Here is a 72,089-nt window from a genome sequence, read left to right on the forward strand (position 1 = left end):
TGTATTTTTCAACTAATATTAAAAAAAATTATCAAATAAAATAAACAATTCAAATATTATCATGAAATATATTTAAAATATCAAATAAATTTAACAAAATTTAGTTAAAATGACTAAATTTACATATTTTTAAAATTGATAAACTAAATCAAATTAAAATTTTAAAGAAAAACTAATTTTAATTCTCAATTAAAGGAAAAAAATCATATTTAACCAAATTTTAAATTATTAACTTTGTTTTTTTAGTTATGTGATGATTTATTTTCAATGATCGTACTGTATGTGAAAGATATGACAAGTAAAATATTAAACTTGAATGAATTAGCGCAAAAGATATGTTATATATTTTCTTCTGTAAATGTTTTCCTTATTTCGATGATGTATATAGATATTAATAAAGATGGAAATAAATCTTTTGAATATATATAGGAGTTTGCTAAAGCGCGTAAGTCTGTTTTTCAGTTGGTACATTTTAGCAATGTATATCGGGTTTTAGTAGACAAAAATATCTTATATATCATGGATTCTAAGTTTTAAGGTTAAGGATATTTTAATAATTTTCATTCTCAAAACTAAAAAAAAAAAAATCCCAAACCCTTACTCACCTCTCTCATTCCTCTCAACCCTTTCTCTTTCATCTCTCTCACTCCAACCTTTTTTATGTCATCCCTATCCCTACTACTGTAACCCCAATTGAAAAAATCAAGAACACTTGTAAAGAGCTGAGTCATTGACATATTTACCTTTAGGCAAAGGTTCATTCAAGATCTCTTCAATTTCACAATTTTTCACTAACTTCTCTAATTTTATCATCTGCATATGTTGAATCATCATCTCTAAAAAAACCCTTTCAGGCCAATTATCAATTCCTTCATATGTCATTATGCTTATGAAAATTAAATAAAATTATATACAACAAAACTTATAAAATGAAAACTCATTATAAAATCATTTTTTGTAAGAAATTGGTTAATAATGAGTGTTTCTGAAAATTGGATAAGATAAAAATTATAAAATGAAAACTCATTATAAAATCATTTGTAAGAAATTGTTTAAGAGCGATTATTTCTGATTTTTTCGAGGTCAATTACCAATTTATGTTTCTGAAAATTGGATAAAATTAGATAAGACAAAAATTATAAAATGAAAACTCATTATAAAATCATTTTTTGTAAGATTGTTTAACAACCATTGTTTCTGATTTTTTTCAATTATGACAGAGAAAATGTTCGAGTGAGAGAGATGAAAGAGAAAAGGTTTGAGAGGAAGGTGAACAAGGGTTTCAGGGTTTCTTTTTTTGTTTTGAGAATGAAAATTATTAAAACACCTTTAATCTTAAAACTTATAATCCATGTTATATAAGGATATTTTTGTATACTAAAATCTGGTACACATTGCTAAAATGTACCAACTGAGAAAAACAGATAAATATATATTTGGAACATGCTTGTTGTTTTAAAGGTGTTATAAAAAGTAATTAAAAATTATTTAACAGTTTTCACATTAAAAAAATATTTAAATAACAATCAACTTTAGAAACAAAAAATAATTGGTCATTATAACTAATTTAGATACTAATTAGCTTATAAACTAAAAATAATAAATCATTAAAATAGTCACTAATGAATGAAAATCATAATTAATTTATGAATTAAACTCTAAGTGGGTCATTAAAACTAATTATCAAAATTTTGACTATAAAAAATTTAGCGTTTAAATAGATCATTAATTAATATTAGTAACGAATTCCTTGATATTCAAAACCATGATAACTAAAATTAACCAATTTAAAGTCTAATTCACAAAATAATTATAATTTTTTATTCATAATAGTTATTATTTTAATAATAAATAATTTTTAATTTATAAATTAGTATTTACATTAATCATTACTTATTTTTTGTTTCAAATTGATTGTTATTAAAGGTTTTTCTTATAGTATAAATATTTTAAGTTTGGTTTTATTTCTTCTAAAAATGAATTAATATATTTTTTTTGATCAAATTTATAGTGACGAGTGTTCTATAATAATTCATGACATTAGTTGTTTGTGTATCAATTTCACCATCACGATTTATACAGCTACTATTAGATATTAATAGAAGAGGCTACATTTGTTTGAAAAAGAAAAGTGAAATTAAAAGAATAGTGAAATAAAATTGAAAATTATAAATATTATTGAACATGTAATATCTTAATTTTTTTTATAACATTAAACTATTATAGGCTTTCTTATACTTCAATAATAATATAAAGTAGTTAATTAAAAGAAAGTATATAAGATGCTATTACAAATAATTCAAAAATAACAACAAAATATATTCTAAAACCTGGACTATTGTGAGATATTACACTAAACCAAAAATGTAATAGGGTATTTAGATTAACGAATGAAATTTGAATCTAAACATTCTATTTTACGCCTCAGCTACACCTCTTCCTAGCATCTGCTCACCAAAGACATTTCCCTAAGATCACACTATTAATGTGATCATTGCAAAAGAGAAGAAACAAAACAAACAAACAAACATAGAGAACAAATGTTAAGTTAACTTACAAAAAGATATTTTATATAATAGAACTACATCAGTTAACATACATATAAGTTATATCAATCCATCCTAAAACATGCGACCATGCGTTCTAGACTTGATGGTCCGGACAAGCATTGATGTCGAGTTATGGGGGGTTGTACACTTGTAGTAGTGGAACAACTAACCAACCCCAAGCTACCACACAAGGTTAGTCTGTCAAACAACTACCACACAAGGTTAGTTGTCAAACAACGCCATAGGCCAAGGTAAAACCCCTAGACTAGGATCTCCTGCTACTCTCACCACATTCCTCATCCCTCTTTACTTGAGAATGAATGACCATTAAAGTGTCAAGATAACCCCAAGACTAAGCTTCCTACATCAATACATTACACATCAGACAACCAACTTAAGGATTTCTTTATAACATCATATGAACTTCACATTAAAACTCATATATACAACATCCATTTAACCTTGACTGAATTTTCAATATAAACAATGTAAACATCCACACATTACATCTTAAAAAAATACCTTAAAGAGTGTATCAAAACAGTTACAAGAAATTTATATGCCAAAACAAAGAATTGAAAATATCGTAGAAGCAAGAGAAATGTCAAAAGAAATTTTTTGGCCAAAAGACATGGCGTTGAGTGCCACCTACATGTAATTGAGTGTCATTCTTCTCACAACTTTGGCACTAGGCGCCACCTACATTCAACAAAGCGCCATACTAGAGTTTACAAAACTAAGTTAATTGATCTAATGCACTCAAAACCTTTCCAATTGACCAAATTGATATTAAAATTGATTCAAAAACATGATTATGACTAAAATTGAATACCAATTTGCTTATTTGGCCAGGAGTAAAGTCAATCAAATCAAACCAACAACTCAAAAGCTCACAACATAAATGAACACATAAAAGACTATATTTCTGCAAAATAACAGACCAATAATTCCTACATACTACTAACACAGACTACCAACATCCAACTCACTCAAACAACATTCCCCCACAGAAATTCACTTGACAAACCACCACCACTAGATCAATATCAACCATCACTCTAACCTATGTCTAAACCACAATTCAGCAACCCAAAATGACCAAACGTACAATGCAGACCACTAAAGTGCCTCAACATGTTTTCTAGTTTCTCAATTCAATCAACAACCAATTAGACTCAGCAAAACACAATTATTTTAACACATCAGATTTCATATACCATTTTATCAATTTATAACTAAGTAAAACATGCAACACAATCTATCAGAACAAAAGTAACATTCAAAAAGCGGTAGTTGGCTCCCCTTACCTTAAAGAGGACCCAATTGTTCTACAAGAGCTAAGATGACTCCATCAACTCAAGGAACTCTATCTACACCTACAACTCACAGAAACATGGTCAGGGTATACCGTTAGAACCACTGATTAGTATAGAGTCTTATAGAAGACTCAAATGATACATGCAAAAACACTATAGCTCGCATGCAAATAAAACGAGACAAACCAAAGAAAAAGAGTAAAAACTAACTTACTCTTTTAGAGAAATTGATCGGGTAAACTTAAAGATATCACCGTTGTGATCACTCAAGCTATCTCTAATATTCAAACAGATGAACACAAGAGAAGAACTCCTAGAAAAAAGTCAGAGAACTCTAAAAAAATAGTTTCTAGAGAAATTTTATATTTTAAAATAATAAAACTTGTTTATAACGAAACTATTTATATTAAAACATTTAATATTAAAATTATCGAGTCTCATCATTTTTAAACTACTAACACTACTAAAATACCATTTTCTAAGTCTTTACATCATTTACAAAAGTAATTGTTCTTTAATATCTTTTTAAAAAACAACTTAACGATCTCATTTTTAATATATAATAATATATATTAATGTTTTAAGTTAAAAGAGAGAAAAATATAATTAGAATTTAAATATAGTTAATTTTACTTCTATGAATGAGTGTCAAAATATTAAAGTTTTACAAAAAAAACTGTTAAAATGAGTTTAATGAAGAAATATAAATGTTGGCAATAAATATTAATTAAATTTCTCTGCTTGTTAAATAAATAATCATAAATACAATATTAAAAGAATTAGTTTTTATTAACAGTTTTAATGCATGCAATTATGTTTTCAAGATACAATAATGATGCTATTAATTGAATTAAAATAATTATCCAATTACCAGTTCATTTATTTAAATTTTTTTTACCAAACTGACTGGACTACACGAAAAAAAAAATGCTGGTATGAAAATTGAAAAGAAAACTAAAGAAGAGACATTCAATACGTGCAGCATCACATTTGAAATATATAATACAGGCAAAACGATCAGCCCAATGGAAAACAAGTAACGTTGAAACTGCTGTTGTAAACAATGCAATAAATGAAGCATATATTTAAATTAATATAACAATATAAATAAGAAAACAATTAATGCGTGTAGGCTGTAAAGATGAAATGCTTTAATATTTGAATTTGTTTAAGATAAGTAATTAATGAATTGATTGAATGTTTTCTTCTTTTCATTCATTGCAAGTGCATATATATTGTTAAAATGAAAAAAAAAAACAAAGATAAGAAAACCAAATATTAAATAAATGTTTTGATTGAAATTTAAAAAAAATTAAGATAAATTGAACTGAATTGAAAAAAAAAATCTCTTTGTAATTAAAAAAACTAGAATTTGATATGATTTTTTAAAAATTAATTTGAAAAAAAAATATAAAATATGTTAACAAAATATTAAAAGAAAATTGGAAGTTAGTTTGATCTGAAAAAGAGAATATGAGATATATTAATATGATATTAAATAGAAATTAAAAGTTAATCTGAACGTTTTTTTTTGACAATGAATAAAGAACAATGGAAAAAATGAGTTAAAGAGGAAGAAAAACGAGTATATGCATAGGAAAGAGAATTTCAATAATTTATTTTTTCCAATAAAAATCAGTGTTGGGCAACACTGCCCTGATCAATTCCCTTTATAAATAAGGTTCACTTCAGAGTCTCATACACACTTGAGCGAGCAAAGGTTACAAACCTTCTGCTCAGGAACCACCTCTGCTTATCTGCAGATCCAGTTGGTATCCTCTTCTTCATCTCTCTCTCTCTCTTCTTTATACGTAATTTACTCCTGTCATCGGATGTTTTTTTCTCCTTTTTTCCACCCTTTGATTCATCATTTCATTCTTTTCTTTTAAAAAATGAGTTTTTCATTTGTGCATGTATGTGTTGTTTCAGACCTCACTATATGCATGGTTTATTTTCATTTGATCTGAACATTCCTCGTATCTTAAAGATCTGATTTTTTTTACTCCTTTCCATGCATCAATGTCCTTAGCTTGGTATTTCAGGGCTTTCCGTTTGCAAAAAGTATTTTTTTAAAGCAAAGTAGTTTTTATTGCTCAGAGTTCAGAGGCTACTCCGATTCTTACATATTAAAATTCAATTTCAAAAATAAAATCAGAGCAAACTACTTTTTAAGCCTTATTCTTACTTTTTTTTTTCCTATTTTTCAATCCAAATTCACTTTTTCCCCTTTTTAGTAAATCATATATATATATATATATATATATATATATATATATATATATATAATTATGTTTAAATAATAAAAGTAAGAAAGAGCACGTCATGGGGGTGAAATTGAGGAATATTCATAAAACTGGATTTCTGGATAAGGACACCAGAGGCAGAACGAAACGTAGATCTCAACCTTAATTTTATGTTCCGGTTTTTTAAAAATTACTGAAATGTCAGAAGAATGTTTTTCATGAATTTATAAGGAATGAACATTTACTTCCATTTACAGGAATTAAAAACCATATTTATCCATAGTTATGAATTTATTTAGTTGAATTTATGTCGATGCATTTACCATACCCTTAAATTTTTCATTAGAATAGAAAACATCCATTTCATCGATACACTGCTGCTTTACGTTGCCACTTACTGCAGAACAGTGAAATAATTAAATAATCTTATACTATGCTGAATAATATTTTCTTTTGACAGTAATGCAGGTTTTATGAGTCAGTAGAAACCGCACAACACAACCTGGTTCTTCCTTCCTTTCAGTCTTTGGCATTCAGACGCAAATTCAGGAACAATGAATCCTCAAGGTGAGATAATCCATTCCTTTTCCAACACTTATTTGTTTGAAACATTTATGTATCTCTGATGACCTTTTTGCTGAAGGTGACTCATCTGGAACGAGCCCTCATCTATCGATTGAATTACTGGAGAAGCTGCTTCCTTCTTTTCTCCTCGCTGCGGAAAATAGGCAAGGGAATAACGAGCTTCCTTTATTTCCCTCTGCTAATGTTCCTCCTCGTGAAACTTTTGATGTAGCATTGGGATCCAATGTTCCGCTATCAAGTTCCCATGCTGGAACTTCTCAAAATCCTTCCAGCTATATTGATTTGTCATTAAGGCTAGGCCCTCCCAATCAGGGTCCTGTAAGATCTCCTGCTATGAATTCATGTAACATTTTTGCAGCAAGACATGCAGTGCGAATGCAGGGCATGCATGGACAAACCAACAAGAGAGGTTTTCCGGACCATGCTTTAGGAGATAATCATGTGGGTAGCATGGGTCAACTGGCATTACTGGCCAAACGACGTGCTACTGAGTCTCACATCAGTGCAAGCAACTATGTGAACCCATCACCACCATTTTCTCAGATGCAGCAACTATTCGGTAAAACTACACCCGTTCAAGGTACGTGTTCATCCCTTTTTCTTGCAAGATATATTTTAGCCAATGAGTCTGCTGGCCCAACAAGATTTGAAATGCATAAAACATGAAATATGGGTTCTCTATCAGTAATGTATGAAATAGAGAAATAATATTTTGTAATATCATTTTTAGGTGTAAAAATTTTACATTCATTTTGATATTATCTTTATTTTTATTTTTATAATGTGTGTGAAGGTAAATATGTGTCACACTACTATTATTTTTAGTTATCTTTTATAAATAAGTAATAACAGATGATACATGTTTACATTTATTTATTATAAAAATAAAATATTCATAAAAAATGAATTTATGTATCAAATAAATAAAAAAAGTTGTGTTAAAATATCATTTATATTTACATATACAAATGGTTCACTTATTTTTTTTATGATTATTTTACTTTCTCTTGAATGTGTTGTAAAATAAATATAACGTATGTGAAATCGTTATTACTATATGAAATATTATACTATTTATTGAAATATTTTTGTTTTGATTTCATACTTTTTAATAAATTTAACTAATAAAAGTTTTATTTATATTAATTGTAAATTAATATTATTACTATCTCGTATTAAAGATGCAAAAATTTCTTACTAAAAGGATTAAATCACATTGGTAAGTAGAAATAAATTCTTCTTTTGCAATGAAAATTAGTAATAGTATAGATGCTTCTAGATTTTCGACTAAGAAGATAATTTTCAGACACACGTAGCACCACAACAAGTTCCATTTTCATGACGATTTTTCAATTCACACTCACATAAATGTATATAAGTTACTTTAGTGTGCATTTAATTTTTTATTTAAATGTGTCATAATTTTATTTTTAATGATAGTAAACTAATGGAATTATTTGTGTATTTTTAATGTATTAGCATATACATAGAGAGAGATGTAACAAAATATTATATATAGAGAGAGATTTATTTATGAATGTATATGAGAATTAATTTTTTTTTAATTAATACATTTGACTTAATAATAGCCTTTAATGAGTGGGTTTTAAATTTTATTTGATAACTTAAAGAAAAATTAATATATAAATAAATATATTATTATCATATTAGAATATTGAAAACATTGTCAACTTCGACAAAAAATGCTTTTCAAAGTTTTTCGTTAATCTGAGATCAATTTTTTGTTTTTTTATTATTACTTTATCTCGTTTTATTTATCCTTTGCATCTAAATTGAATTTTTGTATTTTCTTTTAAAAAAACATCACTTGTTAACAATAACGTTGAATATATAATATACATAAATATAAAAAAGAATTTATATGTTTAAAATATTTATTTACACTAAAAAATTGAAAAATAGAGTGAGAGCATTACTTGTGTTATCCCCAATACTGATGCTCCTATAGCATCAACTAGACTGTACCAGGGATGTCAATTGTGAAAAGTCAAGGTTTTGATAACAGCCATGTCGATTATAATTCTTTGTTAATAAAATCTAACCAAATCATAGACCTAACACCAATAAGAGGCCTCTTGAATATTGGAGGCCTTCAGCCTGTCATACAGCATACCTTCATTCTTTGTTGTGGATCATGGGTTCCATTATAATAACTCATTGCACAGTTCCTTGTAGCTTTACTAATCAATTTCAAAACCCTCAATATGATATATACTATAAGTGAATTTTCTTAGCACTTACAGTAGGACAAGGAGGTCTAAAAGATAAGGGGAAGGCAATTGAGTCATCATCATCATCAAGCCCCTATCGCCAGATAGGATTACCTGCTCAAGCATACATGCAAGAGCGTCTCCAGTATCGTCCAATAGGTTCTCCACCATTACTGCACGACCTCGCTCATGGACCACCACCTGTGGCACCAGGCATCTCCATGCTGCCAAAGCTGTGCCCTTTTTTATTTGAGCAGAGACTTGACAACGAGAACACAAAGAATGCTCAGAATGAGAAACTGGATTACGCTGATTTGCAGGCAGACATGCTTTTGAGTGACTCTGAAAGTGAGGAAGAGGAGGAGGAAACTGATGAGGAGGACCAAGAAGATGATGTTCTTCCTGCCCAAGATGGAAACATGACGGATGATCCTCTTGATGATGAAGGAAAGTACATCATAGAACCTGTTGGGGAAGGGTGAGTTGACATATTTTCTGTATTTTGTATTTGTTTAGAAAACATTTGTGTTCATTTTTTTATTTTCACTTCTGATTTTCTGTAGCTGGAGTCCTGCACATCGCGCAATTGATGGCATTAATTATGTCATTCAATCCCAGTTCCGAGGTGTCTTCCATTCCTACGGCTCTATCCCGTTAGCTGATAGACAAGAATGGTTTCGCATGTTCAAGGTAATTTAGTTCTATTAAGGATTTTTACTCATTTATAGATTACAATATTTCTTTTATTCACAGTGTTATTTCACTATTAATGTTAGGAAAAATGCACTTGGGATGCTCGCCATGAGCAACATATCCAGAAGAGATTTGATTCGCATTGCTCAAAACATCTTGGAGACATCCTTTCACAGGTGAGGAACACTAGGAAGAAGCCGCAGTGGATGAAAGTGGAAGATTGGATTGAGCTTCTGGCCTATTGGGATACCCCAAGCTTCAAGAACATTTCCGCCAGAAACAAGGCCAATCGGACCTCCAGCAAAGGTCGAACAGACACTGGGGGCTACCAGGATTTTACTGATGTGGCCAAAGATTTGGTATGAATCTACTAACATGTTTTTTAAGGAAGTTTGTTTTGTTTTCCAATGTAGTAGTATTATATTTATATGTTAATAATCGTTTGTCGGCTTTCTTGTTTTTGAAGGCCAAGAAGTTTGGTCGAGAGCCCTACCCTGATGAGTTTTTCTTGGCTGCAAACAAGTACAATTATACAGGCCATTGGATGGATAGTTGCGCTCCAAAGACATATGTGAGTTATTTAAATTATATATATTATGTTCTTAAGAAAATATAATTTTGTTACTGATATATTAATTTTTCGTTTGAATAGGAGGAGTATCAGCTTCGTCTTTTAAAACGACAGACCCAGGTTGGTGAGGCCTCCTCCTCCAGGGTAACACAGGAGAGTAGGGTTGACATATTGAATGAGGTTGCCAAAGGAAAAATCAGTGGTCAAGTTTATGGCATCGCAGACAAAGCTGCAAATCTCCCTACTAAGGCAACATCACTGACTCAAGAGTCTGGTGCTCCTCCTTCATCTAGCGAAGCTTCTGAGGAGATAGATAAAGCTCAGCAATAAGCTGCAAAAGCTTAGCAGCAAGCTATGAAAGCTGCATTGTTTAACAGGATAATCCTACCTTACATCGCAAATCGAACAATTAATGGAGTGAAGAAACAATGATGAAAAAAAATAAGGCTATAGAGGGCTTAGGTGCCATGCCCTAGTATGCGACAAATTTAGATAAATATTTTACTGCTTTTACTTTTGATCATTTTGGACTATGGAATATGTTTGGATGATAAGGATTTTTATGATATGGCTTTTTTATTTTTATTTACATTTATTTTGAAGTTATATATCATAAATTATAAATAATAAATTAAGTAGTTAGAAAATTATAGATTGCAGAATATGTAAGAAGTATAGACATCAAATTTCCAAGCCCAGGGTAGGCGAAAGGCACCAAGCCATACACCGGGGCACCCTTTAAGTCGGGATTCAAGGTGTTCTTCATTCAAACTTCTCTAAATTCCAGGCTCCGCAAGACTCCAACATCGAAAAGAAAAACCATTATTCCATCGACATGGCTTCCAACGGAGCTTTACCGTAAGTAGTCGGTTTTTTATACTTTTTGGTGCAGCTTTACGCAAAAATTACGAGAATGGGTAGGTTTTGAATTAATTAAAGTCGTAAACTAAGTATAGTGTCCAAACCACATGACCTTGGGTTAAACTTCTAAAAAATAGAAGTCGTGTTTGGATAACATGATTTTAGTGTATTTGGATTTGTACTGAAGTCATGATGACTTCTAATTTGGAATTTTAAAATTAAAAATCGTGTACCCAACACGACTTTCGTGGATGATTGTTAATGAAGAAATTGTGTTTAAAGCTCACGACATTCAATTGAAATTTCTATATTAGAAACCGTACATCAGAGTCACAACTTCAATGAAACAAAATGTGAAGAAGTCGCGAAGAACGTAATGACTTCTACTTTAGTAATTCTTTTTTAAATATATCAGTCTCTTGTGTTAAGTTTGTATAAGTAATTAATTTAGTGGTTAACATCCCTCCCGACTTCTTAACAGGGAGCTATATTGAAGTTGTACATTTGATGTATGGTTTCTAATTGAGAAATTCCAATTGAAAGTCATGAGTTCTAAGTACAACTTCTTCATTAACAGCCAGTTGTGCCATTACTTCTAATTTTAAAATTTCAAATTGAAAATTGTCAAACATAAGCACGACTTTAATTGCAATGTTAAAAGAGAGAGCCCTATCTCACCGACCAACGCCATGCACATTAACGACTATATAGCTTGTTTATTCACAATTATTACCTTCTCTATATATATATATATATATATATATATATATATATATATATATATATATATATATAATATAAAGAATTTGGATAACGAAAAGTTTAACTTTGAAACACAAAGGTGCACAAAAACAAAATTTCAGAGTATCTGACTGTACCAAAAACTTACATAGTTTTTATGGAGAAAACAAATAATAAGGTTTGCTGAATGATAATGCTAACGGAAGAAGGTATTGACAGTGCAATAAGGAGAATGAGACCTTAGTAATGGATGATTGTTGGAATGAGTACGTTTAGAATCTGTTGCAGGTACAGACTGGAGAAGACGTTTTGGTATTAGTCTTTGTAAAATACATTGAATAACTATGTAAACGAGTTGAGACATATATGTATTATTTGCTCATAAAAAAAGACTTTAATAATAATAATCATATCAGCTCATTTTAACTATACATAATTAAAACATTTATATTTATTTCTGGCTATATCTATGGTCAATAATGTCGACACATTCTAACCATACATAACTACAACATTTATATTTATTTTTGCCAGGTCATGACAACGTAGAGTTCAACTTATGTAGTAAAATTGTTGCTTAGATTAACGACAAAACAATAAAAAAACTCAGAACTATGATCCTATAAAATACTTCAGTACCCCCTTTAAAGCTTACATTTGATCCATCTGCAATCCCATATAACTTGAATTATGTTACTTTTACGGTTACATCTGATTTAATTTATTTTTTATATAAAAAAAAACATCTGATGTTAATGGAAAAAGCTTTTAGAATAAGGAGGTCCTTCATAATAGACTTTATGTAACATATTTATAAGTAACACTAGAAAAAAAATTATTACATAATCAATTTAAAAATAAAAAATAATTAATCATTATATTAAAATTAAGTTAAATATCATTATATAAATTAAAAATTATTAATATTTAAAATAGTTTCTATTATTAATAAAATATTATAATTAATTTGTAAATTAGAATTTAAATGATTTTCATTATTACCTATTATTATTAAATTCTAATACCTAATTAATATAGAAAGGAGAGTGAGCCAAAATGGAATTCCAGGGAGACGGCGAGGGCAATCTTACGCTGAAATGAAACCCTTCATTAAAAAATCTCGAATTTAACTAAATTAATTCAAAAACATTGGATTTTACATTTTTGATAAAATTTCATTTTAACTTTAGAACTCGACAAGGCCTTATACATAAAACCATTTTTCACTTTTAGTGATTATAGCATGTGATGTCCCATATTAACATAATATGTTTTTCACACAAACTTCTAAATTTACATAGCAGTAATTCACGCCAAAGGTTCCGCTTCAATTCACTTAGTTAAATGTTGACTAATAAAAATTTTACTTGGTCTTTTTTTGGAGCAAACGGTTCGATGATGTCCACTCCTTATTTTGCAAAGAGTTACAGAAAGAAAATATGATGCAGCTCCTCTTGCTTGTTGTGAATAATGTTGTCGTGCTTCTCGTAAGGAATGTACTTTTTTAGCATATTTAGCATAGTCCACTTACATAATTGACCAAAAATAACTAGCTCTTAGCACTTGTGTTCTCATAGTTTTCGCCCTAGAATGTACCTTTGTGTAACTCACATATTATATACTCTCCTTGTTCAAAGGTAATACATTTAAGCAAAGGTCGACTATAACCTATCATGAACAGCTCTTCACCCACAGAAGTATATCAAGCAACTTTCCTTACTTATCCTTTGTCTTTTCCTTCAAGATGTCTCCAATCTTGAGATAATTCTTCCTTGTCCACTTGCATGCACTCGTCCACTTTCTTAGTGGATGGTGATGACAATACCTTTTGTAGTAGCGATTTGTATCATCCTTTCAGGTGCTTACTAACTAGGACATCGACCCTCATATTATCTCCTTTAGAGATATGTTCAAGCTTCATCTTGGCAAAGTTGTATATCATGATCTTGATCAGATGGTAGTATTGAAGTGGCAGAGCATCCTTTACTTGATATTCTCTTGTCATATGGACCACTATGAGTCGAGTATCAATTTGGAAGACTATCTTGTTAGCTCTGACTTCTTTAGCCAGTATAAGGTTGGCTATTATAGTTTCATATTTTACACTTGGTAGACGTCTTAAAGCTGAAGTGCTATGATTTCTCTATTACGCCATTCGATCATTCTAAAACTATATTCATTCTTGTTCCCTTAGGATTACAAGACCAGTCTACATACAAGATCCATCATTCTTTTTTCAGAATATGATCACCCTATAGCTTCCTAGCAAAGTTTGCTAAGCATTATGTCGTTATCGGTCCTCTCGACTTGTATCAGATATTAAATTGTGATAACTTCATGGACCATGATGACATTCTTCCGGCCATGTATGGATTTTGTAGTATCTCATGTATCAGATAGTCAATTTTGACTACTATAGTGTGATTTTGGAAACAAGATCTTAGCCTTCTCGTTGTTGAGACAAGACACAATGCCACTTTTTTTACCATATGGTACCTTGTCTTGACATCTTGAAGAGTTATACTCACAAAGTACACAAGGCATTGTTTGTTATCAACTTCTTGAATAAGGGTCGCACTTATGGCATCTATATAGATAAGCAAAGGTTGAGTTGTATTCGATTGTAGAATTGGAGGGGACGTTAACATATGTTTCATATGCTTAATCCTAATCTAGCAATGGTCATCCCAAACAAACTTGACATACTTCTTTAGTAATTTTATCATGGGTCACGTCTTGTCGTCCAACCTTGGGAGGAAACGTGAGATGGTCGTTAACCTCCCAATAAGGCACTGTACTTTCTTCACGTTCTCCAGAGTCCTCATGTCAATCATGACTTGATATTTTTCAGCATTAACTTATATTCCTTTATGAGTCAACATGAATACGAGGAACTTGCCTTCGTAAACTCTGAATACACACTTCTCTAGATTGAATTGTAGGCTATAAATACATTAGATAGTTCTTGGGCACGTGGAGGGGGTGGATGACTTCATCACCATGTCATCTATATAAACTTCAATTCTTTTACCAATTAAATGCTTAAATACCATGTCTATACGCTTCTAGTATGTCACTCCAACATTGTTGAGGCTAAAGAGCAAGACCTCATAGTAGTAATTGACCTCCTTTATTCTAAAGACAGTCTTTTGCTTGTCTCCTTTAGCCATGAGAATTTGATTGTATCCTGAGTAAGCATCCAAGAAACTCAACACGTTGTGGCTGGTAGTTCCATCTACTAATCGTCAGTACCTGGTAATGGGTAGACATCCTTTGGACAAACTTTATTGATGTTCATTACTCTATGCACATCTGTCACTTCCCGTTTGCCAAGTTGACATGTAATAACTTCTCGTCCTCGGCCTTAACAACTATCCTTTTTTCCTTATTCAGTTTCCATTTCTTTTGTGATACCAGTCTAGAAGGTCAATTTTTGTCCATGCAAACAGATCAACATTATCAGATAAAAAATGCCCTATGGCTTTCTCTCCTTCATCCACTTCCATTCATATTTTTAAGCCTCGACCCCTTTGCAAAGGAAATATCTTGGTTTCTCTTAGCAGACTCAATTTGTGCATCGTTACTTACCCTCGGGTCAAGGTCATCTTCTTTTATGGTTTAGCTTACCACACTTTCTTTCTCAACATTGTTAGCATTGAGTTATGGGATTGGGAGTCGCATACTTGCTATGTAGCATTCTCGTGTTGCCTTCTAATCCCATGGACTGTGATGATGTCTTCTAACGATGACAACAACTTCAAGGCTAGGTGGGGAGTGGATATGATTGCGCTTAACATGTTGAGTGATGGTCACCCCAACAAGATGTTATACAATGATTTGCATTTATTGCCAAATACCGTATATGTATAATTTTTGTTAACTCCCCTTTTCCAAAGGTGGTGTGTAGGTAAATATAGCCCTTGGTACTAGCCCTCTCTTAAGAAAAGCCAAGTATGGGCTTAGCATATAAGATTATTGCTTCCTTTGACAACTCTTGCTTCATGTATGTCTTCTAGTAGAGCATATCTGCTGAGTAACCTTGATCTACTAAGATCTTCTTAACAACAAAGTATTTGTTCTCCATTATGATGACCATGAGATCATCTTGTTTAGGATCCATGCCCTGGAAGTTGACATCCGTGAGGATGATAGAAGACATTTTTTTTCCTTCTGAAGGTCTAATGCCGATGTCAATTCTTGTCTGACGTCGATGAGCCTCCTCTAGCAAACTGTCTAAATATTGTATTGATGGTGCCTCTTAGCAGGGTCTAGTATCAGAACGTCTCTCCTCAGACAGAGTCAACTCTTCTTTCTTCTCCTCTTATCTCAGCCCCTATGAGCTTTTATCCTATCGTCATACCTTCAGTTCCCAGTGCATGAGCTTCCCACATCACCGCATCTCACGAACTGCTTTAAAAGGTTAGCCTGGATAAGCTCCTCAATTTTTTCTTTGAGGGCGACACATTCATCTGTTGTATGACTATAATTGCAATAAAACCTGCAATGTTTCTTCATATCGACGTTAGGTAGACCCGTAAGATCTCTTTAAGGACGTGAGACCTTAAGACATTCTAGAGCATATAACGTGAGAATCGTATAGGCATGGGATTCCTTTGATGGAACCCTCCTACCTTAAGACATTCATCTCTTCAACACTTCTCTTCTTGAATTTTGTGAACTCTTATTGCATTTTCATTTGTGCTTCCAGCATCACATAACTAGTGTCAACCAAGAATAAGAGTAACATTTGTTAATTTGGAACAGCCAACAAGGATGTGTTTGTTGCACTAATTTTAGTTTATTTTATTTTGTTACAAATAATTGCATGAATCAGATGTTACAATATCAAGAATGTGGACAACTAGCTTTGTAAGTAATTGGTTCGGTTTTATTGCTTTTGGGTGACTTTTGGTTGCCACAATTTCAGTTACATTTAGTCATTAAGTAGTGAGATTATTATTAGCTTAAATTGATAATTATTAACTTAAGTGGGATCATTATTAGCTTAAGTGGAATGTAATTGCAATTAATGAATTCTTTGTAATTGCAATTTTTTCTAAGTGCCTTTACCAAAGACCATAATCTCATCATTAACACGCCAAAATATGGGTGGGAATAGTGAAGCCTCGAAGTCCAACCATGGCCTGTGACCCTTCCTTTATCATGAGTGATTCACTGCACCAAGTGAGACTATATGGAAAATCCAAATCATCAAATTTCTAGGTAATTAATAACAAGACTAATCATATTAGATTTACCATACTTGTTCAAAACAATTTATCATTTTGTTTTTTCTGAAATCTAACTTATTCAATTTTGATAAAGAAATATGAAATGTGATTTAATGATGAAGGGACATTTCTAAGTTTTTTTTATTGAAAATACAAGTACAAGTTACATTTAGTAAAAATGATTGAGCAATATATAAGAAATAAGACATATAATTTCATTACTTCAAATATTGGGTTGGAGAGTATCTCAACTTCTTATGTGTGAATTAGGTTCATGTCTCATTGATGTTGTATCTTCTCTATGATCATTTCTCGAAAGAACTGTCACTTTGTTTAAAAGATCTTGTGTCATCATGTCCTTATAAAGATCATGACTTTGACATCGTGTTTCCTTGCTTTCGCCACTCTATGGACATGAACAAGTAGCGAGTGCATGCATGGCTAAGTATTAGACACATTTTTTGGGACCAAATATGATTCTCTTTATGAACATGCCAAAGAAGACACGGTCTAGCCTGAGAAGATGTCGAAGTTTACACTGTTTATCCTTGAACACACCTATCACAACTATGACATCGTTGTGGTGGTTCCTTAAAGTTGCACAATGACACTAGTGGTGGGATTATGATGGTTTTCATAATCCGTGGCAACCGACATCGCCAATGACAACTTTGGCTGAATGGAAAGGTGTAGCCATGACACTTGGTACTAGTGTTGTTGTGTCACATGGAGATGAAGGAGGAGTTGTAACTTTTGTGCCTGCGACTTTTTGTTTTGAAGAAGTTAGGTTGGTTTGTACAATCTACTTTGGTGCATCCCCTTTTTACTTTCCTCACACTCCTTTTATTTTTTTTTGTTTTCTAGGCAATTTTGTATTTTGCACCACACTGTATGTTTATCTCGCACCCCCTTATTTGTTTATTTCTTATTTTGTTTTTGACATTGCTGTTTGCACCTATCCACTTTACTAAATTACACCATCTCTATTCTATTGGGCTAATTTGTTCTGGTTTAATTTCATTTTACACCCCCTCACATTTTGATATATTTATAATCAATATATATATCTATATAATATAGTCATGTATCGCATATGTGTTTATGCTTAATAGTGTCGTTAGGTTGTGGAACAAACTTACTTTTTGGTGGTCAATTGGTACTAGACACAAACAAAGTTTTTGTTGAAGGAGGCTATGGCTTCTCTACAACCAAAACTACCAATCCAAAGATCTTTTCCGACCAAGTTAGATAAGAAAGAGAAAATCTAAACCATGATCTATTTTTTATTCTGAAATTATTCTTTTACAATCTCCCTTAAATTAAACTAAACTCTTGTTTCCAATATGTTATATAAAAGCTTTGGATGTGTAAATGCTTAATTATTTGCTTGCTTATAAATCAAGAATTCAAGGCAAAGAAGGAGTCACTAGTAAAAAACGTAGATTCTGTCGCCCCATATACGCTTCGGTTATGCGAAAACCGAAGCGTACAACCATATATACCTCGGTCACAACTGAACCCGTGGCGGAACGAAGATATTGCCTTGGTTAACATAAGACTCGAGGCCTATACCACTACATAGTGCACCTATTGCTTCGGGTTGACCGCAACCGATGCCTAAACACCTATGCAAGTCAGTCTGACAAGTCTGCAAGTCAGGCTGACAACTCCCTATTGCCTCGGCCTGCTGGGCAACCGATGCCTAAACCTCTATTGCACCTACTACACCTGCTCCACCTGCTACGTTGCTTGCTACGCCAGACCTAAGGCATCTATTCAGTAAGGAACCGAGGTCGTTCTCCACACTTTATACTTCGTTTTTGCTTTTAACCGGTGCTATATGCGGCTATTACCTCGTGTGTTTGGGTAATCGAGGTAGTAGCTCCACTTCTTTTTTTAAAACACGCAGAACTTCCATTTGCGTCGCACAGCTTCTTCTTCCTCTGTGTATACCTTCTTCTTCCTCTGCGTAACTTCGTCTTCCTCTGCGGGTTCGTCCACCAGTGCCACTCCTTGGCTCGCCGCGCCACCCGTGTGCTGCCAGTGGTCTCGCCTGCCTCCGTCTTGCCAATGGTCGCACATTCCGCTACTCGTCATCGTTCTTGGTCGCGCCTCCTCCATTCGTCGTCGCGCCATTGGTGCCCCGCCGGTGCTACCTCCGTCACTACTGTTGCTAGTGGTCTCACCTACCTCTGTCTTGCCAGTGCTCGTGCATTCCACTACTCGTTGTCGTTCTTGGTCGCGCCTCCTCCCTTCGCCCGTCGCGCCATTGGTGCCCCGCCGGTGCTAACTCTGCCACTACTACCTCCGCCGGTGCTGCCTCCAACGCTATTTCAAGGAATATGCCTCGGTTGAGGTCCCAACCGAGTCAATAGAGGGGGACATATTGCCTCGGTTCGGAACCGAGGCAAAAGTCCTACGAAAAAAAAAAACCAAAACATGTACTGCTTTGGTTAAGGCTGAACCGATGTCAAATCCTCTACTTTTATGCCTCGGTTCCCACCCGAGGCAAAAAGTAGGCCTGAATATGCCTCGGTTCGGGAACCGCTGCCTATGGCCAAAAATAACTGCTGTCGTTTCTCGTGACTGCACTAGTGAGTTTTTCTCTTCTTTTTTAGTCAATTTGAATACTTTATCATGTGCTAAGTTACTTGTAACGAAATGAATGTATTTGCATGATATGTAGATGTATCTCATTAAGCGTATTTTGGAATGCTGACTGTTGTATAACTGTGTGTGCTTTCATAAATCATTTGAGAAAGATCGTGTTAAAGAACGTGAACATGATGAAGAGCAAAATAATTAACCATTTCTATTGTTAATCAATTATTTTTGTGTTTTTAAAACTTATCTGTAAATTAAGGACATGCTTGAGTAAAATAATTGGTTTTTTTTTGCAATAATTTTTTATTAAAATAATTGATCATCTTTAATAAATTTGAATATCCTATGTACATTAAATTGATTTCCATAGTTAATTGATTGAATATAATAAAGATCAAAAGCTTTCTTCTACTTAAAATACTTAATTATTCAATCAATTGATTAGACGTGTAGACGGATTTGCCATCAGTCGAAGAAAGAAAAAGAGGGGGTGGTTCGGCTATAAGAGAGTTCAAAAGATGATTTTAATGAACAAGATATGGAAAGAAGCCTTAGGGCGAAGATGGAGGAAGGAAGATCAACATGTTTCATAAAAAGGAAAAGTGATGTGGCACACCGTTAGTCACCTGGACCAAAATTTAACATTGTTACTTTTAAAGGACTAAAACTTATAATTTGTTAAAGAAATTGATCAAAGTGAAACAAATTTTAGAAAATGAACGACACCCAAAAACACATTTGAGAGACTAAAATCATATTTTAACTCTTAAAATTATAACTAACTCGGCTATAGTTTGATTTTCTGAAAAGAAGAAAAAAAAACGGCACAAAATATTTGAATTCGTAATAATTATTTTACATGTATTAGTATTTTCCTTTTTCAAGGAGCTCTACGTAAGGATTGGTCAATTTCATGCATTGAAAGATAAAAGTTTGTATTTCCAGTTCCAGAAAAAAAAAATTGTTTTTAGTAGGGGCATAGTATGTACTAACTCTGTCAATGACTATTTTCTTAATTATCCATAAAAAAATAAACACAGATAGAAACTTTATAAAATAATTTGTTAATCATATTTTTATTTACAAAATAAAAAAAAATCAAAGACTCGTCCAAATACAATAAATATTAGTTTAGTATACTAATTAGATTGATGAAAATGAAAGCATACGAAAATTCTTAAATATCAATAGATAAAACGATATTTATTATTATAATAATTAAATTAGAAATCAATTTATAAACTAAAAGTTAGTATATTTATTTTTATTATAAATAAAATTTATAATTAATTTATGAATTATAATCTAAGTCTCTAACATTAGTTATTAAAATATTAATCTCCAAATTATATTAAAGATTAATTTAAACATTAATTTCATGAAAGCTAAAATATTGATACCTAATGTTAAAAATCAATTTAGATTATAATACAAAATATAATTATAATTTTTTATTCATAAGAAAAACTATTTTGAATACCAATAATTTTTAGTTTGTAAATTAATATCTAACTATAGTGATTTGGTATTTTTGTCTTTAAAATTAATTATTATTTAATGAATTTTTAGTGCATTTTGAAAGGTGAGACACCATGATATATATCTCCTTAACTTTTATGTTTTCAAAAATTTTAATATTTATATATAATTTTTTTTATTGAAAATATTAAAAAATAATTATATTTTAAAATCAAATAATACATATTTTTTTAATTTATATAAACTATATTTTATTAGTAATTCATACTTTCACTCATTATATAAATATTCTATTTATTTTATATTTCTTATTATAGACATAATCATATTCATTTTTATTTTCAACTAAAATATTTGAAATTATTTATTTGGTTTGTAGTATTTTTATCATATTATAATTTAAGAAGTATAGATAATTGTATTTAGAAGGCTTTATTAGTTGTTTAGTATATAATTTTATTATGAATGATATGAGAATTAAACTATTTTTTTTATTGTGATAAACTGATGAACATTAATAGTTTAATATTTTAGCACGCTAACACATATTTTCTTTTTCATATCATTTACTAGCCGTACTTTTTTTGTGTATTTTTTTTCAATTTGCTATTTTTAGTTTCGGAAACATAAGTTGCGTCATGTTCCGACATTTTGACAAACTCAAATATATAGATACAAATGATAATAGCGGAGTTTTACTTTAAGCTAACTTTTAAATTAACAAATATTTAAAATTTTATCTTAGAAGGTTTTTATTTTTATATTTTATTGTAAAATTCTATCTATATAAAACTCTCCACTCTAAGAAACATGTAGAGATAAATGGAAGAAATGCAGCAAAGGTACGAAAAGGAGCTGACGACCCTTAGGATAAAAAATATGGCCATGCGTCAGGAGTAGTGTGAAACAACCCCTGAGGGCAGCACATGAGCTTGAAGAGAGAATTCTTTTGTTTAGACAATGAACACGACTGTTCTATTTCCTTTCACATTATCACAGAGACTCTTATCTCTTTAGTTCGCCCTCACACGCTAAAAATGTTTCGAGGTGTAGGATCGAGGTTAACGGTCTTGTTTTAAGTTGTCCTTCAACTTCAAGTCTTTTCGTAACTGTTCGTCAAAACTGTTTGGAAAATATTTGCATAAGACACTATGATGTTAAAGTCAATTTAATGTTTCACAGTTCAGATATTAATGGTGCTAGTAAATGCAAATCACCCGTACCTCAAACCTATATTTATAGATTTTTTAGCTGAGTTTTGATTAGTAACAACTTAATTACGACCCAATTTTTAGTAATCACACTTTATCTTTAAGTAATTCAACATTAAGGTTAATCGTTTTTTACCATTAATCGACCGGTATGACTCCTCAAAGTGATGGCTTGTTTGTGCATCTCAATACATCTATTTTTCTAATTTATGGTTAACTGGACGGTTATATCACTAGTGTAAAAACAGCGTATAACATCACGCGTTCAACGTCCAACCACTAAATAGCCAGAGCTAGAAATGATCGGTGGCATTTTTTTAAATAAATGCAATTATTAAACGTCATTTAGAATTGTAATTCAACGTCAATCTCTTATATTTGGTAAATTTTGCGAAAATACTTGGTGCGAAGGTGAAAATGTAATTCCATATGACGTCGAATTCCCTATAATTAAACGACAAAAGGATATAAAATGTTGAATGTCCCAGCGTTAGACGTTAAAAGGTTAGTGAATTCAATAAAAATTTGAGCGAAAGATTGAAAATTCATTCATTTTATGTTAGCCTGCGATACCCTCTTCTCTAATCAAACTTTTCTGGAACGAAGTTTGATGACCATCACAAATGCATGTTAATTAACTACTTTATGTATGATTTTCGTTTGTTTTGATAGATTACTTTCGTGTTTTTTTCTTTCATAGGCACATTCTTCTTTCTCTCTTACTAGTGGCAACATTTATTTCGATGAACCCAGCTTTTGAAAGTTAATTTTCGTTTTCGTTTTGAAGAACTTATTTGTTGAACTTGTTTGTTTTTTTTGTTGAACTTGTTTGTTGTTGTTGTTTGATTGAACTTGTTTGTTGTTTGTTAGTTTTGTTTGTTGTTGATATTACACTACTACACGTTCATAGTTCATGCTTTATAAAATACCAAAAACTGAACTTTGTTATTTTTCTGCTTTTCAGGTATTGTAGAGTTGTAAAAAAAGATCACAATTAATTAAAATAAAAATAAAAAAATTGATTAACGTTGAATATTGACAAAATTGGACGTTAATTTGCTTAACGTCAAATTGTTCTATGTTCGACGTCAATTTAACGTCTCCCGATACGACGTCGACTTCGAATTCGACGTGAAAGGCAAAAAACAATGAGGTTATACGGTATTTTTGTACTAATGTATGGTACGATTAATATCATTTTTTTATTATTGATAGAAAGAAAATCCTTTTGAGATTGGAGATTTAAGAAAACTTTTCATATATCGAATTAGTCAAATCGTTGAGAGATTATAAGAAAGTTTTTTAACAAAACAAATGTTTTTGAAATGAGACAAAAGTTAATTAATGATCAAAGAGAACAAGATAAGTTTTTAAATTATCTAGTAAATAAAGAGTTTATGATATTGAACACTTAAAATTAAAAGTAAAAAAATTACGCCGTTTAAACAGAATCATACACAAGTTATGATAACAGAGAAAGTATCTTAGATATTTTAATGGATTTTATACATATAGAACAAGCCAAACAATTAGATAAAAAAGAAAATAAAATGTGTAGCAAAAGGATTACAACAAAAGTATAACAGTTTGGAAACTTTTACAATAAGAGCATAAGGAAAATTAAACACAAACTTAAAATGTTTTTTATTTAAGGTGTCTAACCATTATGGACCTTAAGTTCATATATAGTTATTTTCACACACTTCATTCCTTATCTAAATGATGTAGAATTTTTGAAGATGTGTTATTTTTATGAACACAATATATTGTTGAGAATCCAAATGTGAGTCTAAGTCCCACATTGTATAGAAAAAAAAAATAGAGTAATATATGAAGGTGAAAGACCCATTAACTCATTGTCTTAAGATTTTAGATAAAGAGTGGTGTCGATCCCTTATATAGTTGGCTCCAATGTATGTTATTGGTGTTTTTATAGGAGAACCTCCACTTTGATAAACCCGACATATATATATATATATATTCTCATCCTCATTTCATTCTTATACCAATTAAAAAAATCATATATTTATCATTTTATAAAAATATTGGTCAACGCAAGAATTCATTGAACAATATTAAAAAAGACAAATTTATTTATTACTCATATTTGATGTAATTATGTTTTGATAAATATGAAGACAAAATCATTAATTATATAATTAATTTCGAATTCCAATTAATTTAAAAGTTATATAAATTGTTTTTTATTTTCAATTCGATCCCTTCTATTCAAATTAATTTTCAATCGAAATTCAAGTATCATACGTTTGTTTAAAATTTAGAATGCAAATAATTAGTTCAATGGAAATTAAAAAAACAAAGTTCAACAACTTGTAAAATGTTGTTTAAGGGGTAAATTTTAACTAATTTGTCAACTTTTCTTCATCTATAATTATCTAAAAAAAATTAAGATAAACCGAATGACCCACGAGTTAAGAATCTTGACCTACGCTTCTACTAAAAAGTGAACTTAATGCCGATTCTGTTTTTTATAATATATATATATATATATATATATATATATATATATATATATATATATATATATTAAAATTTAACTCTAATTATCATTAGGATTTATCATCATATTTTCGACGTATTATTTATTTTGGAGACTGAAGTTTTATTATGATTTCTGTAAGAAGAAATTTCAAGAATGGAATGAAGATTTAAATTTTTTTTAAGTCTTGATTTTTAAACAATGTAAAACTATCCAGTATACTAAGAACGAGGTCTAAGAAAAAATGACCGTTCATTCTCATGAATAATCATTTATTTCAAAACCTCATTATTGATCACCATGAATATCAATATTTTGATCCCAAATTTGTTGATTATTATTCTTACGATCAATAAGTACATTTCCACCGTTTTAAAAGTTAAAACATTATCACAATTAGACGTGGTAGGAATAGTTTTATATAATTAAATGGCTTAATTTATAGATATTTATTATTTAAATTACCATATTATTATTACATAATACAAAATGGAAGAACTACATTCCAAAATATCAACTGTTCATCTAATTAATTGTGTAGGCGTGTCATTAAAGCGACTCTCATACCCAGTTTTAAACAACGCATAAAGGAATAAATACAACTATTAATGCTTGTGTCAGTTACGATGAAACAGATTAAAAATAATATATTTAAATTTGTTTAATAAAAGAAGTAACTGAGTATATTTATTGCTTTCTTTCTATTATTCACTGACCATATTTTCCTGAAAAAAGAAACGAAGAATAGGGAGGAGTTAAACTCTTTCACAAAGCACCAAATACAGAAAAGCTGACATGTAGCTGGAAGAGTGAAAAAGGTGAGTGAAAGAGGAGAAAGAAAGGTGACAGAGGCTTCACATTTGTTTATGAAAGCAAGAATTTCCGTATCAACGTAAGAAAGAGAATTTCTACAATAATCCAAAATCACACTCATTAATTCTGTTTATAAACGAAAGTAGTCTCAGCCTTCATTCTTCACTCTTCACTGAGACACAGTGATCAATCAACTTTTCCTGCTCAATTCCCTATTTCTGCAGATCTACTGGGTATCCTCTTCTCTCTATCCTTTTTTATATGCAATTTACTGTTCAATTCAGTCTCTTTTTTTCTTTTTTTGCCCCTTTCATACGTAATGATTTTGTCGATTTTTTATTTATTTTCAAAATGGGTTTTGACATATGCATGCATGCTTTATTTTCTGTTGATCTGGACATTCATCGTGACTTAAAGATCTGATATCACTGATAAAAAAGCTGATGAAAAAATCTTTTTTTTTTTAGTTTTTCTATTAATCGAATATGTGGTGTTTTCAATTGTCAATCATGTTTTTCAAAGCAAAATAAAGTTTTATCGCTTAGAGTGAAGGATACTATAGTTCTATTATATATAGATCAAAATCATATTTCAAAAATAATAAAATTTAGATAAAACTACCTGATTACTTTTGTTTTTTATGTTTTTTTTTACTTGTCTATTTTTAAAGAGAAATTCTCATTTTTCAACATAGAGACGTATTTTCTTTTTTATAAATGATATGATTTTTTATGTTTAAATAATAAAATTAAGTAAAAGAGACTCTAAGATCGTAAATCAGGATTGGCGCAATTTGACTCGATTTCCGAAGAAGGATTTTCTACTGTCGGAAAGATATATACATTTAATGTTTTGATTTTTAGAAGAAACTAATAAAATGTCGGAATGAAAAAAAGGTAGTTATTGAATCATATGATCTTATATAGGTATACATGTCGTTTGAACAGTTAATCCATGAACTATCTTATTTCTTTTTAAATTAAGTTTTATTTTATTTTGCCCAGTTTCAGATTCTAAAAGTTAACTTAACAGAGTATTTACTAAAGAGTTAAATATGTTTTTGGTTTTTTAATTTTTAATAAAAATAAGAATTAGTTTATCTTTAAAATTTTAGACTAATTTAATTTTTAGTTTTAAAATGAGGTGAATTTAGTTAATCAAATTTTGTTAAATTTATTTGTGATTCAAAACTTATTTCTGAATTAACATGGAACAAAAAATATATAAAATATTATAAACAATTCAAATAATATTATGAAATATGTTTAAAACGTTAAATAAATTTAACAAAATTAAATTTATATATTTTTTTTAAGGTTGAGGAAGTAAACTTAGTTCAAGTTTCAAATACAGACTAATTTCAAATTTTCACTCAATTTAAGAAATTAAAAATATATTTAACATTTTTTAAAAGCTCAGTCCCAAAACCCCCGCATAAAGTTGGTCGAGACAAGGTTAGGTGGGACTAACTCCATAAACTAAATTAATTCATTTTTAATATATTTTTAATTATTTTTTTTACTTTTTTTACAATCTCTATCCAATAATTTTCACATAATATTATACGAATACTTTTTTTCTTCTTCATTCCAAACATCTTTTTATAATGTTGAATCCTCAAGAAAAATTATAATTTAAGAATTTTTTTTTTTTACTTAAGATCGTGTGTGGGCACATAGCTTTGGGATTAACCTATGCGTTATTAGGAAATATATTATTACTTGTCGCAAGAACATATTCTCCTTCATATAAACGTAGTTGGATATTTCTATCCATATACTGTGTCAGCTTCAATTATTATAAAAGTTAATGAAAGATCTCTAGAAGATTATATATATACCAAATTTAAGACATTTATTATTATACTAAGATCTCGAACTGGTGTTAAGAAGATTAAAAATACTTTCAACTAGGCGTCGTAGTTTATAGGCTTTCGTTCATCTAAAAATATATATATTCATAGTTTACATACAACAGTTTGTTGAAATGTGTTGGGATATCATTTATCAGGTGGGAACAGATTAAAATTCTCTGTCCCTGTTTCTTAAGAGTTTTTTAATTAGAGATATATCTCCTGGTAATTCAATCTATTAATAGTACTACGTATGAAATAGTTCTTATATTTACAGGAATTTAAAATATATTCAATCCATTTTCAGATTTTTTTTCCATAGTGCCACTTATAGCATAATCATCAAATGAGTTAAGAATTTTAATAGTATTTTCTTTGGATTGATGCAGGTGCAGTGACTTTCGGAAGTTAACTTGGGAACAATGAATCCTGAAGGTGAAATCATTCCTCTATCGAACATTTCGTTTGTGAAAACTCTTTAATAATTTGATGTTCTTTTTGTTGAAGGTGGCGGATCAGTTGGAGAAGCTAACGAAAACAACCAAAATGAGGAAGGGCTCCTTGAAGAAGGGTTTGGTGAGGCAGAAGTGAATGTCCCTGAACAAGGTGAAAACAACAATGGTGTTTCTGTTCATGAAACCCTTAATGCTGTAGCACTGAATTCTAACATCTCCTCTTCAAGCTTCCATGTTGGAAGCAGCTCGAACACCGCGAACATTCCAAGAAAAAGAAACTTGTGTAGTTCTGGACAATTTTACGAGGGTGAAAGTTCAAACATGGGTCAACAGCAGACAGGAGAGGCTAAAAGGCTTGCTACTGAGTCTGGGGTTGGAGCTAACAACATTAATGTGAGCCAACACAATACAGGAACACCCATTCCACCACCCAATACTGGTGCTAACAGAAACGAGAATACTGATACTGGGAGAAGAGCTTCTTATGCTGCACATCCTCAGCAACGCTTACGTTCTGTTCAGCCTATATCTTTTCTGGGTAGTTCATTCGTGCCCAGTGCTACCACCACTGTGAGCGGCGTAACCGTGAGGACTACCCCTCTCACCCGCTGTCCACACCCAAGAGTTGATATTATAATTCCGTTTTATGAACATGGTAGCACTTCAACTTGGGCTCCCCCACAGGGCACACCAGGAATGAACCATTATGCTGCAGGAAGCAGTTCTGGCACTCAGAACAATCAAACTTCTCAGCAAACACCACCATCTGCACTCCCACCCAATATTATTTCTCCTGAGTTGAGAACAAGACTTCCATCTGAGGTACGCTCAATGCTTTTACCTTCTTAGCTAGCCCTAACCCTAACGTGCATTTCCCAAGGTAACGATATATTAAACAAACAAAAATTTCATATATACCATATGGAAAACGAAGGTCAGGTCTTTCCCTAGAGGTTTATACATACAAACATGCAGTTAACTTAATTTATTTATCACTCTATATTAAACAATAAGTGTCAATGGTTATCTAGTTTATTATTGTTAATATTCTTTGAGATGATTTAGTCATAAATTCTCAGTGCACATTATACTGCACACTTATGAAGGCTTATTTCTCAACTTCTAGATTCTCCAACAGCTAGTCTTATATTTCTTTATTTTTTTTCTATACCATCCATGACAACAGAATTACACGATCGAGTTTCCTTAATTCAGTCAAGAAAATTTCTCGTATAATTAAAATCAACAAATTTTGATGCATTAAAGTCGTATATATATGTTGACTGATTATTACACATTTTGAACATACTTTTAAATTGAAAACATTATCACTCTTTCACTTTGGCGGTTGATGCAGATTCCTTTTTTGTTTGTTTACCGTATTAATTTATTTGGTAACTAATTTAGCTTTTACTGGTAATTTTAATATATATATATATATATATATATATATATATATATATATATATATATATATATATATATATATATATATATATATATATATATAAAATTTATTTTTATTTTTTTTATACAGGTTCGATCTATCTTGGATTCTCTAAGCAATGGTGGTGGTCTAATCTTTGAGGTATATTTTCGCACTAATGTATCTGCGTGCTCTACAATTTTGTAATGTATTTTGACAAATATATGATGGAACAAGTTTAACCTTAAGTATATCGTATTTTAGAACATCTTATAACGATTAACCGAGCCACCTTTCAAAACCATTTTGACTTATGGATCCTATAAACATAACTTTCATAAAGATAAATAAATATTGTAGACTTGCTTTTTCATTTTTACACCATAATTTCTATCATTTTTCTTTTTATTCTCACGATATATTTATCTCATCTTTCACATTCTGTTTCTACCGATTTTTTTTTCTTTATTTTCTCTTTTTACTCCTCAAATGTGCATTATTATAGTATCCTGATGAGATCATTAATTAATATTCAATGTGTTCAGGGTTCATAATGTTATTCGGTTTGCTTTTAAATTTGTCACTTTTAATAATTGTAATTAAACAAAACATGTCTTCTGTCTATATCCTGTGAGACTTGATATTCCTTTACCATTCGTGTTACAGAGGTATGAAATGGAGTCACTAATATTATATACACGCCTTCATTTTCTGATCTATTTTTTTAATATCTTTTCTAATTTATCTCATTATCTTCCTTTTCATAACATATATATCTCTTTATTTTTTTCGTTTCTTCTTCCTATTTATATAGTGTACCCTTTCTACATCTAATAGTAGTAGATAGTAGTGCTTGCCATTCCATGAAGTTTCCACCCCTGCTATTTTTCCTGCTTCTTCAATTACCTCAGTTTCGTACACCCATCCTTAATTTTTATATTTTTAATTTATACATGTAGTTATTCAAATATTACTTTCTAAAGCCTTTGCTAAAATCTCATACGGCCTATGAAATTGGTCTGTGTTCTTAAATCCTTTGAATTCTCCTTCTTTAGCACCAAATAAACAAAGGGGAATCACTATTGTTCCACAATTCCTTTAAAATCTTCCAAAACTTTTCATAATTTTCGAAGTTGATCATAACTTTTCACTGTGAGTCTCTGAAACTCTTGTTCCTTCCAGGTTGGTTTTTTTCATTCATGTTTTGGAAATAAATTTTGAATAGCATTTTTTAAAGAGTAATGGTAAGGTGATACACTTCTACATTCATTTGACATACTGAACAAGATAAAATGGTTATGAAGAAGTGAACTTTTATATTTTATAAAAAAAAGAATAAAAAGTAATAAAGGTAAATGAATGTAAAATTTTTATGTATATAAAAGTATTATTATTGTTTTTTAAATTCTAGTTTGAGAGGAAGCAATGCATTTACACTTATTTTTTCTAGTGAGGAGTAGATTTCATTGTAGTTTAGAATAAAATACTTGGCATGATTATTGCTCTAAAAATTATTATTTGAAGCAGATAGAGAACCCTGAACCATCTACGGGACTAAGTCTCCAAACGATCATGCAACACATGGAGCGTGAGACTTGGGTGGATGTTGATGGAGATGGCCCAGTAGAGCATCCACAAAGATGCACCATATGTTTGGTGAGTTATGATACATTTCGATTCATTGTTATTTGGAGAGGTTAACTCCACACATGAAACTCTTTGATGATACTTGAGAAGATAAATATTTCCGCATCTCATTTCTAACATTCTTTGTTGGGAAAAGCTCGAAGGAAGTGTTTAAAAATTGGGAGTAGTTAAAAGATTTAGAAAAAGAGAAAGACTTATTGTAATATTGAGTGTTTCTAATTTTGTTTGACTTGATTACATATGATCCAATTATCCCTATTTATACTAGTGGAACATATTTAACCAATGGTTAAGATTTTATCATTGTCAAATTAACCTAAGGAATATAATTCATTCTTAAAGTTTCTAAAATATTTCTATGGTTCTAAACATTATACGGAGTTTTCTAGAAACACATTATAGAGAAACACTCTTTAAATATATTTATATTTCGTTCTATAATCTTTTTAGATAGGATTTTTCTAGAATTATATTTGAACCTTTTTCTAATATTTAACTTGGATTGTTTCCTTAATTCTCTCTCTTTTTTTTTTTGGAAATTGTGATTGTCTTCATGTTCACATCTTTTACCTTCTTTTTACATTATTGTTTCCATCTATAGGAAGACTTTGACAACGGATCAGAAATCGGGAAGATGCAGTTATGTGATCACAAGTTTCACTTTGATTGCATCAAACAGTGGCTCATGCAGAAGAACATTTGCCCTGTGTGCAGAAGAGTTGCATTGGAAAGGCATCTGAACAGCCCAAATGTAGAATATGGTTATTTCTTTCTTTAATGGTGTGTTCGGAACATATGGAATAAATAAGAATGGAAGAGAAGAAAGTTGAAATGGTCGAAAGAAGAGACGGTTTTTTGGAAGAATAGAATTATGAATTGATAGAATAAAGTGGATTCTATGCAAGAAAATTTCACCAAAGTTTGATGGTGGAAAATGAACAAACTTTTTTATTCGGTTATATATGAAACACTTCATTATCAATGTTTAAATTTCACTTATTGATAAATTTGATATATATGTGGTAGTTACTTTTTTATCTCACTTTTTTCACTAATCTAGTTTCACTCATCTATGTTTTTATATAAAAGTTCCTTCGAGCTATGTTAATAGCTCAAATATATATTTATAATAGAATACTTAAGGTATTGTAATCCATTTATAACTATGTACATATAATATTTTTGAATTGCATTAGGTTTAGAGTGTTCTCAACATAACCAATAAAAGGCATAACATTATAGACCCTTCAAAAATTTACCTACAATCTCAGTTGACGTGTCAAGGTAGTGTTACAGCTTACAAAGATTGAGATAAAAACAACTTACTTCTGCATTCCATCCCCTTATAGTAAAAAAATGGGAGTTGTCAATGTATTTATATTTGTACTATATGCAGTTATTTTGCTTCAATTTTATACACTTTTACTTTTCCTTAGAGTGATATGACATAGCTAAACTCTTGTTAGCTTCGCACTCCTTGGTTTGGTACTTTGTTTTTACTGCATCTTGCTTTTCTAGGTTTCCCATGACATTCTTGCTCTATTTCATGATCTCTCTTGTATACTAGCCTCTGAATATATGATCTCTTTTCGCTCAACTTCTTGAGATTCTTGTGCTGTTCAGTTCCCTCCATAGTAATTCATACCATACCATAGTAATTCATGATACCTGCATACAGACATACGCCTAATGAAGCTGATAGTTACTACTCCATATCAGACTAGCACTAGTCCTAGATTTATAATCTTTTCCGAATTAGTTCTCATTTGCTGCACAACAGTACTGCGTTCAGAACAGTTATTTAGCTTTAGCAATCACAGTACTAGCTTAACATACATAAATTCACTAACACAAAACAGACTTATTATGTCACCCAATATATTTCTGACCAATAAATATCAGACATGAAAAATGCACGATAGTATTATTTTAAATAATTTATCAAAATTTATGTCTAATGAAGAGGAGTTAAACGTAAATGGCTTAAATTAGTCCAAATTTGTCCAAATTTTCACGTACTTTCCTAGATCCTTCCACCACCACGAGTCTAAATGAAAGTTCTTTTTATCATTTAAGGCTCTCCATAACCCATATTTTGAAAATAAGATATAGCACCATATCGTTCCTTCTTTCTTAACCTCAATTTCTAGTTGCCTAGAAAAACAATATTGAATCTTCTCAAGTCTTTTATTCTTAAACTCCCTCTTCTTTGGACTTATATACGGTTTATCACTTTATCGCTACAATATTTCTATCCTCGTAATCTCATCCCATAAAAATTTTCTCTCTATTCTAATTATTTCTCTGTTATTTATAAATTAAACTTACATACTAAAAACTTATTATGATAGTAAAAATTTGATTTGCGATAGTAGGTGTTGGTTTAATTAATAAACAACGCCATAAATCTCTTTTTATCAATGCGATTATCTACCTATGGTGAAACATATAAAATGATTAAAAGATAAATTTCTAAGGTTATTTAAATTTCGTATTATGGTATAAAAATTTTAAAAGATAATTTATGTAACATCCCAAAAATACAGTATAAAACCATACCATAAAATATTCACAGTTAACAATATTACAGTTCAGTTCTGAAAGAGAATAAATACGTTTATGACCGAACGACCTTACAACAATACTTAATAATTTAAACTTTACAAAATCTACAGTCTAGACCAAACGATTTCCAAAACGATGCTTATACCGAACGGTTATACAAAATGAAAGTCTCTAATTATCGAACGGTCTTAAAGTTCAGCCTTAACCTCCACTTCTTCCAAGGCTTCTTCCAGTAAGCACTCTTCCCCTTCTGCTCACATTCACTGGATGATCATTGCAACAGGAATAACAACCGAACGAACAATACAGACACGATAGCAAATAGGGTAAGCTTATGTAATTTAATAAATTCAGTAAAACATATATTTCATATAAAACTGATATACATCAATAAGTCAATCATGCAATCATCCAATCATACATTTCCAACCAAAATTATACGTCAATGCATGTAATAACCGACCACTTTACTCTGACTGTCCGGACTGTATGAATTCTATATAACTACGACGTTTTTGCACCCGGGTGATGTAATAGTTGGGATGCCCTCAACAGCTGCCACCTGAGGTTAGTCTGTTCTGTCCAAGTTCACCTTATGGACTAGAGTCTCCTGTCATTCTCACACATGACTTACTTCTCTCTACTTGAGAATGAGTAATCACAGAATATCAGGATAAACGCCAGCTAAGCATAACCACAATCATACTCTACCATTCAATAACTAATCATGAGATATTCCTCCCTGGAATACTCTTTCATTACCATACTATTTCCTTCATATCACATTTTAAATGCCATCATATTTATTCATCAATACAATCGAACTGAACCAATAGAAACAAATCCCATCTTAAACCAAAATTGAACAATAACATCCACCCCAGAGACAAAACCGAACGATTTGAATACTTTTTAGACTAACACAACCGAACACTTAGTGTAAGACTGAGCGGTCTTCCACTTATATATAGAACAGGACCGAACGGTCCATTGTAGATAAGACTCATCATAAGCCGAACACTCGTGATAATATTTGGACGTTTACTGGTTACTCAACAGTTACTACAGAACAGTATTTTAAAAGATAGAACTCCTAAGAATGTACCGAATACTAAAGAATACATATAATTTAGACTTAACAGAAATCATAATAACTTTTGATGGAACCTGAGAACTTAAACCGAACCCTACAAGCTTTAACTGAATACTATTGACTTGGACCGAACACTCTTAGTTCAAATATAGTACAAAATGAAGTATAATAACAATACCGAACGCTTGGTTCAAGACCAACCACTACTAAGACTGAGCGCTTGGTTCAAGACCGAACACTACTGAACTTATATCAAAATGAAGGAATATATATATATATATATATATATATATATATATATATATATATATATATATATATATATAATTACACAACACTTATTTTCAATAAAGGATAAAGATAACATCTACAACTTTAAGTATTATAGAATACATTAACTAAACTTATTAGGGAGCATAAAGAGGAAACTATACTTAGACCGAACGCTTATTTACAAGTATACTAAGAGAAAATCGATCGGTCATTAACTGAAATTCTCCACAGAAGAAGAATCCAGTCCAGACCGAATATCCAAGGATAAACCGAACGGTCAATAATGACTCTCGGTAACAACACAAAATTACACAGCATACTGCAGACTTAAAATCAAAACCCTATATCAATCCAGTTTCTCATCATTTAACTCATACACTCATACAGTCAAACATGCAGTAACAACAATACTTCATTTTCATCCAATGATCAGCAAACATGCAACCATTTAAAACAAAAATCATAATCAAGTTATATAAGCTTCCCTTACCTCGAAACCCAAAAACCTGCTATGCTACTACAGTATTGTTTACACTATCCAAACCTTTATAACCTCCTATAACTTCTGATCAGCGGATAGAAACCCCAAAACGAAAACAAAGACAAAAACTAGATTCAGATAAGAGTTTGATGAATACATGCAAACTGAACAGTACTTGCATGTCACAGAATAATACATAAATCCTAAAAGGACGAAGGGATTCAACTTACTAGCTCCAAACAACAACTTGATCAGCTTAAAAGAGAGAGTTTAACACCAACAATATTCAGGTGCTGCCTGAATGATGGTCGGAGAAAAAGAAAGGTAAGAATTGATAGAGAGAAGATGAAGATTGTAGAGAGAATGAGGAGAAAAACTCAGAAAGTTTTGAAGAGAGATAAGATGCATGCAGAAGTGGCTCAAACTTTTAAAAAAATTTCTTATATATTACCCACAACAGACCGATCGACCACTCAGCCATGTACACCTGTCTTTCACTTTCTGAAATTTTAAATCTTTTCTCCTACATCTGCTTCCACTAACTTGGGGTTTTTAAGGATTCTGACAATTTATTATGTTATGTTGTATACCTATAATTAATATATATATATATATATATATATATATATATATATATATTAATTTTATAGGTATACCAATGGTACACTAACTCTACAAAACTCTTAAACGCCTTATGACAAAATAATCTCGCTAGTTAGAACAAGCTTTTATACAAGTAAAAAATGATTTATACTCATTTTTCGTTTTTTAACTAAATATCTTATCCTAGTCTACCAAAGTCTATGGACTCAATCTCTTTCCAAGCTATATCTAACAATGCTCTCAAGATACAAAGATCTTTTAGCATTGTTTTCGAAACAAAAATGATGACATAATTAATTAAAATAGAAAAGAAACTCTTGTAAATCAATTTACCATTTCAGTTATCAAAAGAATTTGATCGAACAGTTGACTAAGAAAGGAGAAAAATACAGGTAAGAAATAAAATAGAAACAGCTTTTAACCTATAGAACAAATCTATCGTTTGAAATTTAAAATACAGAAAAATGAACGAATTCAACGGAGAACAAGGAAAAAAGTTTGCACCTTCTTCCTGTAAAGAAATATATATATATATATATATATATATATATATATATATATATATATATATATATATATATATATATATTTTAAAAAACACAGTTTTAATTGAAAAAAAAACAGCAATAAAGAAACTATTAAATGCTTGTAGGAAGTTAAATTAAACATATTAAAAATAATATATTTAAATTTATTTTACAGAAGAAATAAATGAATAAATTAATGCTTTCTTTCTTTTCCTGATTGACTGAATTTTGATGACGAAGAAAAATTACAAAAAGTTTCTCAAACCACCACCAAAGACTGAAACGTTGACAGGTAGCATAGTGAGGGGAAATTGTGAGGGTAAAAGAAGAAGCAGAAAGGTGACACGGGGATGGCTCTTGGAACATTTTTTCAATTATGCTCCATGTCAGCAGCACACTTCAAATGCGTTTCTGAAACAAACGCGTCCATTTCTATATAAGTGAAATCAACGTAAAAGAGAATTCCTATGATAATCGAAACTCTACGTTTGTAAGACAAACCTGATCGCTTGTGTTTTATAAATGAAGTAGTCTCAGCCTTCACTGTTCAGTGTTCAAATCTGTAACAGTTTAGACACAGAGTGAGAGAAATTGCGTGACAGACCAAGTGAACAAAGCTGTCAACTTTTTCGCTGCTCAGTGCCTTTGTTTCAGCAGATCCAGTGGGTATATCCTCTTCATCTTTTCTCTTTTGTTTTTTTAGAAATGGGTTTATGATTTGTGCTGGATCTATTTGTATCAGACCAATTTTGCATGTTTTATTTTCGTTGATCTGAACATTCTTTGTGTCTTAAAAGATCCGATTTTACGGACAGAAAAGAGATCTGATTTTTAATTCTCTGTAAATTGATTTGCCCTTCGCCGTTTGGTATTTCAGGTTGATGGTTGTGAAAAATGTTTTTTTAAAGCAAAATTAAAATTTATGGCTGAGTAAAGGGTGCTCTGATTCTTATAGATCAAAACTGTATTTCAAAAATAAAATTAAGATCATACCACTCTTATTACTTTTGTATTTTAATTTTACCTTTTATTTTACTAAATCAGTTTTTTTTCTTTAAGATAAGATATTTTTCTATTAATGGTATACTTTTTAAAATTATAAAATTCAGAGTGAGTCTATGATTTTAAGTTAAGAATTTAGACAATTTGGGTTGGTTTCCAAATTTTGTGTGGTCGGAGAGAGAAGGAATCTTTAATCTCAATTCTCAATTTTATATTTCAGCTTTTACAAAATTAATAAAAATGTCAGAAGAAAAAAATTTGGTCAGTGAATTAAACTACAATTAAACGAGATTGGAATAGAAAAAAGTTGGTATGTTATAAATGAGATTTGGATTATTACTATAGTACAAATGAGTGACCTCTTTTGTGTCCTTAACATCGTATGTGGTTTATAAGAAATATATGTTATTTACGTGAGAACCTTTTTTTTTTCTTGCGAGCAAAAAAGAACTATATTTCATATAAACTTTTAGTTGGGAATTTCTATATCCATAACCTGTGACAGCTTCAATTATTGTATCACTAAATGAATGATTTATAAATAGATGTCAATATATATATATATATATATATATATATATATATATATATATATATATATATATATATATATATATATAAATAGATGTCAATATATATTTTATAAATATATATGGCAGTTTAGGCATAATTGTTATTATACTAATGACATTCACTTGAAACATAATGGGAAAACTTGACTTTGGTATAAGATGATTGATAGTATGTTCTTTGGGAATTGATCAGGTTTACAGTGAGCCAGTTTACTTTGAGTATACGACCTTGAGAAGTGAATTTAGCGATGAACCCTCATGTTGAAGGTGGGTCAGCTGGACAAGCTAATGCAAGCAATCAAAATTATTGTAGGCATCACCTTTCTAGTGAAACACAGGAGACGCTGCTTCCCTTATTTCCCCTCTTTGCTACTGAGGAAGGGTTTCCTGAGCCAGAAGTGAATCTTCCTCAACAAGGTGGCAACAACATTGGTGCCACAACTGATGTTCCACTTGAGGAAACCCCTAATGTTGTAGCACCGGAATCAAACATTTTCTCTTCAAGGCCCCTTGCTGGAAATCCTCTGGAAAATGTAGACTTGTGTCTGAACATTGGTTTCAGCCGTCAGGCTGCAGCAATATCTTCTGCTGTGATTCCAAGTTCAAATCTTGCACGTAGCGTGCATGGAAGCAACTCAAACTCCGTGAGCATTCCAAGAAAAAGAGGTTCTGGAGAATTTCATCGGGGTGAAAGTTCAAACATGGGTGAAGGGACAGGAGAGGTCAAAAGACTTGCTACTGAGTCTCAGGTGAGAGCTAACAACAATGTGAACCCGTCACCACCATCACTTTCTTTGGTGCAACAAGAGTATCAATTCCTCCGTGGCCCCCATGTTAATCCAAACAATGAAGGGACACCTTTTCCTTCACCCAATACCCCTGACGGGATGACTAATACTGATGATGAAAGAAGAGGTTATCATGCTCCGATACCAAGTCACGCGAGTTTGCCTTTCAACGGAGCCTCATCACATTCCCAACTGTTTCCTCTGCAACCCTCACATTCCGTTCGGCCTCTATCCCTTCTCAGTAGTTCATTCATGTCCAGTTCTATCCCCAACCTTAACAACCCAACTGTGCCGAATGCTCCTCACTTAATATCCTCTCCGTGTCCTCACGCTAGAATCGATAATATGATTCCATTTTTTGAACATAGAAATGACATGTTTGGTCCTCTAGTTACATCCACTTATCGACCAAACGGGTCTTACGTTGATAGTGATCGAGAGACTACTAGAAGGGCTCTCCTTTATGGTCTCCGTCAGTTCGAAGCCCCGGAATCGGAACCACTGCAATTACTACCTGGAATTATGGGCAATGGTGACAGAGTTAGTAATGCTGGAGCCAATACGTACCACCCTCTGAGTGATTATAGCGCTACAGCTTGGTTTCTTCCACAGGGCTCACGAGGAACGAACCATTCTGCTCCAGCAAGTAGTTCTGGCACTCAGAATCATCATAGGCCAATACCACAATTTCCTTCTCTTGAATCACTAAGGGAGCTTCCATCTGAGGTATGCTCAATTCCTTTTACCTTCACATAATTAAGTAATACAAATATTATTATTATTGTTATTATATCCATATATGAATGTGGGATCAATATAAATTTTGGTGATAAAATACATGTAAATTTGGTGGCTTTATAGTTGTAATTAAAAAAAAAAAAGAGTTACAACTGTTGATCCTCATCTATACTTGGCTCTGTCAATGTATTTATTTACATCCATATATACCACAAACATGCATGGGTCAGACACTTCTACAAAAAATTTATGACTTTTCTTATCATTGTGCTGACAAAAAAACTTTTCTTATCATTGTATATTGCTATTATTATATCTTTAGTTCATTATTTTTCTCTTTTAACGTGTTGAATACTAGGAATGGATATGTCTATCCCTGTTATATATTATTGTTGAAGTTCTTTCTGAATATTGCTAGATAATTTAGTTAAATAATCAGTGGAAAATGGTTCTTGAAGTGGCATATGTGTCTAAGAATGATAAATTTTCTTATAAGTTCTTTGAATTTGTTGTGGACATTGTGTATGAGTTATGTGACGGAACGTAAAGAAACATATTTTAATAGTAGATATTCATGCAATGGTTTGTAGCAATGTGGATACTATCGAAAACAATGCATACTAGTTCGACTATTATGACCAGATGAGAATCTACGAACGCTTGTTGAAAAATTTGTAAATAGGAAAGATAAGAACATTAATCTCCATTAACTAGTGTCATTTCTTTTATTTCCTTCAGTCCAAAACAATTCTTGCACTATTAAAGTGAACAAAACTTTGATACACATTAAAGCGGTATACTTTTGAAGTATGCTTTAAGTTGAAAATTTTATCACTCTTTGTTTCGCGGTTTGATGCATAAATTGTTGTTTGTTTACCTTTCGTTGATAACTAATTTAGCTTTCACATAGTGAACTGTTTGGAATTTTATTTTTCATACAGTTTCGATCTCTCCTTCATTCTCTTAGAGATGGTCGCGGTGGTAGATTTTCATATTCTTACACTCAAATTCTATATAGACGATGATGCCTTATAATGATTTAACCTAGCAAATTTCAATCATTTATTTTCTGAAAATAACTTTTGAAAAGTTCCTACAACTTATGTTTAGTCTGAAAGGAAGCAATGCATTTTGAGTTCTATCTAAAAAGTATTATTTGACGCAGATTGAGCACCCTGGAGTATTTGGGACGTCGCAAGCATTCACGGGACTAAGTCTGGAAACGATAATGCAGTTCATGGAGCGTGAAATTTTCTTGGTTGATGAAGATGTCTCAGAAGAAACTAAAGAAAGATGCCCCGTCTGTCTGGTCAGCTACTATTTCATTCATTCTTATCTTCTTCATTCATCATGTTTTCATAACTCTTATGTATTAATTTTTGTTTTACAACATGTTTTTCCATCTATAGGAAGAATTTTGCAGGGGAGAGGATATTGGGAAGCTGAATTCGTGTGTTCACAAGTTTCACTTTGATTGCATTAAAGAGTGGCTCATGCAGAGGAATCTTTGCCCCGTCTGCAGAAGAACCGCGCTGGAAAGGCCTAATGACCCAAGTCTACTATATATACTTAATAATTGAAAAGCGAGAATTACATATTATCAGCTTTTACTACTTTTTTTATAATAAATAATCATCACTATAGTAAGTATAGTTACATGGACACCTAAATAGTATTTATCATATTCCAGACATATATAATGTTTTACAACTGAACAAATACTTTCCAAATTTTATATATTTGGTATATAGGATATATATATATATATATATATATATATATATATATATATATATATATATATATATATATATATATATATATATAATTTTAATTACCTATTTAATAGTTTTGATTTCAAATTTCGTTCTCTATCCCATATATTACTTAGGTAATCTTAACCCGCAAGCCCCACTATTTGAAAAAGGAAGCTTCAATATTAATCATATTTAGACTTATAAATTGTCTTAACCACCCTCCTTTGTCGAAAAGAAAAATTAGAGATTCTAAATATTTTACCCTAAAATCTCTACATTTTCTTAAAATCTAGTGGAAAAATGACACTTTATAAGGTACAAAAATGATATATTATAACGAAGTTACCGGAGACAGAGTTCTGGACGATATAATAGGGCGGAATGTATTATGACGTAGAAGTTTTTGTACGTTATAATATGTGATCTACTATTACGTATATATTTTTGTACGTTATACTATGTCATATATTATTACATATATATTTTTGTACGTTATAATATGTGATCAACATATAATAATGTACATTGTTTAGTACGTCATAATATATGTTTTTTTTAAAAAAAATTGAAAATTACATTTGACCTCCAATGAAATTATAATAATATTCTTCTATTATCATCTCATCCAATCAATTTATAATCAATATAACTTCAAAATAACAAATTCAATGGAACTAACAAAATAGAATTCATTTCAAACATTAAATTGTCTAATAATATTTAATACATCATTTATACATGAAACTATATATTAAATCCAAATATTACATTAATGTACATACACTATTGAATTGTAGCAAAGTTTCTACTAACACTTAAAAAAGAAGAACATCGGTTTCTTCTCTTACATTAGGTGTGATTATTTGCATCTTCTTCCTAGAAAGAGATGTAACACAAAGTTTCTACTAACACTTAAAATAAAAGAATCTCGATTTTTTCTATTAATAGATTTGCCCTGACCAATTCGGTATTTAGGGCTTTTGTTTGTCAAAAATTATTTTTTGAAGCAAAATAGTGCAAAGGGTACTCTAATTCTTATAGATCAAAATTGTATTTCTAAAATTTGAGAAATTGCATAACAGAAGCATACAACCAATATAATCTTTCTACTGCGCAACAACACTAACAAACCTAGCCTAAGAAAATACTTGCCAAAAATTTCAAGATTTGTGTAAATACTTTTGTTATATCTACGATTTGAATTAACACATTGGAGATATCTATTAAGTAAAGGGCAAAACCGGTAAACCACATAAAGTTTTAAACGTAATATTAAAACTTTATACTACGCTTTTGGTAAGAGAGAGAAACACACGCACAACCTTCTGAGAGTTAGAGAGAAGGCAGAGAAAGCCACCCTCAGAGCTAGGGTTTCGTACCCCACACTGGCCGGAGAAGCACACAGCAGACCGGAGCAAATGGAGCACACACAAAGAGAAGAACAGAAACACTCACAAGGTACTGAATCTCAACAATTTTTCATTAACAAATTTTGAAATGATTTACAGTATTTATAAGCATGAAATAAACTGTTTTTCTGTTTTGTTTACATTCTAACACTCCTCCTAAACAAAACATTGAAAGAAACCCTGATTAAACGAAAAACCCCTCTTTTCCACCGATTGAATCGGTGAAAACTCCATCTTCTTTGATTTTTAGCAATTTCAACCGACTAAAATCGGTAAAAACACCTCCTTTCGAGCACACACATTTTTCACCGATTAAAACCGGAGAAAACTCCTCCTAGATCGATCTTCCTCTCTCAGATGAAAACCCTAAGTTTTCAACTCCTTTCTGTTGTGATCTTCGATGATCTCAGCTTGCACCATCCCGATCTGCTTTCTGAGTTTCAGAAAGCGTTCACCTTTAAGGGCTTTGGTGAGTATATCTGCTAGTTGATCTTCGGATCTGCAGTGTACAACCTCCAGTTTCCCGCTGCTGACCTATTCCCTGATATAGTGGAATCTGGTCTCGATATGTTTGCTCCTACCGTGAGATGTAGGATGGTTAGCAAGATCTATGGCTGACTTGTTGTCAACCAGTAGTCTTACCTTCTTCTCAGATAGTTCAATCTTCAGTCCTTCTAACAAGAATCTCAGCCAAGTTGCTTGACAAGTAGCTTCACAGGAAGCTATGTATTCTGCCTCACAAGATGACAAGGCAACCACTGGTTCCTTTCTAGAACTCCAGGAAATAGGATATCCTTCCATAAAGAAAATATACCCTGCCGTGCTCCTTTTGTCTGTCTTATCTCCACACCAATCTGCATCTGAGTAAGAAGTAATTTGTACTTCTTCTCCAGTCTCTCCTCTTCTCAGCAGAATTCCATACGAGTGTGTACCCTTTAAGTACCTCAGTATCCGTTTGACAGCATTCAAATGTGATACTCTAGGGCACTCCATGTATCTGCTTATCACTCCAACACTATAGCTCAAATCAGGCCTGGTGTTGTAGAGATATCTAAGACATCCAACCATTTTCATGTATGTTGTTGGATCAACAGCTTCCTCTTTTGGCTATTTCTCAAGCCTTAATCCTACTTCTGCAGGAGTGCTAGCAGCATTACAATCACTCATCTCATACTTCTTTAGTAGATCTAGGACATACCTGGACTGATGCATAACTATTCCACTCTCAATCTTGGTAAACTCAATTCCAAGAAAATAACTGAGTCTTCCAAGGTCACTCATTTCAAACTCCCTTTGCATTTCAACTTTGAAGACTGAAATCAATTCTTCACAACTTCCAGTAACTAACAGTTCATCCACATATAGACACACAATCAACTTCTCTGTTCTGCCTTTATGCTGACAACACTGTACATATACCCTGTGTTCTGAAACACATTTTTCAAAGCCAATACTGCCCATGAACCCATCAATCCTCCGGTTCCAGGCCCTTGGAGCCTGCTTAAGCCCATAGAGAGCTTTCCTCAGCCTATACACCTTGTCCAGCTGCTTCTTGACTTCAAAACCCTGTGGTTGCACAACATATACCTCCTCCTCCAGTCTTCCATTTAGGAAGGCTGACTTCACATCAAGCTGGTGTAAAGACCAGCAAAATTTAGTGGCCAGAGACACCACTAATCTGATAGTTTCAACCCTTGCCACAGGAGCAAATACCTTACCATAATCAACTCCAGCTTTCTGTAGGAATATCTTGTTACCAATGAGGAGCATTGGTATCTTGAAGCTACTGTGAAATTTTAATGATGATAAAAGCTGAAGAATTGAAGACTCTAAATGCATCTTTGTTAAACGCATTTTGTAGAAACAAATGTATAGGATAAAATGTAATGTTGTAAAAACTCTTAGAAGTTTTCGTATTTAGTGAGTCATTGCACAAATAATCGATTATCAAGAGGAATAATGGATTATCACGAGCCAGTTTAGAAAAGAGTTGCTTGCGCAAATAATCGATTATTACACAGAATAATCGATTATCACTGTTTCATTTAATTCTGTCCAAAGTCTCTAGAATAATCGATTATTGCTCAGGATAATCGATTATCACTTTTTTGAAAACGCCATAACGGATACAAATAATCGATTATCACTTATGATAATCGATTATCAGTGGCAGGTTGGAGATGTCTTTTCAGTTTTTGACCCTGCACGAAACTAGGCTTATAAATAGAGGTCTTCACAGCTCTTAGAAAAGAACTTTTCAATTGAGAGTATTAGAGCTTTGTGCCTAAGGGAAGTTCTCTGTGAGTGAAAAGGATCTATGCCATTTTGAGAATACAGTTTGTCTGAGGAAGTTCTCAAAGTGATAGAGTGCTCTTGTCTGGTCTTGTGAATAGGAGAAGCTCGCGCTTTGTGTGTCAAAGGTCGGAGCAGTTCTCTTCAAGTTGACAGAGTTGTTTCCGGTTCGTGCGTCGAAGGAAGCTCTTCCGGTTCGTTTGTCGAAGGAAGGTGTTTTCTATTCTTTGCTCATTTCATTTATCTTGTAATTTGTACAACTATATTTTTAGTGAAAAAAGGTTAATCACTATTTATAGTGATTAACGACTGGACGTAGAATCTTTTGATTCGAACCAGGATAAAAATTTTGTGTTGATTTTCTTGATCCATAAACTCTTAGCACATCAACTATTCGATAAAAGTTCGCTAAGAAAATCAATTTTTGAAACCGACTATTTTAACTTGTGTTGTGATCGTTACACGCTTTCCGCTATCTATATTTTATTTCGCTGCGCGACTCTATAACGGTACCGATTATTCCGACATCTCTTAGCAACCAGCCGTGCCTTGTACCTCACAACAATGCCTGTGGGTTTTTTTTGACTTGTAAACCCACTTTAATGCTATGGGTTTCTTTCCAAAGGGTAATTCAACCAGCTCCCAGGTCTGATTCTTCTCTATGGAATCAATCTCCTCCTCCATGGCTTTATGCCATCTCTCATCTTTAACAGCTTCTTCAAATTCTATTGGTTCAGCCTCTGCAATTAGAGCATAATGAACACACTGTCCATCTGCTGTTAGAGTAGCTTCATAGGACAACTCATAGTCCCTCAAATGTACTGGCAGCTGTGGGGTTCTGGATGATCTTCTCTTTCTGCCATTCCCACTATTCTCTTCTGTTTCAACTACAGCAGTGATCTCCTCCAGAGAAATGGTTGGTGATTCCTGCTTAGTTGCTTTCCACTGCCAAATCTCACTCTCATCAACAACTACATCCCTGCTGATACATGTTGTCCCTGATGCAGGGTCATACAGCTTGTATCCTCCAGTAGGATTATAGCCTACAAGAATTAGTGGTACACCTTTGTCATCCAGCTTTCTCCTCAGTTGATTTGGTATGCTTGTAGCATATGGATCCAAAAATTTTCAGATGTTTGACATCTGGTTTCACCCCTGTCCATGCCTCTTCAGGTGTCAAACCAACAAGTCTCTTTGTTGGAGACAAATTCAGAATATAAGTGGCTGTCACCACAGCGTCTCCCCAAAGAAAATTAGGTAACCCTTTGCTCTTTAACATACACCTCACCATGTTCAACAGAGTTCTATTCTTCCTCTCTGCTGCACCATTATGTTGTGGTGTATATGGAGGGGTAACCTCATGCACAATCCCTTCATTTTCACAAAATATTTTGAATTCAGTGGAGATATATTCTCCACCTCCATCTGTCCTCAAGACCTTGATCTTCTGCCCACACTACTTCTCAACCAGCCTTTTAAATATTTGAAATACCTGCAACACTTCTCCTTTCCTTTTGATTAAGTACACCCAACATTTTCTGGTGTAGTCATCAATAAATAACAGAAAATATCTACTACCTCCTGGTGTCTCAACTTGTATAGGCCCACAAACATCAGAATAAACCACTCCTAGTCTTTCTACAGATCTCTGGGGTAGATTTTTCTGAAAATTGCCCCTTGTTTGCTTGCACTGCACACACTCCCTGCAAACTATGTCTGGAATTTCAACATTAGGCAACTCATTCACCATTCTTTTCTGTCCTAGCAGAGACAAATCTTTGAAATTTAAATGCCCAAACCGTAAGTGCCACAGCCATTCCTCCTTACTCTCTGATGCAGTGAAACACTGGTGTTTTACTGCACTCATCACTACTCTGAATGTCCGATTGTGTGACAGCTGAGCCTGCATAATCATTTTCCTCTGTTGGTTGAAACTACTGAGGTTGTTATCCTCCATTTTCATCACATAGCCCTTCTACAATAGCTGCCCCAAGCTTAGCAGATTTGATTTCAAGCCTGGTACATACAATACCTCTTCAATTGTAACTTCTTTTCCTCCTGCATCCCTTATAACAACTCTGCCTGTACCCTCTGCCACCAAACTCCTGTCATCAGCAAATCGAATTTTTCCTTGTGCAGCATCTTGAATTCTCACAAACCAGTCTTTTCTCCCTGTCATGTGGGTAGAGCACCCAGTATCTAGGTACCACACATCTTTCTCTAATGAATTTTCTTCAGTTTTAGCCATCAACATTACTGGTTCTGAATCAGATTCCTCCTCTTGAGCCAAATTAGCCCTCTTCTTTGGTTTGTTCTTAGCACCTTCACCACTGCAGCAATCCTTGGCATAATGGCCAAGTTTCTGACAGTTATAGCACTTAACCTTCTTTTTGTCGAACTTTTATTCACCATTCTTCTGATTCTTCATCTTGCTTGATTCACCGGACTCTTCTCCTTGCTGGTCCTGTGAATCTTTGCCCTTCTTACCACCTTTTCCTCCTTTCTTGAACACCTTCTTGCCTTTCCACTGAGATCTGGCCTGCAGGGCCTGCTCCTGGCATTGTCTGCGTTCATTAATACGAAATTCATGAGCCTCTAATGAGTTCAACAGTTCCTCTATCTCCATGGTTTCCTTCCTTCGAGTTTCCTCTATTGCAACCACAACATTATCAAATCTGGATGATAAAGTTCTCAGGATCTTGTCAACAATGTACTCATCAGATATCCCATCTTTACAAACCCTCATCTTATTCACTAATTCTTGTACCTTATCAAAGTACTCAGCCACGGTTTCACTCTCATCCATGACTAGAATTTCAAATTGCCTTCTCAGTGCCTGCAATTTCACCTTTATGTTTCTGTCTCCATCACCATAAGTCTTCACTAAGATGTCCCATACCTCCTTAGCAGTAGCAGCCTTGGAGATCTTGTTGAAGATCTTTGGGCTGACACACTGGTATAGCAGAAATCTTGTCTTGCTATCCAGTTTCACTTGTCACTTGTAATTCTTCTTCTCTTCTTCAGTAGCACTGTCACTCAACTTAGGCAAACCATCTTCTATCACCTGTGAAACATCCTGGAAGCCAAAAATGGCTTGCATTTTGATGTGCCAGTCTTCAAACTGCTTCCCATCAAACACTGGTAGTGGCCCCTGTATTCCTCCAAATCCTGCCATCCTTTCTTGCTGAGTTCTTGTAATTTCTTTGATTTTTAACCACACAAAGAAACCTTCTTTCTTCTCCTCTAGATACACACAACTCCAGATGACTCACTAGGAAAACAACAACACGAACCTATGTTGTGATACCATATTAAGTAAAGGGCAAAACCGGTAAACCACATAAAGTTTTAAACATAATATTAAAACTTTATACTACGCTTTTGGTAAGAGAGAGAAACACACACAGCCTTCTAAGAGTTAGAGAGAAGGCAGAGAAAGCCACCCTCAGAGCTAGGGTTTCGTATCCCACACTGGCCGAAGAAGCACACAGCAGACCAGAGCAAATGGACTACGGCACAGAGAGAAGAACAGAAACACTCATAAGGTACTGAATCTCAACAACTTTTCATTAACAAATTCTGAAATGATTTACAGTATTTATAAGCATGAAATAAACTGTTTTTCTGTTTTGTTTACATTCTAACAATATCAAGCAAATATTGTTTGAAATTTCTTTGGCGGGTACCTTGCTTCTTTGATGTTTCTTGCGTGTTAGTCTCATCTTTATTTTGAGTCGAAGCTTCTTCCTTCATTTCTTGATTCTTTTCTGAATTTGGCTTCACCGAACTTTTAACCTTCTCAGCTATTTTTATACGAGGCTCTCCCTTTATCCAATATTGATTTATCAAGCTTGCCGCACTGAAGACGACACCTACCCCCATTATTGTAGGTAATAATATTCTCTGATGTGGAGACGTAATGGGTTTCCTTACCTGAACAACAAAAGGTTTAATATTGATTAAAAATTAATTAAAAATGACGTTGATATTTTAGTAGACGCTCTTCTTGGCAGAATTCATCTTAACCATACTGAGTTTGGCAACGTACTTTGCAACACTTTTGGCACATACTGTTTTAGCGCATGATGATGAAATATATAACAATGAATGATTTACTTACTATATTCAAGAATAGATTAGTCCGTAACAAGTAATTAACGTGTCTTAACCTTTGTTTTTTCTATTAACAGATTTTCGCTAACCGATTCGGTATTTAGAGTTTTTGTTTGTCAAAAATTATTTTTTGAAGCAAAATAGTGCAAAGGGTACTCTAATTCTTATAGATCAAAACTGTATTTCCAAAAAAAGTTAGCATCTAAGTTATCTTATTAATTTTTGCTTTTAATTTATGCTTTTATTTTACTCATCTAATTTTTATTATCTTTTCACCTTCTTTGAAAAATAATCTTACAGAATAAATGAGATATAATCTTAGAATGAAATAATTTTAACATCTAACTTTTATTTATAAATTTTAAATTTTTATTTATTTAAAACATTTCTTAAAATAACTACAATCTTAAATAAAAATATCAAACAAAACAATTAAGTGAGAATAATTATATATGAAATTTCAAAAAATAAAATAGATAGCGCTTGTTTTTGTTATAGATAGTACTTTTTAAGCACTATCTATGCGGCTTCTAAAAAAAAGCGTCATCCATTGTCAACCACCAATAGATAGCGTTTGTTTAAAAATGCGCTATCTATTAGTGGCTGACAATAGATAACACTTATTTAAAAAAGTGCTATCTATTAGTATAAATTTTTTTTAAAAAGAATAATTAATTTTAGAATAAAATATTTCATAAAATATATATTATTTTTTAAAAAGAAAATATAAAATATTGATTCTATTATTTACAAACTCATATTATCTATTGGTTCTATTATATACAAAAAAATATAAAATATTGAAAAAAAAATTACAGGTTTCAGAAAAAATATTCATTAGTATGAATAAAAACTATTAGTACAATAATATTTCAAAATATAATCGTTGAGTCCTCCAATACGTGTCATGACATGACATTGCTTTATAAAACAATATATAAAATCACAACATATATATCCTATATGTACTGTTAGAATATTTACCCTATTTATCATTATTATATTGTGTCTAAGATTACCTTATTTATCATGATTATATTGTGTCTAAAGTTACCTTATTTATTATGATTACATTGGATCTAGAGTTACCTTATTTATCATGATTATATTGTGTCTAGAGTTACCTTATTTATCATGATTATATTCTGTCTAATAAGGTTACCCTAATAATTATCATGTACTCTTATATCAATTTATTTTTAGGTTTAATACCCTATTTTGTCCCAAGTTTCGCTCGAAAATGTCAAATTAGTCCATCCTTTAAAAAGTGCGTCAATTATGTTCTCACTTAATAAAATTTGCATCAATGAAATCTCTCTCCTTAAATCTATACAAACGGCGTTAACTATTTTTCTCTTTCTTCTACTTTTCTTATATTTTTTTGTGCAATGCAGGTTTTTGTCAGTTTTTTTTTTCTCTTCTACTTTTCTTCTACTTTAAATACTCTCTTCTACTTTTTTTGCATACTCTTGTAATTATTTTGTATCAAAAATTAATGTGAGTGACTAAGTTTGACTAACAAATACTAAGATCTGAATTGCAAATAATCATTCTTGCATTGCTTTTTCTTCTTTTACGAATCCATGGGACCACACAAATATATATTAAATGAAATAATATTTAGGAGACGTTTGAGTTAAGTTAATTTAATGCTATTAAATGTTTTGAAAGAAAAAATAATTTTTTTAAATAAATATAAGTTGAAGTTAGAATTCATCATTTAATTTCATACTTAAAAAATTGAATTTACATTACTAGATGTATTTAATGAAGACTTAAATAATTAAAATTAATTTTATTTATAATCATTAATATTACTTTTTTTTTATGACTTTATTATTAAGTAATATTTCACCAACTTATTTTATGTGTAATTAAAAGTTGTTTTTATAAATATAATAAAAAACCATTCTAATAAAATAGTATAATTTTTTCTCTTAAATATTTTTCTTCTTCTAATACATTAAATATAGGGTTAAATATGTTTTTAGTTCCTAAACTATTAGCCGTTTCTGATTAAATGTGTTGATGTATCTAACGTCTCTGTCTACGTGTAATTACTTTTTTTGCTGGTGTGTGAAGTGATATGGGGATGTAACTGATTTTCGAGGAAGCACCACTGCGATTGCGCCTCCGATTCAGCGTCTGTGGCCGCTTCAGGCGTTGTGCCCTACCTCAACGACGCCGTTGAAATGCTTGAGCCCAGTCCCATTCCGCGTGGTCTTGGGGGAGCGGTTGACGGGGTCTTCCATGATGGAGGAACTGGTTCCGGAGATTACGACGCACGCGCTCAGCTACTTGGATTATCCCAGTCTCTGTCGTCTCTCCATGACCAATTCTTTGATGCGAAAGGCCAAGAATGATGATAACGTTTGGAAGGCCTTGTTTCACAAGGTGAATTACTGAATTCTGATTCATGTGCTTCTCTTTTTGTTTGTTTGTTATCTCGTGCTATGTAGGAAATGATGTTAGGATTTTCTAGTTCTTTTAGGTTCTGTACTGTTTCTTGAGAGGAGTTAGGAAATGATGTTAGGATTTACTGTTCCTTAACGCATCAATGCAGAAGAAGAAGCAATTTGAGCAAATGAAGAAAGAAGAAGAAGGAAGAAAGAAAGTGTGTTTGGAAACGTACGAAAGAAGATGAAATGAAAAAGGTGAACAGGGAAAGGAAACGACCAAAAAAGTGTTTATTTGTGAAAAGTGAAAACATATTTTAAAATATTGAATGAAGATTATATATATGTATTTGAAATTTTTATGTTTTTTAGTTTGGCAGTAAAATAGGAAATATTGAAAGAAAAAAAAAGTACAAACTCTCATAATTCACAGGTTATATGATTTTTTTTTTCTTCTTAAACAAAAATAACGTTAAAAAATGTGTTAGTTATTCTTATATTTTCTTTGGGTTTTATCATTGAGAAATACTTTAAAAGATAGAAGAGATAAATTTTTAATTAAATAAAAATAGCATTGTTGTATCAAATTAATTGTTTTTCTTCAAGTAAAATAACTTAAAAAGATATGTCACGTGAATTAGCGGATGATGACCATTTAATTTAAGGGAGGTAAGTAAATGATAAAAAACAAAACAGAAAAAAATAAAATATTACTAAAACTTGAGAGAAATTTTTTATTGAGGGTCGGATGCAAAATTTATCATTTAAATATTTTTTTCTCCAATAATAGTTGTACGCGTAGCTAAGAGGAAGTACTGGATAATTAAAAACGTAAAAACATACACGTGGACAGAAAGACGTTAGACACATCAGCACATTTTTAACGGCGTTAGTTTTCGAAGACTAAAACCAAAGTTTCCAAAAGAATGAAGACCAAATTGTACCTTATTTTGAAAGAGGGACTAAAACCAGAAACGGCCAATAGTTTAGGGACTAAAAACATATTTAACCCTTAAATATATGTCTAAATTAAATAAATAAAGTTATTATAAGGGTAACATGACAAAAAAGTAATAAATATATTAGAAAAGAAAAAGAACAATTTAAAATCAAGAACATGAATAATAAACAAAATCTTCTTTTTTATCTGATTTTAATAACATTCATTATCTTTTTTATTATTAATTAAAATAATATATATTTACAAAAAGATAAAATTATTTAAATTTATGAACGATAAATATTTAATAAAAGTAAAAGTTATTGGAGAAATGAGTTATTGGAAAGTGAAATTAGAAATAGTATGGGAAGTATAAATGGTCTAGAGTGGCACACTATTCCACACACCTAGGAATTTGTATTAAGAGAAAGAAGGAGAGAAATATATTTATAAAATAATAGGTTAGTACTGTTTTCTGCAAAATCATCAAATCTTTAACGCCGTTCATTTATATTTAACGGAAAGGACTAATTTGACTCAAAATTTTAAAAGTGAGAATATATTTCAAAGACTTTTAAAACGAGGGATTAAATTGAGATTTATCAACGAAACTAGGGACAAAATTGGCTATTAAACCTTATTTTTATAAATAGAAGATTATGAGAGGGATCAATTAAGCCCTCAAGAATTATTTTTTTTCAATCCCAAGTTGGTATCAGAGCAGGTTGTCTGAATCTCTTCGTACTCTGTCTTTGTTGCCGTCGGTAGCGGTGTTGGCCCCCGGCGGCCTTAAAATTTTCATCTTTTCTAAAATACCTAAATGAGTAGTTTCGTTCTGAATCTTGTTTAGTATTCAAACCTTAGTTGTTGTCCGCAACTGCTAAGCACTGTTTGTCGTTGTCCAGTGTTGTTTGCCGTTGTCCAGCGTTGTTTGCCGCTGTCCGACGCCGTTTGTCGTTGTCTGGTGCCGTTTGTCGCTGTCCGGCGCCATTTTCCGTTGTCCAGGCGTCGTTTGCCGCTGTCCAGGCGCCGTTTGCCGCTGTCCAGGCGCCGTTTGCCACTGTCCAAGCGCTGTTTATCGTTGTTTGACATCATTTGTCGTTGTCTGGTGCCATTTGTCGTTGTCCATCTAGCACTGTTTTGCCACTGTGAGGAGTTGTAGAAGTTTGTCACCATCAACTTTTGTTCCCGACGTCGTTCGTCATTATCTGCCGCTATCCGTTGTTTCCCACCGTCCGCAGTTGTCCGCTGCCGACCACCGTCCGCTGCCAACCACTGTCTATTGTCCTCAGTTACCATCTGCTGCCACAGTTTAGTCCGACTCGCCTCCTTGAGTGAGAGGGTTAGTTCTCATCCAGATGTCGCCATGTGCGTCACATTTGTCCGACGTTCGCCTCCGCCATTGTCACATTTTCTCTGGCGAAGTTAGGGGTTTTGTGCGCCTCGAGGAGTGCAACCCATCCCTAGTCATTGCCCCATTCTCATCTTGTCACGCACGACTTCTCTCCGATAAGCTTCCGGCGCTTGTTTGTCACACGCCACCTTTCCGGTGTCGAAATCACACGGCGTCACTGTCGTTCATCTCACTCGACCAAATAAAAAAAAAACTCTCTATTTCAGCATTATACCTCTGTTTCAGCATTGTTTCTTAGTCTCCTTTCATAATATTTATTTAGCTTTGCGTATTGTAGCAGTTGTGATGTTCTTAATGGCTTGTGTCATTTATTTACAAGTCTCCAAGGAGAGTCAGTGCTATTAGTTGGTTAACACCAAGGAATTTCAACACCAAAGTCATAGGTTGAAGGTTCCTCATGGCATAAGGGGGAGTCTATTTCTGGCCAGATTCAGAATCTTAGTCAAACAATTTCACCAGTCCCTTATTAGATCGGTTTTTGGATGCTTTGACGAATAAAAGAGACCATTATGATCTTCCACATTCACCATTTATCATCGGCGGCATCATCATTTTCGTCGTTTGTCGTGAGGGGGAGTATGCTTCCAACCACTGCAATATGTTTCCAGCCACATGCTCCATCAGTCAATGATGGCAGTCCCTGCAGTTTTGTCCTTTCAACCACTGTAGGCCCCATCACCTCGTCAGTTAGTGATGGCAGTCCCTATAGTTTTGTCGCTTCCAGCCACTACAGGCTCCATCAGTCAATAATGATAATTTAGTCCCTGCAGGCTCTATAAGTCAGTGATGGCAATTTAGTCCCTACAGGCCTCATTAGTCAGTAATGGTAATTTAGTCCCTGCAGTGAGGGGAGTATGTTTCCAGTCACTACAGGCCTCATCCTTACTTATGGCAGTTTAGTCCTTGCAGTTTGGTCGCTTTCAACCACTACAGGCCCCATTAGTCACTGATGGCAATTTAATCCCTGTAGTTTGTCGCTTTTAACCACTACAAGCTCCATGCTCCATCCTTTCTCGATGGAATCCAGTCTTTGTAGTGTATCGCTTTTAGTCATGCAGGCCCCATCCTTACTTGATAGCAATCCAGTTTCTACAGTTTGTCGTTGTCTACCCTTCGTCATTCACTTTTGATGGAAATCAACTTTGTCAAAGTCATTACTTGAAGGTTCATGGTGCTAGATGAATTTTCGTGGTTATCTAATATTATTCTCCATAAGCTTATGAAGAGTCTCTTTGGTTACGCTGGTTTGTGAGTCCAATTTGGTTTATAGATATTCTCTCTTCCTGGTCTGAAGCATATGTGTATCTTGTTCGAAGCCAAAGTTACCACGTCTATTGTCTCGACATTTTAGACAAGTTAATTTTGTTAAATTGAGTTTATTTATTCCAAGCTTGACACATACAATTTGTGTGCTCCAACTTGAGAGGGAGTGTTAGAATATTTACCCTATTTATCATGATTATATTGTGTCTAGAATTACCTTATTTATCATGATTATATTATGTCTAAGGTTACCCTATTTATAATGATTACATTGTGTCTAGAGTTACCTTATTTATCATGATTATATTGTGTCTAGAATTACCTTATTTATCATGATTATATTGTGTCTAATAAGATTAGACTAATTATCATGTACTTTTATATCAATTTATTTTTATAAATAGAAGATTATGAGAGGGATCAATTAAGCCCTCAAGAATTATTTCTTTTCAATACCTATAAGCCTGTACATCACCATAACATAACCTATAAACATATATTAATTACATGTAAACATCAATCTTCCTCAACTTCAATTATTTGATTGTCACGATGTTGTCATCTGCAATTAGAAAAATACTGCAAAAAAAAATAATATAAAATTAGTTAATTAACTTTTTACTACAAATTAATTATGACAATAAAAATAACTACAAAGTAGAAAACATCTTTATAATTTGAACATACTAGCAAACCAGAACTCCAGTAAACTACAAATAGATTCAGTACATGGTAACAAACAACTATATACCATATACAAGTTTAAACTCTTAATAGTAAGTAATGTTTTCACGTACACAAATATAATATGAAAAGATATTACTTACACATTTGTCTCAAACTTGTAGACACGAATACTTTCACACTTGATGGAGAATGTTACTAAAAGTTGTTGACACGAAAATTGTGAAAAAAATCAAATTGGTTAGAAAATTGCAATAGTTGAAATTGGCAAAATTTGTAAAATTTTGCACCAACTTTTAAGGATTCAAATTGTCCAGCAAGAAAGCTAATTCAATCTTTTATCAAAGCATAATTTTTTACATGAAAGATGTATACATGAAAAAAAACTTGATGCAAGAAAAGCAAATTTTAATCGAACCATGGAGGGTTCAAGGCAACTACATATACTATTGGCATGTGCAGAATTTTAGCTACACTAAAATATGAATTTTTGCTTGTTCACTATTTATTTTACACAAAAGAGTATGTTAATTTAGTTATCCAAAACCAAATCTACCATTATGGTCTAGTCTTTCACGTAAGAGGTATCTAAAGTATGAATAATGGGATAAAGAAAATCATATATTTAATTGGACTTAATGTATAAGGTGTGATAATGAGGTAGTAATTGGTAGCTATTTTTTAAAAATTAAATACCTATTCTGTCTTATCAAGTAACTATTTTTTCAGTAATAAAAAATTAAGAATTAGTTAAGTGTTATAAAACCTCTCTTATTTTTTTTCTAAAAGTTTAACTGTAAAAATTCATTTTAGCTTACAGGAATTAATTTAACTTTCTTATGTTACAAATGCAAGATATTTAATCCATAATCCTAACATTCACTTGATGAAAAGACTAAAAAATCAAGGATCTACACAATTAGTTTATACTTTTTTCTAGCTAAAAGTCTTACCATTAAGGAAAAACGGAATAAAAATTGGCACTAACAGAAAATGAGAATTGGTAGAGTTCGATGGTTCTTGGGAAAGGAATTGAAACAGAGTTGGTTCCACACAAAATCTCCTCCACGGCTAGAAGCAACAATAAGCTATCCTTGTCTAAAAGAACCAATACACGATAATAAATGAGACCACAGTTCCAGCCCTTTCACATACAGAATGGAGTTTATTTAATTAATTGAAATGATGGTATAACGAAGTCACTACCGTGACTTGAGGCAAGACCAACTTTGGTCAAAATAATATGTTATAATGAATATACCAAGACGAGATGATGTCCCACAAGCATAGCCAACCAACGTATAAGGTTCTTTGGAGACTAATCCATTAGCCACCTAACCTAAATCATTGAGGAAGTGTAGGGATATTGGCAAGTCATAATGGTGAATGAGCAAGACCAATTTTGGTATGATCCAAGAACTTACAAAAGTGGATAGACAAGGTGTCGCATCATGTGTAATTATTTTCTTTAAAGCTAATTGTATTAGTCCAAACTCACGGAAACAAAATGGGCAGAATTAAAAATCCTGTACTATTTGGGATGATAGGATGGACAATTTAAGGTGAACAATAAAGTGCTCCAAGCTTTCTAAAAATAAACCAATAGCTATGAACCTCCATTCATTGACATGAAAGAATCAAACCTTTAGCATAGATCATTGCCACCAACTTGGATTGAATTTGAACCCCATACTGCTGCAACCTGAACATGCAGTCAGTGCCTGTCTGAAAGACTCTCCAAAAGCTTTGCAGCAACAAATGCCGCAGTCAAAACATATCCTTCATTTTTAAACATGTGTTCTCCGTTGAGGTATTGAACAAAGATATCAATAAGAAAGGGTCCTACATAAGAAACACATGTAGACAAGAATGCCAATAAACCTGATAAGAAGATTAAGAGTTGTCAAATTCCTAACACTACCACACTCTAAATCTAGTTTGCTTCTAAAAGTTTGAAAAATCCCTTAGTTTAAAGTGGGATGTCCTCATGGTTTAAAGTCCTCTCATTGCCTACTGTTATTAATGGACTGATCCACGAGAAAGTGAGAATATTAAAAAATCCAGCATTATGAATTTCAGCTTAAATTTTCATTTCCTTTTGTCTTAATGGGACCAGAGTTGCTGCTTGTACTGGAGTCACCGTTTAGAAGGGTCTTTTCAAGAGGGTAAAGCTTAGCCATGTTGTTAACACAACAACCTGTGATAGAAGATCCTATTTAACAAATCAAGGTATATAATTGGCAAGAAAACATGTTTTACATAGACACAACACCAAATTCATTACAATCTAAATCTTCAAACTTGAGTGCAAAATCATGAAAACTGTGAAAGATAACACCTATCCCACCATTTTAAGAGATCCATTCATTTCATCAAAACTGAACCTTACCTGGTGACGCTGCGATATATAGAGCTCCATTTTCCAACAACACAGGGAGGCATTTTACTGATACACTCTTTGGCGGTGCAACCCCTGTCTTTCTTCACTTTCTCCAATCTTTAATATAGCAAGAGTTGATCAATTGCAGAGTGAACCCTTGCCCTGCATTGCCTGCATCACCTCATTCACAACAGAAACATCTAGTTAAAATTATGCCATCTATCGCGAACTCGGTACTTAGGTATTTTTGTCTATCCTTAAGCTAAAAGAAACACTTTTAAACTCGAACGAAACGGTATACTCAGCAATCCCAATCCAAAAGATTTTCAATGAGAACGAAAGAATGAACGCAAAACCCACCAACACAGAGTGAACCAAATGCACAAACGTACGAATACATAAGACGCGGGATTAATGAGTGAAATTGAGAAAGGGAAAGCAAACCTAGAGCGAAGGAATGGGATTTCTTGGACGTGAAAGATGAGGAAGAAAGGAACGTTGGTAAGTGGGGCTTCTCGCACGTCATTCTTCTTTATTCTCCTCACTTTACCATTCCTGCAATAACAATTCTACTCTTGACCGTCCCCACGATTCTAGGGTTTGGTTCGAGTAAGAGAAAAAACAAAATTAAGAAAGAAGAACAACTAGGTCAAAAGAACTCACCGGAACGCAGGGCAACGCGTTAAATCTTGTTGCCGCGAGCGACTTGCTCCACCAAAGCCACAGTGACGTGTTCCACCAATTTAAGACGAACGCATGAAATTTGAGCGAAAATAAAGAGTGAAATTGGGGCAGTGGGTTTGATGAATCTGAAATTTAGGATACAGTGGGTTGTGGTCGATAGTGAAAAGAAACTCTAGGGATTTTGGTTGATAGTGAAAAGAAACACGGGGGAAAAGCAAGAAACTCGAGGGAAAGAGACCACGTAAACTCAACTTTTTTTAAAATTTTTTAAATGTCTAATAGATAGCGTTTTCTTAACAATGAGCTATCTGTTTCAACACAATAGATAGCTTTTTCAAGAAACTACCATCTATAGATTTATTTTAAATTATAAATTAAAAAGATAATATTAATTACTTATAAACAGCATTTTTCCAAAAAACATATAGATAACGTTTTTCCGAAATAGTACTTATTTAAAAAGCGTCATGATCAATTTTGTAGTAATAAGAAAAAGGTACTAATCTTAATCTGACTTTATTTAATATTTATTAGTTAAATGATTACTATTTTCCTTTATATTAATAGCACTTATGTACGAGTAAAAAGCGTTTTAACCCACTTAACAATAGTGAAATAAATTTGAGTAAAACACATGTGACACTCCGAATAATTTTAGTGGAATACCTTCCATCAAGCCTTTTTTTTATTAGAGGAAATAGAGATGAAGGTATACAAATTAAAATCACTTCCTATTATTTGATAAGAGTAAATAAACTACTACGTTCCGAGACTAAAAAAATTTGATGACCTCTTGTTTTTCTTAATTTTATCACTCTTACTTATTTATATATAGTTGAGTATAGTTTTAAACTTATATTTTTTTGTTGAAATTACGTTTAGCTTTTTTAATTTCGTGTCTTATATTATTATTTTATTTATTTGTAATTACTTGTATTAATAGTTGTTATATTATTAAGTATATTTGCTCTAGATTATATATTTATTCTAGATTTATTGTAATAAAATTCTTCTTATTGTTATAGAAGACAAATATGTTAAAACTTAGGGACAGGAGAGGTCAAAAGACTTGCTACTGAGTCTCAGGTGAGAGCTAACAACAATGTGAATCCGTTACCACCATCACTTTCTGTGGTGCAACAACAGTATCAGTTCCTCCGTGGCCGCCATGTTAATCTAAACAATGAAGGGACACCTTTTCCTCCACCCAATACGCCTGACGGGATGACTAATACTGATGATGAAAGAAGAGGTTATCATGCTCCGATACCAAGTCAAGCGAGTTTGCCTTTCAACTGAGCCTCATCACATTCCCAACTGTTTCCTCTGCAACCCTCACATTCCGTTCGGCCTCTATCCCTAACAGTAGTTCATTCATGTCCAGTTCTGCCCCCAGCGTTAACAACCCAACCATGAGGAATGCTCCTCACTCAATATCCTCTCCGTGTGCTCACGCTAGAATCGATAATATGATTCCATATTTTGAACACAGAAATGACATGTTTGGTCCTGTAGTTACATCCAGTTATCGACCAAACGGTTCTTACGTTGATAGTGATCGAGAGACTACTAGAAGGGCTCTCCTTTATGGTCTCCGTCAGTTCGAAGCCCCGGAATCGGAACCACTGCAATTACTGCCTGGAATTATGGGCAATGGTGGCAGAGTTAGTAATGCTGGAGCCAATACGTACCATCTCTGAGTGATTATAGCGCTATTTCTTCCACAGGGCTCACGAGGAACGAACCGTTCTGCTCCAGCAAGTAGTTCTGGCACTCAGAACCATCATAGGCCAATACCACAATTTCCTTCTCTTGAATCACCGAGGTCTTGTTTACTTGAGTGGATTTGAGGGAGAGTAATTGAGGAGATTTGAGAGGATTTGAAAATAATTTTTGTTGTTTATTTGAGTCAATTTGGAGGTAAGTGAGAATGAATTTGGAAGTAAAGTTTCTGAGAATTAGGGGAGGATTTGATTGACGTGACAGATTAAAAAAATTTACTTCCAAATCCAATCTCATTTACCTCCAAATTCACTCAAATAATCAATAAAAAAATTTATTTTCAAATCCTCTCAAATCCCCTCAATTACTCTCCCTCAAATCCACTCAAGTGAACAAGACCTAAGGGAGCTTCCATATGAGGTATGCTCAATTCCTTTTACCTTCACATAATTAAGTAATACAAATATTATTATTATTGTTATTATATCCAGATATGAATGTGGGATCAATATAAATTTTGGTGATAAAATACATATAAATTTGGTGGCTTTATAGTTGTAATTAAAAAAGAAAAGGAAGAGTTACAACTGTTGATCTTCATCTATACTTGGCTCTGTATTTATTTACCTCCATATATACCACAAACATGCATTTGTCAGACACTACTAAACTTTTTTTATCACTTTTCTTATCATTGTGCTGACAAAAAAAAAACTTTTCTTATCATTGTATATTCTTATTATATCTTTAGTTCATTTTTTTTTTCTCTTTTAACGTGTTGAATAGTAGGAATGGATATGTCTATCCCTGTTATATATTATGGTTGAAGTTCTTTCTAAATATTGCGAGATAATTTAGTTAAATAATCGGTGGAAAATGATTCTTGAAGTGCCATATGTGTCTAAAAATAATAAATTTTCTTATAAGTTCTTTGAAATTGTTGTGGACATTGTGTATGAGTTATGTGACGGAACGTAAAGAAATATATTTTAATCGTAGAAATTCATGCAATGATTTGTAACAATGTGGATCCTATCGAAAACAATGCATAGTAGTTCGACTATTTTGACCAGATGAGAATCTACGAACTTGTTGAAAAATTTGTAAATAGGAAAGATAAGAACATTAATCTCCATTAACTAGTGTCATTTCTTTTATTTTTATATATCCTTTCCATGACAACAGAAGGGCGCGATCGAAAACAATTCTTGTATAAAGTGAACAAAACTTTGATGCACATTAAAACGGTATACTTGTTTTATCACAAATTTTGAAGTATGCTTTAAGTTGAAAATTTTATCATTCTTTGTTTCGCGGTTTGATGCATAAATTCTTGTTTGTTTACCGTCATAATTTCGTTGGTAACTAATATAGCTTTCACCTAGTGAATTGTTTGGAATTTTATTTTTCATACAGTTTCGATCTCTCCTTCAGGTAGATTTTCATGCTCTTACACTCAAATTCTATATAGACGATGATGCCTTATAATGATTTTACCTAGCCAATTTCAATCATTTATCTTCTGAGAATAACTTTTAAAAAGTTACTATAACTTTAAGTTTAGACAGAAAGGAAGCAATGCATTTTGAGTTTCTATTTAAAAAGTATTATTTCACGCAAATTGAGCACCTGGAGTATTTGGGACGTCGCAAGCATTCACAGGACTAAGTCTGGAAACGATAATGCAGTTCATGGAACGTGAGATTTTCTTGGTTGATGAAGATGTCTCAGAAGAAACTAAAGAAGGATGCCCCGTCTGTCTGGTCAGCGCTACTACTTCATTCATTATCTTCTTCATTCATTATGTTTCCATAACTCGTATATTAATTTTTGTTTTCAACATAGAAGAATTTTGCAGGGGAAAGGATATTGGGAAGCTAGTGTGTTCACAAGTTTCACTTTGATTGCATTAAAGAGTGGCTCATGCAGAGGAATCTTTGCCCTGTCTGCAGAAGAATCGCGTTGGAAAGACTTAATGACCCAAGTCTAGTATATATACTTGAATAATTGAAAAGCGAGAAATACATATTATGAGCTTTTACTACTTTTTTATAATAAATAATCATCACTAAGTATCGTTACATGGACACCTAAATAATATTTATCATACTCCAGATATATATATATATATATATATATATATATATATATATATATATATATATATATATATATATATATATATAATGTTTGAACTTTTACAACTGAACAAATACTTTCCAAATTTTATATATTTGGTATATAGGATATATATAATTTTAATTACTTACTAGTTTTGATTTCAAATTTCGTTCTCTATATCACATTCCATATTACTTAGGTAATCTAACCCACTATTTGAGAAAGAAGCTTCAATATTAATCATATTTAGACTTATAAATTGTCTTAATCACTGTCCTCTGTCGAAAAAAAAATTAAAGATTCTAAATATTTTACCTTAAAACTTTTACCTTTTCTTAAAATCTCCCTATTTTTCTGCTGAAACAAATTATCATGAAACAAATTATGATGATTACGTCTGTTAATGAACTTTTTATTTACTCAATACTTATTTCTTCGCTTAAAATTACTTTTAACTAGTTTTTTATTAAATTTCATGGAGAAGTAATTTTATTTTATATTAAATGAAAATCTCATTTAATTAAAATTATAACATTTTGAAATCAATTCTATCTTGAACTTTTATTTATTTCAGTTATACTTTTAGATGAATCTCATTAATTAGTACAGATTATATAATTGAAAACAATACTGCAACCAAATTACAACTCGCCCTTAAAAGATCAAATATAATCTTCCTCTGTGCAGTGGTCAGCTTCCTCTAGTGTATTTCTGCATAGCAGATTCTCAATATGATTTTCGGAAGCTTTTTCAACAAATTGAAGACATCCGTTTTTTCAGATTTCAAAGCTTGTGAGATTTCTCATCTTTCTGACCTATTTTAATCGATTGAGCATTCTCAATTTAGTGTTTGCAACTTCTAATCCCATCGAGCTCCTCATTTTGCACTGAAAACCCTAATCACGAAATTGGTCAATATCCAGCATACTTGGGATATATCAGTTTTCAACACTACTACAACACTCGTACTTTTGCTATTTTAGAGTATTCGGACTTCATAGGTTAGTGGAGTGGAGGCAGTAATAGGGAGGGTAGATTGAATGATTTTTAAATCTATGGCAATATATAGGAGGCGGAAAGACATTTAGGAAATTATAGCATAGAATTTCATGATGAATAATATATTCTTAAAAATTTTGTTTCTAAGTCCGAAGATGTGTGATTTATGTAGTACAAAACCTCACTTAATATGATAATAGTGTTCGGTGCATTATCGTAGTTAGTGAATCACATTATTTGCATACTCTTTACGTTGCTGAGTGTTTAGCAATCTATTTCGCTCTGTTATAGGGATGGTGACTGAATGGAAGAACTCCAAATCTCATTTTGTAGGCTTCATTGTTTTTTTTTTTTTTCATTCTTGAGATTTCTTTATACGGATATATGTATGTATGAGGAACATGAACCTATCATCTCTTGTTAGTGTTTGTTATTGTAATGAGGGTAATATATATAGATAGATAGATAGATATCCAAGAAAGATGAAGTTTGGCTAATTGGGTTTGATAAGGGTGTTTATAGTTGGCATTGAGATTGTAAACCACTGTGGATTACCACCAATAATTAATTATGAGTTTATGATCCTTCTTTAAGTATGTAGAAGAATTATGATGCTTCTAGCTTCCAATCAAACTTCTATGTGGCCTTATAAGAATCTTTTCTGCAATTGGCGTCAACATGATTCCCTAATGACTGGTTCTCGCTCACTGTTTGTTCACCTATAATTTGCAAGATGAGTGCAGGTTTAACGCCTCATATAACTGTTATTATAAAGGGCACAGTTCTTGTGAGCTAGGAGTCTCTAAAAAGTTTTTATCCAAACCTTTTACTTGAAAGAAGGGGTTGAGAGGGAATCTAAGGTCTGCATGTAGTTGTAGAGAAAGAATCAGAGAAATCTACATTGAAGTTGCAGAACTAGTCTTATGGCTAGAGTTGAGCATATTTTTGTTTCGTGACAAAAAGACCTACATGGGTGGTTTTTCTAGTGAGGAAGCCTCTCAAAATTTGCAGGCTAAATTGATTTACCTTTGTAATGCAAAGGTAAAACTGAAATAGCCAACAAGAACTATAAACTATGTTGATGTTGCAAAATAATCCATTTTTTCAGCAAATATATTAAAAGTCCGTGTTAAAGTTAGATTTCACTATTTTGTCACTTTTTTTTAAGTTTAATTATTATTCATAAAATGCAAATAGTCATCTTTTTTGGAAATTATCTTCACTCTAATATGATTTTTAATGATTTCTTTAATAATAGATATGTATAAAAACATTAATAGTATTTTCTTTTGTTGAAAATTTTTTTATAATATGTAAATTGGTAAGTTTCGTACTTGGAAAATTCAAGTTAACATTTTAACCACAAAAATTTCTACTAAATAGTTAAATGCTCTTAAAGAAAAAAAATGATTTTAAGTCTAACTCAATTCCACAAAATCGGCTTGTAAAGTGAGGTTTGCACTCCACTTATATAGTATAATTTGATTTTATCTTTAATCGATATAGGACTTCCAACACACCCCTTCACGCCGAGGTATAGACATCTCACGAGCGTGAGAGTAGAATTAATGGGTGTTCCGATGATGGTTCGACAGTGGTTCAACAACGGATGGAACAGAATGTCCACATAGATCTCCAACACACTCCCTTCACGATCCTTAATTTATTTAGAAATCCAATTAAATCCTTAATAAAATCTCATTTTAAATAATAGATTTTTATTTATAAACTATATTAGGAAAAATTATTTAAAATATCCAAATGTAGTTCCATCACTATTAAACATTTTCAAAGCCGCTTCAATTAAAAAAACTCATCAAACCAACTATAAACTTTATCTGTGTCAAAAAAAAATTAGTTAGAAATAAAAAAGTAATTTTAAGAATTGAGAGGAAAAGAGAAATGTTAATTTAAAGGTAAACTAGAAAAGAATAAAAGCTAATGTGCGAAATTTGAAAACAATTAATATTTCTTATTTAGTATACTTAGCATAGGTCTGATGCTACAATTAATGTAATTTAATTTTTTATTTATTTCTTCTCCTCAGGTTATAACTAATGTCATTTAATTTTTTTTTCTTTAATCGATGTTTTCATTAATATTTTTGTTTTTATTTATTGATCTTTTTAAGTGTCAGTTTAACAGACATTTTCATTAATATTTTTATTTTGTTTTCTTTACTTAGTGTAAGTTATATCAATGTTTATATTAATAAAAAAGATATTCTGTGGGGTTGGTTTGGTCCACATAGTATTTAATATTTTATTTTTATTTTTATTTATTGGTGAACTTGTGTTTGTTTAAAATGGGTTTGACTCACTCTATTTTTTTTATTTTATTTTTGTGTCGTATTAAATTTGATTTTGATCGATTTTAATAATATAATTTTCTAGACCGATGCTACTTAATAACAATTTATAATCAATACTGTTGTAGTGAAGTGCGGTCTAATCATGTTTAGTTTTTTTATAGAAAGTATTCCTTTGTTTTTATGTATGAATTGTGTTTGGTTTTTCATGTTTTTTTATTTGTATTTGTATTTTTTTGAATAATTTTCATAACAAATGAATTATGTATTACGATGTGTCCGCTTAGCTAATATGATGACAAATGAATTATGTATTATAAGATGTCAGCTTAGCTGAAATAGTATATCTAACACGGGTTTATAAAAAAATATTACATAAAAACATATTTACATAATTATTATTTATTAGAGTGATAAAAAAGAAATAATTTTGTTTCAAACTCAAATTTGTATAGATAACATTGATTTATTAAGGTCAATAAGACACCTAAGACATTATTTTATGAAGTTTCATGTCTTTCTTTTAAGTGACCCTTAAGGAAAGTAAGAGATAAAGGTGATTCTTCATACAATGACTTTTGAATGTATAAAAACAAGTTCTCCCATTAAAGACTTAGTAGTGTCGATGCAATATCAAATTTATTAAGACAACATAATTAAGACAATTATTACATTTGAAATATTTTCCATTTTAAAATTTTATTAAAAGAAGTCTCAAAAAAATTAAAATTAAAATTTTATATAAATTATCTTTGATCTCAACTTCTAAACAATAGAATTCTAACATTATAAAAAAATTCTTAAATATCAACTAATTTTAGAGACAAAAAATAATTAGTCATGGTAGTGATTAATTTAGATATTAAGTTATAAAATAAAAATTATTGATCTTTAAAATAATTACTATTATGAATAAAAAATTATAATGAGTAACCAAACGTTACCAATATTTTAGCTATCAAAGTAATTAATGCTTAAATTGGTTAATAATTATAAACTTTTATACAGTCATTAATATATATTAATGACAAATTAATTAGAAATTAATTTTTTTATAACTAAAGTCTTAGTAATTAATGTTATTGACTAATTTAAAGTATAATTAGTCATTCATTATAATTTTGTATTCATAATTGCCTACTTTAAAGACTAATAATTTTTACTTTATAAATTAGTATTTAAATTAGTTACTAAAATGAATAATTATTTTTTATTTTTAAAATTGATAACTATTTATAAAATTTATTTAGTGTGAACCTGTTTTTTGCATATCAAAATAAATTCAGATTATCTGTATTTTTTTTGACAGCTATCCACTTTAAATATAGAAAACTTTCCCCGGATAAAAAGGGAGAAATAAATTAACTATTTAATGCTTGTAGGCAGTTTTAATTAAAACAGATTAATAATAATGAGCATTCATTATTAACTATGCATTAATAAATGTAATAAAAAAATTAACTTTAATAAAATATTTATAAAAATTATTGTTTTTTTTATGTTACATTAATTAAAGATTAAAAATATAAAAAACAAAAGTAATTCGTAAACTTTAAAAATGAATTTAAATAAAATTTTTAAAACACAACATTTTGAAAGAGGAATGGAAAGAAAATATTCAAAACTCTTTAACAAAAAAAAAGAAAAAGAGAATTTTCAATGTTTTCTTTAGAAAAAGAGGATTTAATGTTTTCCATATTTCACTTATTGACTGCATGTTTTCTAGAAAAGGAAAAAAAAAATAAAAAACTGAAGATTTTCAGAAAAATGTTCACAAAACACCAAAGCCTGAAAAGGTGAGTGAAAGAGGGAGAAACACGAGGATGTCATCTGGATATTTTGTCGCTAGTTCCCTCTGCCAGCGTTCTTCCTATGCGTTTCTTAAATTAACAGCTTCCACTCCATTAATGTAAGATCAACGTAAGAATCAGAATTCTATAATAACCCAAACACTGCGTTTGCAAGACAAACCTCTCTAGTTATGCTTATAAATCAAACTATATATATAGCCTCACCCTTCACTATTCACTTCAACTTTTCAAAATATACACAATTCAGATACAGACTCAAACAACTTCCTTCACAGACTAAGTGAGCAAATTCCCATGGGTACCCTCTTCATCTTCTTTTAGATATAGATCTCACTTACTGTTATAATGGGATCTCTTTTCTCCCTTTTTTTTCGCCCTTTGATTGTTGGTTTTTTTCTAAAAAAATGGGTTTTTTATATGTGCGTGAATGTGTTATTTCAGATCACTCATGCATGCTTTATTTTTGTTCATCTCACCCCTTTTCGTGTCTTAACTCTTTGTTTTTTATATTAACAGATTTGCTCTGACCGATTTGGTATTTAGGGTTTTTGTTTGTCAAAAATTATTTTTTGAAGCAAAATATTTTCTTATGTGGCTTAGAGTGCAAAGGGTACTCTAATTCTTATAGATCAAAATTGTATTTTCAAAGAAATAAGCATCAAGTTTTCATATTAATTTTTGTTTTTAATTAATGCTTTTATTTTACTCATCTATTTCTTAAGGGAAATTCGTTTTTTCTTTTTCGTTTTTATCATTATTACCTTTTTTATATAAATGATATTATTTTTTATGTTTAATTATTAAAATCAAGGAAAAATGAGTCGTAAATTAAGTGTTGGCACAATTTGACCCGGTCTATTACACTTTATTCACTTGAATGAATTTGGAGGAGAGAGATTTAATAGATTTGAGAGGATTTAGAAATAAATTTTTTGTTAGTTTATTTGAGTGAATTTGGAGTTAATTGAGAGTAGATTTTGAAGTAAATTTTTTAATCTGTCACATCCATCAAATCATACACTAATTATCACAAACTTTACTTTCAAATTCATTCTCAGTTACCTCAAAATCTACTCAAATAAACAAAAAAAAATTTACCTTCAAATCCTCTCAAATTCATTCTATTAAGTCCTCTCAAATTCATTCCATCACTTCCTCCAAATCCATTAAGTCTTAGTAAGAATCTTCGGAGAGAGAAAAAAACTTTAAACTCTTAAGTTAGGGGTAGTAACTTAGAAGTCCAATAAAACAAAATGTTATACCCTCTTTTATTGTTAACTTACATGCATGATTATGAATTTTAATGGTAAATATTTAATGTATACAGAACCTTTTCAATTATCTGCAATGCAATTATTATTATTATTATTATTATTATTATTATTATTATTATTATTATTATTATTATTATTATTATTATTATTATGTTTGAGTAATAATTCCCGCTTGCATGTTCTTTTAAGTAATAGTTATGCCTTCTTCTATCTATGGTGTTTAACATAACTATGCCGATTGATTCTCTCATACTAGAAATGATTTTTGTAGTCCATTAATTATAGTATCCTTATATTTTTACACTACATTTATGAGATTATAATTGGTGAATCTAGATTAGGAAGATTCAAATTATAATCTTTCAAACGATTATCCTAGTTTATAGCTTTTCATTCATGTATAAACATATTTGCAACAATCACAATGTGTTACATATATCATAGTACGTATTCAGATATAATTTATCACGTGGGCAAGGATAGAAATCACTTGTCCCTGTTCTCTTGTCATTACAGGAGGACAACGATAAGCTAACACAGGAGAAACAACTACAGCCATTGTTTTTTTTTTTTTTTTTTGTTTAAATCATATAAAAATCCTCTGATAGATTTTGTAGTTCGATGCCATACATTGATAAAAATTAAACATTGACTTCCTTTTTCAGCAATTAAATACCAGATTTATCCAAAATTATTCATATTTTGACAGGAACTAAACTTATTAATTATTTCCTTTCATATATTATTCTGAATTATGAATTAACATGCCTTTTGATTTCTTATAGAATAATGATACTATGACACGTTTTTATATGTATTAGATAAATAATACAAGAATAAATTAGTTATAAAAGTATAAATTTTTGTATTTTAAAAAAAAAAATAAGAAAATATATTACAATAAGAATGTAAAAGATTTAGGTACGTAAAATTATTTTTTTTTAAATTATATCATTTCATTGACACTGCTGCCTACATTGCCACTAATGGCAAAATAATTCAGTGTTTTGAAATAGTATTTTCTTATGGCCCTCACGCAGGCTTAGTGACTCAGTAGGAGACACATTAGCCAGTCTTCATCCTTGTCTCTCCGTTGAATTTTCAGCCTTCAGAAGTGAAATTAACAACGATGAACCCTCATGGTGAGCTCATTCCTCTCCCGAACATTTATTTGTGAACACTCTTTAACTATTTGGTCCATTTGTTGAAGGTGGCTCAGGTGGAGAAGCTAATGCAAACAACCAAAATTATTTGAGGCCTCGGTTTTCTAGTGAAACACAAGACAGGCTGCGTCCCTTATTTCCCCTCTTTGCTACTGAGGAAGACTTTGATCAGCCAGAAGTGAATCTCCCTCAACAAGGTGGCAACAACATTGGTGCCACAACTGATGTTCCACTTGAGGAAACCCCTAATGTTGTAGCACCGGAATCAAACATTTACTCATCAAGCTCCTTTGCTGGAACTTCTCCAAATCCTGAGGAAAATGTAGACTTGTATCTGAACTTTGGCATGAGCGGTCAGGGTGCAACAATATCTCCTGCTATGGTTCCAAGTTCGAACGTTGCACTTAGCACGCATGGAAGCGACTCAAGCAGCGTCAACATATCAAGAAAAAGAAGCCTCCCTGAAAACGCTTCTCCAAATATAGCAGAACCCAAAAGATTTGATACTCGGTCTCAGGTGAGAGCTACCCGCAACGAAATTCCACACATTGCAGGAACAACGGTTCCACCAACCAACATGAGAGCTGACTGGATGGATAATACTGACCATAGAATAGGTTCTCATGCTCAACCTTTTATTTCAACACATTCCCTTCACTCTTCTTTCCAACCCTCACTTTCCGTTGAGCCTCTATCTTTTCACAGTACTTCATTCATGTCTGGTCCTGCCTTCACTGTAAACACCATGACCAATGCTCCTCACTCAATATCCTCTGGCTTTCCACACGCTGGACTCCATATTATGGCTCCATTTTATCAACATGGGAACAACATGTTTGGTCCTGTCGTAACATCAATGGGTAATTTTCCCACTTATCGACCAAACAGGTCTTACGTTGATACTCATCCAGATACTTCTAGAATGGCTCTTTCTTTTGTTCTCCCCCATACGTTGGAACCCCCGTTGGAACCACTGCATCTACTACCTGGAATTGTGGGAAATGGTAATACTTACCACCCTCTGAGTGGTCATGCTAGCTCTTCATCTTGGGTTCCTCCACAGGGCTCACGAGGAATGAACCATTTTGCTGCAGTAAGTAGTCCTGGCCCTCAGAACCACCTGAGTCTTGTGCAAACATCATCATCTGCAATTCCACCCAATTTCATTCATGAACCCGCTTTTCCGCTACCACAATTTCCTTCTGAGGAAACCAGAAGAAGGCTTCCAAATGGGGTATGCCAAGACTCAATGTTTTTATCTCCTTATAATTACAAAAATCTGGTATTTTTCTTGCTAGCATAATGGTAGTATTGCATATATGATAGTTGTGTGTGTATGGATATTACATCCATACATCAGAAACATGCATTGGACATACACTGCTTAATTCTTTTTCTCACCCTTCTTATCACATAATAACTTATACTATGTCTATGGCTCTTTATTTTCACTCTTTAATGTGTTACATTGTATGAAATGTCAATGCATGTTCATTCCTGTTATTATTGTTAAAACTCATTCCGGATGGTGTGATAGGATTTAGTCATAAATCCTGAGTGGAAAATTGTTGTTGTCGTGCCGTGTATTTAGAAAGTAATCCTAATCTTCCTATATATATAGCATACGTTTTAGTAAGCTCACCACATAAGAAAAAAGAAATTATTAAAACATTATTTTCCTTTTTATATAATTAAAGTGAACCAAACTT

The 72,089-nt window shown here is 31.8% G+C and overlaps 6 protein-coding genes and 1 long non-coding RNA gene across 15 annotated transcripts in view; 4 read left to right on the forward strand and 3 right to left on the reverse strand.

The window, feature by feature from the left end:
* Positions 1-5,564: 5,564 nt before the first annotated feature.
* On the forward strand, positions 5,565-10,777 carry LOC108337150 (uncharacterized). Of its 2 annotated transcripts, none has more exons than XM_017573614.1 (8): positions 5,565-5,637; positions 6,569-6,675; positions 6,752-7,273; positions 8,949-9,402; positions 9,488-9,614; positions 9,701-9,976; positions 10,084-10,188; positions 10,270-10,777. In XM_017573614.1, exons 2-8 carry the CDS (start codon positions 6,663-6,665, stop codon positions 10,516-10,518), a joined length of 1,746 nt encoding a protein of 581 aa, XP_017429103.1. In that variant the 5' UTR covers positions 5,565-5,637; positions 6,569-6,662; the 3' UTR covers positions 10,519-10,777. The 2 variants fall into 2 exon arrangements, with proteins under 2 accessions (XP_017429103.1, XP_017429119.1); XM_017573630.1 differs by having other exon boundaries at positions 8,958-9,402.
* A 15,004-nt stretch (positions 10,778-25,781) lies between these two features.
* On the forward strand, positions 25,782-31,958 carry LOC108338842 (E3 ubiquitin-protein ligase MBR2). Its single transcript, XM_017575889.2, has 6 exons — positions 25,782-25,861; positions 27,870-27,915; positions 27,988-28,757; positions 29,473-29,523; positions 30,889-31,017; positions 31,610-31,958. The coding sequence occupies exons 2-6, from the start codon at positions 27,903-27,905 to the stop codon at positions 31,784-31,786; spliced, it is 1,140 nt and encodes a 379-aa protein (XP_017431378.1). The 5' UTR covers positions 25,782-25,861; positions 27,870-27,902; the 3' UTR covers positions 31,787-31,958.
* Positions 31,959-38,698: 6,740 nt separating this feature from the next.
* LOC108340825 (uncharacterized) lies at positions 38,699-41,320 on the forward strand. Its single transcript, XM_017578421.1, has 3 exons — positions 38,699-39,638; positions 40,816-40,959; positions 41,060-41,320. The coding sequence occupies exons 1-3, from the start codon at positions 38,826-38,828 to the stop codon at positions 41,228-41,230; spliced, it is 1,128 nt and encodes a 375-aa protein (XP_017433910.1). The 5' UTR covers positions 38,699-38,825; the 3' UTR covers positions 41,231-41,320.
* Positions 41,321-43,182: 1,862 nt separating this feature from the next.
* LOC128197341 (secreted RxLR effector protein 161-like) lies at positions 43,183-43,884 on the reverse strand. The gene is made up of 2 exons (XM_052878773.1): positions 43,459-43,884; positions 43,183-43,350 (listed from the first exon to the last, which is right to left on the reverse strand). Exons 1-2 carry the CDS (start codon positions 43,882-43,884, stop codon positions 43,183-43,185), a joined length of 594 nt encoding a protein of 197 aa, XP_052734733.1.
* A 3,199-nt stretch (positions 43,885-47,083) lies between these two features.
* On the reverse strand, positions 47,084-48,283 carry LOC108328873 (uncharacterized). The gene is made up of 3 exons (XM_017562758.1): positions 48,173-48,283; positions 47,518-48,061; positions 47,084-47,430 (listed from the first exon to the last, which is right to left on the reverse strand). Exons 1-3 carry the CDS (start codon positions 48,281-48,283, stop codon positions 47,084-47,086), a joined length of 1,002 nt encoding a protein of 333 aa, XP_017418247.1.
* A 7,319-nt stretch (positions 48,284-55,602) lies between these two features.
* LOC108325186 (uncharacterized) lies at positions 55,603-59,255 on the reverse strand. Of its 7 annotated transcripts, none has more exons than XR_008246429.1 (5): positions 58,962-59,252; positions 58,743-58,891; positions 56,872-58,469; positions 56,062-56,116; positions 55,603-55,813 (listed from the first exon to the last, which is right to left on the reverse strand). It is a non-coding gene; the product is annotated as an uncharacterized LOC108325186 (long non-coding RNA). The 7 variants fall into 7 exon arrangements; XR_008246430.1 differs by having other exon boundaries at positions 57,562-58,469; positions 58,962-59,250; XR_008246427.1 differs by lacking the exon at positions 56,062-56,116 and having other exon boundaries at positions 57,562-57,799; positions 58,308-58,469; positions 58,962-59,245.
* Positions 59,256-68,129: 8,874 nt separating this feature from the next.
* LOC108337549 (probable E3 ubiquitin-protein ligase HIP1) overlaps positions 68,130-72,089 on the forward strand; it is a 5,814-nt gene continuing 1,854 nt past the window's right edge. Inside the window, exons 1-3 of one of the 2 annotated variants that reach the window (XM_017574108.1) lie at positions 68,130-68,241; positions 70,258-70,359; positions 70,428-71,614. In XM_017574108.1, coding sequence (XP_017429597.1) covers positions 70,347-70,359; positions 70,428-71,614 — 1,200 coding nt within the window. In that variant the 5' untranslated portion in view covers positions 68,130-68,241; positions 70,258-70,346. The remainder of the gene's footprint in view (positions 68,242-70,257; positions 70,360-70,427; positions 71,615-72,089) is intronic. The other variant, XM_017574120.1, reaches the window with a different exon arrangement.

Source organism: Vigna angularis, chromosome 1 (genome assembly GCF_016808095.1).
Source record: "Vigna angularis cultivar LongXiaoDou No.4 chromosome 1, ASM1680809v1, whole genome shotgun sequence".
NCBI lineage: Eukaryota > Viridiplantae > Streptophyta > Magnoliopsida > Fabales > Fabaceae > Vigna > Vigna angularis.

Bases quoted from the DNA above. Each gene is read 5' to 3' on its own strand.
- LOC108337150 (XM_017573614.1), top strand. The intron at 9,403-9,487 runs GTGAGTTGACAT...GATTTTCTGTAG, and splicing joins ATAGAACCTGTTGGGGAAGG to CTGGAGTCCTGCACATCGCG. The intron at 10,189-10,269 runs GTGAGTTATTTA...TCGTTTGAATAG, and splicing joins GTTGCGCTCCAAAGACATAT to GAGGAGTATCAGCTTCGTCT.
- LOC108338842 (XM_017575889.2), top strand. The intron at 28,758-29,472 runs GTACGCTCAATG...TTTTTTATACAG, and splicing joins GAACAAGACTTCCATCTGAG to GTTCGATCTATCTTGGATTC. The intron at 31,018-31,609 runs GTGAGTTATGAT...TTCCATCTATAG, and splicing joins AAAGATGCACCATATGTTTG to GAAGACTTTGACAACGGATC.
- LOC108340825 (XM_017578421.1), top strand. From the start codon at position 38,826: ATGGGTGAAGGGACAGGAGAGGTCAAAAGACTTGCTACTGAGTCTCAG. The intron at 39,639-40,815 runs GTATGCTCAATT...TATTTGACGCAG, and splicing joins TAAGGGAGCTTCCATCTGAG to ATTGAGCACCCTGGAGTATT. The intron at 40,960-41,059 runs GTCAGCTACTAT...TTCCATCTATAG, and splicing joins AAAGATGCCCCGTCTGTCTG to GAAGAATTTTGCAGGGGAGA.
- LOC128197341 (XM_052878773.1), bottom strand. From the start codon at position 43,884: ATGGTTGGATGTCTTAGATATCTCTACAACACCAGGCCTGATTTGAGC. The intron at 43,351-43,458 runs GTAAGACTACTG...ATCAGGGAATAG, and splicing joins TTGAACTATCTGAGAAGAAG to GTCAGCAGCGGGAAACTGGA.
- LOC108328873 (XM_017562758.1), bottom strand. From the start codon at position 48,283: ATGGCAGGATTTGGAGGAATACAGGGGCCACTACCAGTGTTTGATGGG. The intron at 48,062-48,172 runs GTGATAGAAGAT...CTGCTATACCAG, and splicing joins GCTTCCAGGATGTTTCACAG to TGTGTCAGCCCAAAGATCTT. The intron at 47,431-47,517 runs GTGAATAAAAGT...GCAGTGGTGAAG, and splicing joins GATGAAGAATCAGAAGAATG to GTGCTAAGAACAAACCAAAG.